At 32.9% G+C, this 72,089-nt stretch overlaps 4 protein-coding genes across 4 annotated transcripts; 3 read left to right on the forward strand and 1 right to left on the reverse strand.

Moving 5' to 3' along the window:
- Positions 1-13,340: 13,340 nt before the first annotated feature.
- Positions 13,341-14,716, reverse strand: LOC104647894 (uncharacterized). Its single transcript, XM_069299635.1, has 3 exons — positions 14,308-14,716; positions 13,560-14,131; positions 13,341-13,508 (listed from the first exon to the last, which is right to left on the reverse strand). Exons 1-3 carry the CDS (start codon positions 14,714-14,716, stop codon positions 13,341-13,343), a joined length of 1,149 nt encoding a protein of 382 aa, XP_069155736.1.
- An 863-nt stretch (positions 14,717-15,579) lies between these two features.
- On the forward strand, positions 15,580-15,936 carry LOC138349314 (probable (S)-N-methylcoclaurine 3'-hydroxylase isozyme 2). Its single transcript, XM_069299636.1, has one exon. The coding sequence runs from the start codon at positions 15,580-15,582 to the stop codon at positions 15,934-15,936; it is 357 nt and encodes a 118-aa protein (XP_069155737.1).
- A 16,958-nt stretch (positions 15,937-32,894) lies between these two features.
- LOC101267240 (probable methyltransferase PMT15) lies at positions 32,895-36,335 on the forward strand. The gene is made up of 5 exons (XM_004240691.5): positions 32,895-33,804; positions 34,582-35,090; positions 35,186-35,578; positions 35,778-35,855; positions 35,938-36,335. Exons 1-5 carry the CDS (start codon positions 33,064-33,066, stop codon positions 36,170-36,172), a joined length of 1,956 nt encoding a protein of 651 aa, XP_004240739.1. The 5' UTR covers positions 32,895-33,063; the 3' UTR covers positions 36,173-36,335.
- Positions 36,336-55,761: 19,426 nt separating this feature from the next.
- Positions 55,762-56,230, forward strand: LOC101265442 (stamen-specific protein FIL1-like). The gene has a single exon (XM_004240745.5). The coding sequence runs from the start codon at positions 55,762-55,764 to the stop codon at positions 56,059-56,061; it is 300 nt and encodes a 99-aa protein (XP_004240793.1). The 3' UTR covers positions 56,062-56,230.
- The last annotated feature ends 15,859 nt before the right edge of the window (positions 56,231-72,089 follow it).

The following is a 72,089-nucleotide window of genomic DNA, read 5'->3' on the forward strand; positions in this document are numbered from 1 at the left end:
AAAAAATCTAAACCCCAACATTTACCAATATTTCAACCATAATTAACAAAATATAATGCGGAAGACTCAAAATCTTATTAATATAACCAATAAATACACATCCTAAAGTTTATCAACTATTATCCCCAAAATCTGGAAGTCATCACACCAAGAACATCTATCCTCAAATTTCTAAATCTAAGAGTATTTAAGAAGCTAAAATAAGTAAAAGAGATGGTACATGTCCGAACTTCAAGACATCAAGACGTGAAGGAGAGAATCCAGTCCGAGCTAGGAATAATAGCTCACCCTGAAATCTGATATGTTGGAGACTAGCTAGAGTTGCAGACGAGTCAAAGTTGATGGCACGTTTGCTGCACTCCACAAATAACAAAAAGAAAATTACAAGTAAGGGTCAGTACAAGGAACACGTACTGATTAAGTATCATCGGCCAACTCAAAATAGAAAGCAATATATACTGAATAATAGTATAAAATCAACTACAATACTTAACAGGTGACAACAACAAGTACAAGAACCATTGTCAACAACAGCAAGCACACCCATGAGGACTCAAGCCTCCACACCATACTCATTTGGGAAAAAGGTTCTTTAAAAAAATTTGAGTAAATTAACATGATTTAATATTCATTCCCTTATCATTACCATGTCGGAACGTGACACTCCGCTCCCCTATTACTACGTATCGGAACGTAACACCCGATCTCCTAATTCTACGTGTCAGAACGTGACACCCGATCCCTTAATTCTACAAGTCGGAACGTGACACCCGATCCCCTAATTCTACGTGTCGAAATGTGACACCCGATCCCCTAATTCTATGTATCAAAACGTGACACTCCGCTCCCCTAATACTACGTGTCGGAACATGACACCCGATCCCCTAATTCTACGCGTCGGAATGTGACACCCGATCCCCTAATTCTACATGTCGGAACGTGACACCCGATCCCCTAATTCTACGTGTCGGAACGTGACACCCGATTCCCTAATTCTACGTATCCGAACATGACACCCGATCCCCTAATCTCATTGTATTAGTTCATCAAGCCTCTTTTATGTCAATGCATCATCTTAATAGAGAGGATTTAAGATTTAAGATTCAACAGTCTTATCATTCTAATCCATCACAATTTCATAATCACATTCATGCAACCACACCATTAAGCATATAGAAGACTCTACAATACCACCCAATACATATCAATTGCTATTTAGAGTTTACTATGTAATAGCATAAACCATAACCTACCTCCACCGAAGAATCGTGATTAAGCAAGCTACTTCTCAATGCCTTTGCTTTCCTCTTCGTTCTCTCTCTCTCGCTCGTTCGTTCCTCTCTTCCTGTTCTTTTTATTTTTCCTTCTCCGAATTCTTTTTGTTTTACCCTAGTTATCATATAATCAAGTATAAAATATGATAAAAGCAACCCACTATTTATTTCAAGGTTATCTCCTTTAACCCCCAAGTAAATAAGTTATTAAACTTACCCCACTAATTTCATAATTATAATCATGAATAGTCCAAAACGCCCCCTTTAAAACTTTAGCAGAAATCCGACCTAGTCGGGGTTACGCAGCTCGTGATGGCCCGTCGTACCTCCGACGATCCGTCTTGCAGGTCCGTCACAAAGCTCAGAGAGTCAAATTCATTAAAGAGTTTTGTGACGGTCCGTCGTAACTACGACGGTCCGTGTTGCAGTTCCGTCACAAAGTTCAGAGAGTCGATCCCAGCACCCAAATTTTTGAGTTTAAGTGTTTTGGAACGGAGATCCTCGACGGACCGTTGTGCTTATGACGGTTCGTCCTACCTGTCGTTGAGGGTAATGAAGGAAGCCATAGGAGAAATTTCACAAGTACGGGACGACGGAGTCCATGACAGTCCGTCATGACCATGACGGTCTGTCGCGTGATCCTTCGACCCAGTCAGATTTTATCAAAAATAATTCTACTGCTCGAAACGACTAAACAGGTTGTTACAAAAGGTAATACTAAACAAGATGTGCAAACTCAGACAGATATACAGGGTCTTCCATCCCAAATAAAAATGGATGAGATGGGTGTGCATTCCCCACTGAATGCTAAGAAATCCACTGTATCGGATGAAGATACAGCTAGTCCGGTTCAAACGGTAGCCGGTAAAGACTTCTCAAACCCGTTGATGGTTGTCACTTTGCCAAAAAGTGAAAAAGATTAAGGTTCATCTTCTAGAAGAAGGTTACCGCTTTCATTTAACCAAACTATTAGACAAAAAATTAAAAAATCCCAAAAAATAAAGATCTAGAATCCCTTATAACCCAAACCGTAGAAAAATTACTTAAACAAAAACAAGAAAAAGATAAACATATAAACTCAAGCCCAATACAATGTCCAAGACAAGATTTTGTTTCTAGCCCAAATAACTCAGATAATATTTCAGACTCAATGCAATTTGCTCAAGAACCAAATAATGATGACTCCGGTATTAGTTTTGATTCAATTGCATAACATAATTTAGACACTTAAAAAATAAATAAATAAATAAATAAAGAGGAATGTCTCTTTTGTAGAAAAATGTGAGTCTCACTTTACTCACTACCACACATGTGGAAAAACTGTTGGGACGCGTCTTTACTTTAAAAATAAAAATAATGTATAGGTAAGAGATAAGAGATAAGTATTGACAGACAGATATCAGACTACAAGGACAATAATGCAAGAAAAGGAACATTATTTCACGTGACGATGGGGCCCAGATGTGTACCCGACTGAGATGATAAGATTCATTTTTTATTTGAAATCCGAAGTTTGAAGTCCGAAGACCTCTATAAAAGCAAGTATCATCAAGACAAGAAAAGGCAGAAGGCGAAAAAGGCTAAGACAACCACAACAAAAACTCTCTCAAAATCCTCAAAAGAACCCATTTTCTCTTTAAAATTATCTTCTAAAAGATTGTAGTAAAGATTTCAGTTCTTTATTCTAAAAGTTTGTTTTAAAAGTTTGGAAGCTTTTCAAGTTTCCCGAAAGGGAAACTTCACTCTGTTCTAAATAATGTAAGTCTTCATATTTAAGTTTCTAGTAAACTTCTCATATATGTAAATTATGTGTGTTTATAAAATGTTAATTATTTGATAAACTCATGTAAATTTATAAATTTATGAATATCATCATGAATCTATATTACTTAGTACATGGTTAGTCTCTTAGCTTCTTAAAAGTATCGATGGATTAACCTGTAAATTCCTAGGACATTGTCAGGTTAAATGTTCTTAGAAAAGAACTATGAATAACCAAATCCGGGGTGTGGTTAAAGAAGATTACTTTTAAGAACAAAGGCTAAGAGAAAGAGATGAACAGTAATAATAGATTCATGAATGGACAGAGTCCATAAAAAAAGGAAGTTAAAACTAGAACCTAATATGATAATTACATAATAGAACAAGAGAGTGAAGAAGTACTAAGCAGGCTTGTACAACATTAAAAGTTTAACGAATTTATTGAAAAAACACCACTTTTATTGAAATATCCATCCACTTTCATCGAAACATCATTATCGAAACATCAGCTTATTTCTGGTAATATGTATATATATACATATATATGTGTATATATATATTCACACATGTATATATATATATATATATATATATATGTATATATATGTATATATGTATATATATATATATATGTATATATGTATATATATATACATATATATACATACATACATAAATACATACATATATACATACATACATACATACATATACGTACATACATATATATACATACATACATACATATATATATATATATACATACATACATACATACATACATATATATATATATATAGGTATATATATATATACATATATATGTATATAATAAATATGTTATTTCGTTATGTTTTTATATTATTATTTTATAGAATTAGAAACAAAAGTAACCACAATATTTTTGCAGGATTAAAAGAAGAGAGAAAATAAAATTTAAAGATCTAGACCTACCCAAAAATGTATAACAAAAACTTATTTAATTTTTTATTTTTCAAAACTATAGAGTATTATAGAAAAGAAAAAAAGACAAAAAAAGAAGATAATTGCTAAGATTGAATCCAAGAGAATAGGTAACAAATACCAAAAAGGATTTTCTTTTCCCACAATATTTATATATTTATAATATTGATTTTAAAAAATTGAATATGTAAATTTTAATTAATTAATTAAAAACATAGTTAAAGTTTTTGTATTAGATGTCTGATATAGTTTCTCTATATAAAGTAACTAGTGCACTTAGCCGTGCTTCGCACAGTTAAGAAATGAATTAATTTTTTTATACTAAATCATAAAAGATAAGTTATGAAAAATCAATTAAATGTATCTATATTTTGTAACAATAATTATTCGAAGTCATCTATAAGGTATATAATATTTAGTTGAACTTTTTTAATTTTTTATATCAACTTTTTTTAGATCTGACTTCTTCCTCCTCTTTGTTATAACTTCATCATTACATACTTTCTAGTATTTATATGTTCACCTACCTAAAAAATTATCATATCAAAATTACTAAAAAAATTAATTAAAATTAAAAACAAATAATGTTAGAAAGAAGATACATTTAAAATTACACAAAAAAAAAAGAGAAAAAAAAGAATTAGCTAAACAAAAGAAAATTGAAAAATATGGCATACACAAATTCCTAATTCTTCAGTTTTGTTTAGCTTATATACAAAAATATTAACAGTATATTTCGTATTGCAAATTAATATTACATTCAATATATACATTCATAAGAATGAAGAGTCATTATAATTAAGAGGATTAAGGATGTGACTTAATATCTTTAACATTTGTATTTTATGACACAAAATAATGAATATTAATCATAGAAAATGATAAGACAATCCGAAATAAAGTTATTAAGACATTTATTTTTGTAATAAGTTCAATAATAAGTAGGAAGAAAAAAAAATCACCAAAATATAGAGAGAAAGTATCACATATTCTAGGTCAAAAATAGATAGATAGATAGATAGATAGACTTTTAAGAATCGCCAATTTCTTTTCTAGAAAAATCAACACATTATTTTAGAAGAAAAAGTTTATATTTACAGGATATAAAAAAGAATTATATAAGCAACTCTCCAAACTTTATCGAACAATATTGTTCTTGAAAAATACATACCTTATATTTGAAAAATACCTAATTACCGCCACAAAATTTCTTCTTCATTTTGTCAAACTTGTACAAAACTAATCTAACATTGTCATAAAAAAACGTTTTCAGCTTGTCCTCGCGTTTGGCTACTATGACAAAAAAAGAAATTATGTAAAACATATCTATAATCTTCATGAACATGGTAGTAATGCATATTCCGTATCACTTTTTTTATATTCTCTCTCTTAGTTATTAAATACATGATCAATGAAGAAAATGAAGAAAAAATAAACAAAAACGAAAAAATGAAGGAAAACATGAAAATAAATATCAAAGAACTCCATATATAATTGTTATTAATTGTTTTTTGTAGATTGTTTGAGCCCTAAAAAATATATAGAAGGAAGTTGAGAAGACATTATTTAAGTAGAGAATGCAAAAAGATGAAAGTTTTTTTTGTAACTCATGAATTATAATTGAATATAATAAATATGATAGACTTAAAATTATTAAACAAATAATTAAGAAAAATGAATGAAGAAATTTTTTTTAAAAAAATATCAAAAAACAAAAAAAAAATGAATCCTCATTTTAGAAACATGCCACATCAGCAGCCTTATATTCATCTTTATATTATTATATAGATTTCAATAGACATTTAAGAATAACATTGATAAACTTATAATATATAAATATTATCTTTAGTAGAAGAAATAATCTAAAAAATCAAAATAAAATGGCAAATCAAATTCTAATACATTTTTATGCAGTTTAGGACAATAAAATTTTGAAATAAACAGAGAAATAAAAAGTAAAAAGAAAAAAGAAAGGAAAAAAAATGATTTAAGGAAATGCATAACATTATTGATGACTTTAAAGAAAGAAATTTAAAAGATTAATAGCATCAATGATGAAATGAATTAAATATGGGCGTATATGATAATTGAATTTTGATATAGTATTTTCTGTCTTTTCAAAATTTGGAAAAGTATTAAAAAAAATAATAAATAAACTTCCACATAATTTTCAACAATTATTTAAGAAAAATATAAGAGAAAATGTCAAAATAAAATTGATTAAAATAAACAAATATCTGAAATTAGAAGGTTATCATCTTTTTCTAATTTTAATTTTATTATTACACATATATATACATGAATCTTTAGCCGAAGAAGTGATCTAAATTTAAAAAAGCTAAATTTTGTATAAAAAAAATATAAATGTGATGCTTATCACGTTATAATAACAAATATCTTGTAAAAAAAATTAAAAAAGGTAAAAAAATTATTTTAAAAAGGTGCATTAAGGAAATGATATAAATGAATGTAATAATCAAAACTAAGTAAGAAAAAATAATATGATTGATTATGAATGAAAATAAATGTAGTCACATTGATGTTCAGTAAAAAAAAATTAGTTTTTAAAAACTAAAAATTACTAAATTTAAAAACGAAAAAAATAAAAAGGTGAATAAATTTTAGGCCTTTATATATATATATATATATATATATATATATATATATATACAAAAGAAAAAAAAACTATAACTAAAGATAGATACGAAAATAAACGTTTTAAGAGAAAAAAAAACAAAAAAAACGGAATTAGAAACAAATGACAAATTAAAGTTTATTTGTGTATAATGAAAATGCATTAACACTTAGTTTTAAAATAAATAAATAAAAGAACGAAGAAAGGAAAAAAATAATTTAAGCAAATGGTATAAAATACAAAAAAACGGAAATTAGAAACAAATGACAAATTAAAGTTTGTTTATGTATAATGAAAATGCATTAACACTTAGTTTTAAAATAAATAAATAAAAAGAACAAAGAAAGGAAAAAAATAATTTAAGGAAATGATATAAAATACATTAATGATGAGTTTAAGGGAAGAAAATTTTAAAAATTAATAGCATCTATGATGAATTTATTTAAGTATAGTCATATTTGATATTGTGCAAAATTTCAAGATAAAAAATTCAATAAAAATTAGGTAAATTAAAATAAATAAATAAAAAGAACAAAGAAAGGAAAAGTATTAATTTAAGGAAATGATATAAAGTACATTAATGATGAGTTTAAGGAAAGAAAATTTTAAAAATTAATAGTATCTATGATGAAAGGATTTAAGTATGGTCATATTTGATATGGTACAAAATTTCAAGGTAAAAAATTCATTAAAAATTAGGTAAAATGTACAAAATAAAAATTAGAAAAATAAATAAATAAATCTATTGTAACGATCTGTTTAGTCGTTTTGAGCAGCGAATTTTATTTCTGGAAAACTGGCTGAGACGACGGACCCCACGACGGACCGTCGAGGGCACAACGGACCGTCGCAGGGTCTCGTTTCAAAACACTTAGAAATTCTGAAATTTGGGTACTGAAATCGACTCTCTAAACTTCGTAACGGAATGGCAGGACGGACCGTCGTGGGCACGACGGACCGTCACAGACCCTTCAAGGAAATTGAGTCTCTGAACTCTATGACGGAGCAGCAGGACGGACCGTCGCAGGCACGACAGGCCGTCACAGGCTGCGTAATCCCAGGCTCGGTCGGATTTCTTTAAATGTTTTAAGGGACGTTTTTGACTATTCCTGCTTTAATTATAAAGTTAGTGGGTTAATGTTAATAAGTCTAATTACTTGGGGTTAAAAGAGGTAACCTTAAGTTAATTAGTAGGTTATTATTTCCATCTTTTATTCTTAATTATATGCTAATTAGGGTAAAAGAAAGAGGGTTTGAGTAAATAAAATAGAAAGAACAAGAAGAGAGAGAGAGGATCGATCGAGAAGGGGGGAAAACACAAAGCTTTGGGGAATTTGCTTGCTTGATCACTAATCTTTGGTGGAGGTAGGTTATGGTTTTTATTCTATTCGTAGTAAACTCTTAATAGCGAATGATATGTGTTGGGTTGTATTGTAAAGTCTTGTATATGCTTAATTGTATGCTTGCATGAATATGATTATATAATTGTGATGAAATAAGCATGATGAAGCTATTGAATCCCAAATCTTGATAAAAACCTAATCTCTTGTTAATGATGATGTATTGGTATAAAAGAAGGCTTGATGAACTAAAGTAATGAGATTGATGATGCCTTGGTAAGAGACAAGACTTGATGAACTGATAGAATGAGATTAGGGGATCGGGTGTCACGAACCGACACGTAGAATTAGGGGATCGGGTGTCACGAACCGACACGTAGAATTAGGGGATCGGGTGTCACAAACCGACACGTAAAATTAGGGGATCGGGATTCACGAACCGACACGTAGAATTAGGGGATTGGGTGTCACGAACCGACACGTAGAATTAGGGGATCGGAGTGTCACGTTCCGACACATAGTAGTAGGGGATCGGAGTGTCACGTACCGACACAAGAGGAATAAAGATAATGAATCTTGAAAGATGTTAATATACTCAATCTAATGAACCTAATTCCCAAATGAGTATGGTATTGAGGCGTGAGTCCTCATGTATGAACTTGGCGGTACTTATTAATGATTATAGTACTTGTGTTGCTACATGTTGAGTATTGTAGTCGATTTATTATATTACTTGATATATACTGTTCTCTATTCTGAGTTGGCCGATGATACCTACTCAGTACCTGTGTTTGTACTGACCCCTACTTTTATATTTTCTTCTTGTTATTTGTGGAGTGCAGCAAAAGTGCCGTCGTCTTCAACTCAACAGCAACTCTAGCCAGTCTTCATTACTCCGGATATCAGGGTGAGCTAATGCTTCTAGCTTGGACTGGATCCTACATGTATGGCATAGAAGGGATTATCAGGAGTGTCTTGTTGAGAACTGGAAGAGGGATTGGGTTTGGGCTGTTCAGTAGCCGGCGAATAAAAAGCAAGAGGCTCGATTTCGCTGAGAGCATCTAGCATCTGTTTAGAGGAAGATGAAGGAGAAGATATTTTTGACACACAAGCAAAAGGCTTTTTGAAACAGAAAGAGAAAGAAGAAGAAACAAGGTTTGCCTTTTTAACTTTTGCTTAAACCCTTCGTGAAATAAGAAGAATGTTAAAGGGCAATGTGGATTTCAAAAAGAAGTAAATGGGTTTTTAAAAAGGAGTGAAAAGGTGTCGGGTCCGTGATTGGATCTGTCATTTGAGAGAGAAACGATGGGACAAACGGTCAGAGTGATCGATGACTGACACATGGCGTTATCAACAGTCATATTTTCAGTTTCATTTTAATGTATAAATGCTAACCTGGACAGGCACCAGGTACCGTAGCACAGTTAAATCTCATTCCTCAGTTGTTCTAGTTGCTTCCCTTGATGAGCAAGTCCTTACTGAGAATATACCTACAAAAGGTACAAAAAGGATCTTTGTTCAGATATTTAAATATTCACACAAAGGATACCTGCACTGCAATTTTAGCCATCAAGGGAGTTCAACTATTGGAAGCTAAGAACATCACTTAGAGATCAACATGCCCAACTTCAACCGATTTCTCTCAAATTGATCCTTGCTGAGAGCCTTGGTGAAGATGTCTTCAATTTGCTCCTCCGTTGGACAATAAGTGAGCACAATATTTCCCTTCTCAACATTATCTCTCAAAAAGTGATGTCTAACATCAATATGCTTCGTTCTCTTATGATGGACTGGATTCCTTCCCATACTAACAGCACTAGTATTGTCACACATAAGAGGAATTGCTTTGATGTGAATCCCAAAATCTTCCAAGTGTTGCTTGATCCACAGCAACTGAGAACAGCAGGCTGCAGCAGCTACATATTTAGCTTCAGCAGTTGAAAGAGCCACAGAGTTCTGCTTCTTGGTACCCCAAGAGATAAGTAGTGATCCAAGGAAATGAGCCATTGCAGAGGTACTCTTCATGTCAACTTGATACCCAGTAAAATCAGCATCTACAAAACCAACCAGATCAAAAGTATCACCTGCTGGATAGAAGAGAACCAGGTCCCCTGTTTTCTTCAGGTATCTGAGAATACGTTTGCAGCCTTCAAGTGTGAATCACGAGGACATGCTTGAAACTTGGCACACATTCCAACACTATAAACAATATCAGACCTGCTAGCAGTCAGATACAACAAGGATCCAATAATTCCTCTATACATTGTCTGATTCACAAGAGGATCATATTCCTCTACTATCATCTTGGAATTTGTTCCCATAGGAGTATCAATAGGTTTAAAGTCAAACATATTGAATTTCTCCAGTAGCTCTTTGATGTACTTCTCCTGACAAATTGAAATCCCATTTGATGATTGTTTGATTTGCAGACCCAGGAAGAATGTCAATTCACCCATCATCCTCATTTCAAACTCCTTTCCCAGTAATGATGAGAATTCTTCACACAAATGTTCTGAAGTAGCTCCAAAAATTATGTCATCCACATAAACTTGAATGATAAGCAATTCTTGTTCTCTTTTTAATAAGAACAAAGTATTGTCTATCTTGCCTCTTTTGAAACTATTCTTCAGCAGAAAACTTTGACAGCCTTTCATACCATGCTCTTGGAGCTTGCTTCAGATCATATAGTGCCTTATTCAATCTGAACACATTACCTAGTAGCTCTGCATCTTCAAAACCAGGAGGTTGCTTGACAAACACCTCCTCTTTGAGATCTCCATTTAGAAATGCACTCTTCACATCCATTTGATACAGCTTGAACCCCATGAATGCAGCAAAAGCTATTAAAATTCTAATAGCCTCCATTCTGGCAACAGGTGCAAAAGTCTCATCATAGTCTATTCCTTCTTCTTGATTGTATCATTGCACCACCAACCTGGATTTATTTCTAGTAATTACTCCATTTTCATCAAGCTTGTTTCTGAAAACCCATCTAGTTCCTATTACTGTTCTTCCTTCAGGTCGAGGAACCAGGTACCATACCTTGCTTCTTTCAAACTGGTGAAGTTCTTCTTGCATAGAATTGATCCAGTCTGCATCACCTAATGCTTCTTTCACATTCTTGGGCTCAATAGATGGTATGAATGCTGAGAATGCAACTAGATTTCTTATTTTTGATCCTGTATGAATTCCAGAATTCAAAGGAGAAATGATATTATCAAGAGGATGTGATGAACTATGCTTCCATCCTGATCTTAGAGCAGACTGATTGAGCTGATCAACATGTTCTTCTTCATCAAGAGTGACATCATTTTCTTGGGAGTCTGATGTACTCTGGCTAGAATTTTGAGTAGTACCAGGTACCATATCATCCTTTTCAACCTCAACAGCCTCTTCAGGTAGACTATGATTCTGATCATCACAGTCATTTTTCAGTTGTTGATCTGCATCAGCTTCACCTCCTTCAGTCTTCTTTGATTTGAACAGTTTCATCACATCACCATCATCATTTGATTCATCATTCTTCAAGCTTCCATCTTCATCAAATACAACATGAATGCTTTCTTCAATGCATTGAGCTCGTTTGTTGAATATTCTGTAAGTTTTGCTGGATGAAGAATATCCAACAAACACTCCTTCATCACTTCTAGGATCAAATTTTCCCAGATCATCCTTTCCATTATTCAGCATGAAACATCTGCATCCAAATGCTCTAAGATAGCTCAGCATTGGCTTTCTGTTGTTGAGCAGCTCATAGGGGGTCTTATTCAAAACAGCTCTTATTAGACACCTGTTGGTAATATGACATGCTGTGTTAACAGCTTCAGCCCAGAAATTTTGAGGAAGATTTGATTCAATAATCATAGTTCTGGCAATGTTCACCAAGGTTCTGTTTTTTCTTTCCACTACTCCATTTTGTTGCGGAGTTCTTGGAGCAGAAAAATTATGACTCGTACCATTCTCCATGCAGAATTTATCCAGTGGTGAGTTCTCAAACTCAGTACCATGATCAGATCGAATGTTGCAAATGACTTGATTCAATTTGGTTTGAATCATTTTGAAAAATACCATCAACTCTTCAGCTGTATCTGCCTTTGATCTCAAGAATCTTGTCGAAGTGTATCTCGAGTAATCATCAACAATCACCAAAATGTACTTCTTGCCATTTCTTCTTTGAACTTTCAAGGGTCCACACAAGTCCATATGAAGCAGCTCTAGTGTTCTTGATGTTACTTGCTTTTTGGGCTTAAAGGATGATCAGATTTGTTTTCCTTTAACACAAGCTTCACAAATTTTATTTTCAGCAAACTTCAGCTTGGGCAGACCTCGGACCAGGTCCTTAGATATCAGTTTGTTCAATAAAGATGAGCATACATGCCCCAGCCTACGATGCCAAAGATCAGCATTCTCATTGTGATCACTAAGACATGTTAGGTCATCTCCATGAGACGTTTCCAAGTTGGCCACATACATATTTTTACTTCTGTGTGCAGTGAGAATTACCTTGTTTGTAGTTAGACTCACCACTATGCATTTCTCAGAAGTAAAATTTGACTTCATTTCCTTTGTCATAGATTTGAGACACACTCAACAAGCTGTACTTCAACCCATCCACATGATACACATTGTCAATTGAATCTTCAAGAGATCTTCCTACTTTGCCAACACCCAAAATGTACCCCTTCTTTCCGTCACCAAAAGAGACTCCTCCTCCTTGAAGTGTCTTGAGTGAGAGGAAGTTTTTTACATCACCAGTCATATGCTTAGAGCATCCACTGTCCATATACCAGCACTGACTGCTGCTCCTCTCACTCACCTGCACCAAGAATCACTTGTTTAGCTTGGGAACTCATTTCAATTTGAGTTCCCAGAAGGCAGACAAAGGAGTGATTAGATTGTATTTAGTCTAATCGGGTAGATTTTGAAGATTTCTAACAAAGGACATGGGATTAGGGACAAATTTTTTCTTTGAAAATCTGTAAGTTGAAACATGCTTTGGAGGACCAGGTCTCTCTTTTGGTAAATTTTGCCTTTCAGCATAATTAGAGAGCCTTTCATAGGAGTTTCTCCAGCTAGCACAATCACCCTTCAAATGTCCATTCTTACCACAGTGAAGACATAGCATATTGTCAGACACAAACACATACTTACTGTGAGGATTATAAGGAGGAGTGATGTTCAAACTTCCTAGTCCTTTCTTATTGAAATTACTCTGATTTGTTGCATTTGACAGTTGTTCTAATTTGTTACTCTTTTCCATCGACAGACCAAGATTTTTCTTAGAGTTTTTCAATTTTTCTTGGATTTCAGCTTGTAAACCATTTGACATTCCATTCAGCTTTTCAGCTTCTTAGTAATCTGGTTCAACTAGTTCTTAAGTTCAGAGTTATTTGACTCTAGAGACACCATTCTTGACATTTTCTCTTCAAGTTTAAGTGTTTTTTCATTTAAACTGTCAAGTTCAGCATTCATGGTGTCTCTTTCAAATGTTAACTCTATCACAAAATCAATCATGACTTTTGCCAAAGTTCTCAACTTTTTAAGAGAATATTTATCCAAGTCATTTTTCATATCTAGAAGAGTTACCTGATTGTCCTCTTCTTCATTTTCTGTGTGAGCCATGAGAGCAAACATTTCATTGAAGACAGTTTCCTCCTCATGTACAGCCACCATAGACACATCTTTTGGTTCATCAGAGTCTTCTGAATCACTTGATGAATCACCCCATGCAGCAAGAGCCTTTTTGACAACCAAATCTTCAACAGCTTTTCGATCTCTCTTGCCGAGTACCAGGTCCCTTCTATTCTCTTTGTCACTTCTTGGTTTTTGATGTTCCTTGTTTTCATTCTTGAGCAAAGGACACTCTCTGATGAAGTGCCCAGCTTTTCCACACTTGTAGCAAGTATCACCTTGAGTAACATTTCGATTACCATTTGTTCCTCTTTTATAAACTTTGTTTTTCCTCACAATTTTTTGGAATCTGCTGATGAGATATGTCATATCATCATCATTGGAATCTTCATCTGATTTGTACTTCAGCATCAATGACTTGTCCTTCTTGTCTTCCTTCTTTGACAAATCGTAATTTCGATTCATCTCATGTGTCTTCAGATTTCCAATCAAAGCATCCATAGTCAGCACCTTCAAATCCTTGGCTTCTGTAACGACATCAACCTTGCTTTTCCAAGATTTTGGAAGAATTCAAAGCACTTTTCTGACTTGTTTGGTCATGCTTATAGGTTCACCAAGACTTCGCAGCTCATTTGTAATGGAAGAAAATTTTGTGAACATGTCATGAATTGTTTCTCCGTCCTTCATTTTGAAGTTATCATACCTTGAGGTAAGCATGCCAATCTTTGATTCCTTGACTGTTCAGTTCCTTCATGAGCAGTCTTCAAACAGTCCCAAAACTCCTTAGCAGACTTACAAGCTGACACTCTGTTGAACTCATCAGGTCCTATCCCACAGACAAGAAGAGTTTTAGCTTTGTAGTCCTTTTCAATCTTTTTCCTATCAGCTTCGTCGTATTTCTGTCTAGGCTTTGGAACAAGACTAGTTTTCTCTCCATCCTTTTCTTCCATTATCGGAATAAACGGTCCATCAAGTACAATATCCCATAACTCGCTGTCTTCAGCCATGAGATAATCGTGCATTCTAACCTTCCACCAACTGTAGAAATGTCCATTGAAACGGGGAGGTCTTGTTGACGACTGACCTTCTTCGAGGTTAAGTGGAGCAGCCATTCTAGAGCAAATATCATTTCCTTGGTGTTAACCAAATAGATAGTGCCTGCTCTAATACCACTTGATAGAATATATGCCTTCACTTAACAAGTAATGGACCAGGTCCCTTACTACACTAATGAATGAAACCAGAAAGTTAAATACAGTAAAATCAACAGGATGATTTTACGTGGAAACCTCCTTGCTTAAGGGAGTAAAACCACGACCTGTCTCACAGGATTTTCAATCTTTTTCACTAATCTTCAAAAGCAAAAGTAAAACACGATTACAACAAAAGTGAGAAAAAGTTTTTAATCTCACGTTTAAGCAATAGTCCCTATTGCTTAACAAGCCTACGTAGAAAATAATCTACCCACTAAACTATCCCACTTGGACAACCTAGACTTTTAACACTACACAACGATTCCTTTATAGATTCAGGAATAGTTTACAGTTTAAGAACAGGAGAATGTATTCCTAAACAACTACACGAAAAGCTCCAGAGATTGTTGTTGTTCTTGGAATAATTCTGTCTTTGCTTGGTAGTAGCCTTTGCAAGAGTTCTTGAAAAGTTTTTATCAAGTTGCAAAAACTGCCAAAGATGTTTAGGAAAGTACCTTTTATATGGACAAGTCACTTTCCCTAAACTCTTTGCCATTGGTTGGAGAAGTCTCAGTTTCTGACGCCATCGGGAAGTGTGCACCTACTTTCTGTACCGTCTCCAGCTGGCAGTCAACAGGCTCGTGACCATGAGAGCCTGGTACCTCTACAAGGTCCCTGGTTTTGTTTCATCTGCAACATTCAAGTAAGAAATCTGGTACCTTTACAAGGTCCCTAAATTTGTCAAATCATCAAAACTACAAATAACAGAAACATGTGAAGTCATGGGCTATAGAATTCCGAAAGACACACAATTGATGGTCAATATGTGGGCAATTGCTAGGGATCCAAAGGTTTGGGATGATCCTTCAAGCTTCAAACCCGAAAGATTTATGAACTCTAATATGGACTATAAAGGGCGATATTTTGAGTATATTCCATTTGGTTCGGGAAGAAGAATGTGTGCTGGAGAACCTTTGGCTTCGAGGTTTGTTCCTTTACTTGTTGCTTCTATGATCCATAAATTCGATTGGTTTCTGCCAAATGATATGAATCTGGATCAGATTGACATGGATGAGATCTTGGATCTCATAATATCTAAGAAAGATCCAATTCTTGTCATTCCTAAATTGAGGAAATGAAATCCAGTAATTACCTTTATAAATTGTACCAAAATAATCAATCTTCTTGCACCTATAAATATTACTCTTGTGTTGGTTCAAGAACATTTTGTATGAAACTTCAAATGTTAGTTGATGAAGCATGAGACATTTGACTATTCTTTCAGTTTCAATTTAAGTGTCTTAATTTGACTGATCACAAAAAAAAATTTTAAAAAAAATTGCTAAATATAGAAAAAAAAAATTTTGGGAATAGATAAAAAATTAAAGTAGAACAATCAAATTCAAACCGAGAAATTATAGCTTTATACACAAATTTAGGAACTATGAAACTTAATTATATATATATATATATATATATATATATATATATATATATATATATAACGAAAATCAATAGACGGTGAAGTTAGCATATACACCTTGAGGCATAGTGTTTCCTTCGAAGAGAGCCAATATTAATGCTAATTGCATATATGCGAAATATATGTATCACATCCAAACGCACACGATAGTACAAGTAAATGGGATTTTAAATTCAGATATTGTATCCATAATGACTAGTTGAGTAACTATTTTATTAAATTAATATTAATATTGATTAATTATTTAAGTGGTAAAATCTAAATTATATTTTGAATTAATGAAACTAAAAAGAAAAAGCAATTAACTAATGAATACCTATTATAATCTTAATTCAGACACATACATGTATATATTTTATGAAATACATATTTTGACCATCGTCACTCCCTTGGTCTCTCTACTCCTTTGTGTCCAGAGATTGTCATCTCCCGAGAAAATACCATCAAATAAGCAAGATGTCGTTCTGTCAATCATGACATTGACAAACTGAAACTCTACTCCATTAGATCAGCGAGGGGCATTCTGTCATCCATGGCATTGACCAACTGAAATTTTACTCCATAAAATCAGTGACGGACATTCTATTGGTCATGGCATTGTCGAACTGAAACTGTACTCTACTACGCGAGCTAGGGGCGTTCTGCTGGCGCCCATGACGTTGACAGACTAAAACTTTACTGGACCTAATTGAGAAGGTTATTTTATTGGTCATCATTGTTGTCGTAAGAATCTTGTGATGAACTTGGGAGGAGAAGAATTAGAAGAGGCAGTTAGCTGATTTTGAAGTGATAGACTAAATTAACCAACCAACTAAACTCTTAAACTCAATGATGGATCTTTGTCCTTGTATACTTTGTATTTTGAACTGAAACCTTAAACTCAATCAAACTCACCAAACAAAATAAAGAAAGAAAAAAAAAGAGAGAAAATGATGTAGGAAGAAAAAGAATATTTCAATAGTGTAAAATACATTTCTCAATTTAAATCTATAGATTTGAAGAAAAATATGTATTGTGTTTTAATAAATCAACGACAAAGAAAGTATTAAGAATATCTTCTTTTAGTAAATTGCCAATTTGTGTAAGAAAGAATCAGAATTACTGATTTCAATAAATTTTGCAGAATTATGAAGTAATCAAAATTTATTGAACCAATAAGAAAGATGAACAGAAATTAATTAAGAAAAACTAAACTCTGTAACATATCAGAATATGGAAAAATTTGAAAGGAAAAAGATCCAGTCCACTGAACTCACAATGTCCCCTTAAGGAAATTATTTCTCTTTAGTATCCGAGGTTTGATTTGGTATATTTCCTCCCAAGATAAAATGATCTCAATCACCAGCGTATAAATACTGAAAACTCTGGTCTCAGCGAAACACTCAACAGCAGTAAAGTACACGAAGTAACTTTTGTGCAGAAGAAGAAGAAGAGATCAGAAAAATTCGTTAGGAAAAATTCTGAAGAGTGAATGGTATTTATAGGCAAAAGGAACATGTTCTGAAAGGTTGCAACTCTTTCAAGATCCACGACCATTAATGAAAGTCTGCAACCTTTCAAATGGTAATGACTGTTCGTGAAAGTTGCAACCTTTCAGAACAACCATTTCCAAACGGCGGAAAATTTAAATAAAATGGAAAAGTTTTTAAATCAAACGCGTCGGGCGCAGATCTAAGTCGGGTCGGGTTAATCAACCAAAAAGTTCAAATGTTTGGGTTAATTTCAACTAAATAATTAAAAAGCCAAAAAAGTTACAACCTTTTAGAACAGTCATTTCCAAACGACGTAAAATTTAAATAAAACGGAAAAGTTTTTAAATCAAATGAGTCGCAAGCGGATCCAAGTCAGGTCGGGTTAATCAACTAAAAAGTTCAAACGTTTCGGTTAATTTTAACTAAATAACTGAAAAGCTAAAGCCGAGTGAGCGATGAGGACGGCACGAGGGGGTCTCTCTTTCCAACCCTTTTAATAATTAATAGGAGTGTTTCATATTTAAATTCTCCTATTTTTCTTTCCACCACCGATGAGGGGCAAATGCCTTTTCATTAAAGCATAAGATGACAAGTTCCCAACTCTTTAAGTTCTCAACTTTTCATGTTTTAAAGTTGTAGTTGTAGTTGAAGCCGAGCCGAGCGAGCGACGACGACGACGCGAGAGGGTCCCTCTTTCCAACCCTTTTAACAATTAATAGGAGTGTTTCTATATTTAAACTCTCCTATCTTTCTTCCTACCACTGATGAGGGACACATGCTTTTTCATTAAAGCATAAAAGGACTTTTCAAGTTACCAACTCTTCAAGTTCTCCACTTTTCAAGTTTCTCTCTTTCCCTCTACTTTCAATCAATTCTTGATACATACCCAACAATCCCCCACATTGATTGGGAATGGTATAACATAGGAATGCATGGACAAGTGTGTACTTTACAGGCAAGGATTGATTGCATCTGGATAAGTAGTTCCTCTTGGACTTTCCGTAGTGAAAATATGTCGGATATACTCAGTCAATCGATAAATGCAATATCTTTGAATCGTCGAGCTTTGGTGTATACCTAGACAATCATATGTCACATAATTAACCCTTTACTGTTTATGGTTCTTACGATGTTGTTGGTTTCAACCATGAACACCACCTGGTTTCATAAGTGTATAGAGAATAGACTTTTGACAAAAAATTATCTTTGAACTAGCTTACACTTCACACTAACATAGGTGATTTCTAACCGTGTCATCTCGTAGATACACTATTTGGTCAAATCTTCCAAACTTTAGCAAATCATTAAAAACTTTAAGCTTTATTAATTCATTAACAAGATTTAAAGTCTTAGCCTTGTTCCTGAACATTGTCTTCATCATGAGAATGGATTGAGTTAATTGACAATGTCAAACTGTCAGCCACAATTTTGTTTTCTCATTAAATCTAGCTCTTGAGATCTCTAGTCTGCTAGATAGAGTTACCGTCATGCTGACTTGTCCTAAGCCGTAAACTCATTCACTTAGATGATCTTTCAACTTTCTCTCTCACTAGGCCTTTCGTTAGTAGATCTGACACATATTGCTTGACTTTACATAGTCAATTGTGATAATTCCACTAGAGAGCAGTTGTCTTACGGTGTTACGTCTCCGTCGTATATGACGAGACTTCTCGTTGTACATGACGCTCCTTGCCCTACTTATTGCTGTTTGACTATAGCAATATATGCAAATAGGTCCAATAGGTTTGGGCCAGAATTGGAATATCCTCTAAGAAATTTTGGAGTCATTCAGCTTCTTCATAAGCCTTATCCAAAGCAATGAATTCAGATTCCATGTGGAACGAGCAATACATATTTGTTTGGACGACTTCCAAGAGGCTCCTCCTCCACCAAGTATGAATACATAATCACATGTGATTTTACTTCATTTGACCCAGTGATCCAATTTGCATCACTATGTCCTTCAATCACAGCACGATATTAATTATAATGCAAAGCATAATATTGTGTTATTTCAGATACCCCAACACATGTTTCATTTCCATCTAGTGAGTTTGATTCAGATTATTAGTAAACCGACTCAGTTTGTCAATAGCACATGCTATATCTAGTCGCGTACAATTCATAAGATACATCAAACTTCCCAACACTCTGACGTATTCCAATTGATTTAACTTTGACCTTCATTCTTTTGAAATGTACAACTTAAATCAATTGGAGTTTTGATAACATTGAAATTCAAGTACTTGATCTTATCATATACTCTTTCAATATAATGAGATTTTATAATTCTAGTCCCTGGGAGTTTTGATAATTCTGACCCATAAGATCAAATCAGCAACTCTTAAGTCCTTCATATCGAACTTACTAGAAAACATGCGCTTAGGATCATTTATATCGTCAATGTCATTACTCATTATTAACATGTCATCAATATACAAACAAACAATGAATTCATGATTCATAACGTTTTTAATGTAAACATATTTATTACATTCGTTGATCTTGAATTCATTTGCCAACATTGTTTGGTCAAATTTAGCATGTCATTGTTTGGGTACTTGCTTGAGTCCATAAAGTGACTTTACAAGTTTGCACACTTTCTCTTCTTTACAAGGAACTACAAACCCTTCACGTTGTTTAATATAAATTTCTTCCTCCAACTCTTTATTTAAGAATGCTATCTTTACATCCAATTGGTGAATTTTAAAATCATGCACTGTTGCTAGTGCTATTAACATCCTAATTGATGTTATCCTTGTTATTGGAGAGTATGTGTCAAACTAGTCCAGACCTTCCTTTTGTTTGTACCCTTTGACTACCAGTCTAGCCTTATATTTGTTAATAGTCCTATCAGATTTTATTTTCCTTTTAAAGATCCACTTTGATCCTAAAGGATTATTTCTTGGAGGAAGATCAGCCAATTTTCAAGTGTAATTACTTAAAATTGATTCGAGCTCACTATTGACTGCTTCTTTTAAATAAGTTGACTCAAATGAAGACATTGAGGCTCATTTTCAAGCAATAGTGCCACAAAATCTGGTCCAAAAGAAGTAGGGTTCCATTGGCGAGTACTACGCCTAAGATCCTCACTGATTAGTGTATTTTTCGTTGATTCTTCTCCTGGTCATTTAGGTCTTTCATTTTTCGACTCACGTTCAGTTTTATACGGATAAATATTTTCAAAAAACACTGCGTTATCTGACTCAATTATCGTATTAACATGAATCTCAGGATTATAAGATTTGTAAACCAAAAACCGGCAGGTCTTAGTGTTCACAACATATCCAATAAATACACAGTCTACTATTTTTTGTCCAATTTTTAATCCTCTTTGGTAAAAGGAACCTCTACCTTGACTAAACACCCCCAAACATTGAAATACTTCAAGTTCAGTTTTCTTCCTTTCCGCAACTCATATGGAATTTAGTGTTTTTTTTGGGGTACCCTATGAGTATCTTATAAGTCGTAAAGATGGCTTCCCTCAAAAGGTTTCGCGGTAAATCAGAATTGATCATCAAGACATTCATCATTTCCTTTAGTGTTCTGTTCTTCCGTTCCGCCCAACAATTTGACTATGGTGTATAGGGTGCAGTAGTTTGATGAATAATATCATATTCCAAACATATCTCTGGAAAAGGAGATTCATGTTCTCCAACCCTATCATTCCGAGTCATTTTTATCTTTAGATTCAATTGGTTCTCCACTTTATTTTTGTATTGCTTAAAAATATCAATTGTTTCATCCTTACTATTAAGCAAATATACATAACAAAATCGAGTGCACTCGTCAATAAAGGTATAATATACTTTTTTCTACCACGAGTTGGTGTTGACTTCATATCGAATATATCTGTGTGAATTAAGTCTAAAATTTTGGAATTTCTTTCAATAAACTTATAAGGATGTTTAACAAACTTACTTTCCACACAAATTTCGAATTTCGATTTATTGTATTTAAAATCAGGCAATACTTCTAGAGTAAACAATTTTCGCAAGGCTTTGTAATTTATATGTCCCAAACGGGCATGCCATAATTCATTTAACTCCAATAAGTAAACAGAAGCAACATTCTTCTTAATACTTTCAACAATCATTGCATTCAGTTTGAAAAGATCTTCATGCCCTTTTCTATGAACATCTCATTCTTACTTATTACAGCTTTATCACGAACTAGGACACACTTAAACTCGTTCTTAACGTGTAGTGCAGCAGAAACTAATTTTTCCTAATAGTAGGGACATGCAGAACATTGTTCAAAGTCAACACCTTGCCGGATGTCATTTTCAACATTACTTTTCCAGTTTCTACAATCATTGATGTTGCTGTGTTTCTCATGAACAAATCTTCATCGTACTTAGCAGGAGTTTGTGTTGCAAAGGCTTCCCTCACAAAGCAAATATGTCGAGTGACACCTGAGTCGAGAAACCACTCCTTGGGATTTCCAACTAAGTTACACTACCGAGATCATTGCACACAAGTCATTTGCATCTTTCATCTTTTTCACAATGTTTGCCTTTGCCTTTATGTCCTTTCTAGGAGCACGACAAACAGAAGACCTATGACCAGTCTTACCACAATTGTAACAATTGCCTTTGATATTCTTCTTGGTCTATTCTGACTTTTGCCCGTTGGACTTCTTTCTCTTTTTGTCTTTAGTAGGAGCTTCTTCAACAATATTAACTCCAATAATTGTTGAACTCTTACGAGACTTCTTTTCAGCGGTTTTGTTATCTTTCTCAATCTTGAGCCGAATCACAACATCTTCAAGATTCATTTCTTTATGCTTGTGATTTAGATAATTCTTGAAGTCGTTCTACGAAGGAGGCAACTTCTCGATCATTGTAGCCACTTGAAAAACTTCATTTACTACCATATCTTCAGCAATCAGATCATGGAGAATAATTGAAGTTCCTGCACTTGTGATCCAACAGTTTTACTATCTATCATTTTATAGTCTAAAAACTTTGCGACCACAAACTTTTTCAAGCTTATATTTCTTCTCAAATGCATCCTACAATTCGAAATTGATATTGCACTATAGACATTATATAAGTCATCCTCTTAAGCACTTAAATGTAGCCCTTACATAGGAAGTCTTTCAGTTTCCATGCTTCAATAATCATGAGTTTTTCTCTGTCTGACATATCAGCAGCAGGCACTGAGTTTCTTCGCTGGTAAACTTTTGCAGACCAAGAGTGGTAAGCCAGAAAAATACTCGTTGATGTCATCCTTTGAAATTCACACCAGTGAATTTACCCGATTTCTCTATTTATGGTATAACAGTTCGGGTTGGTGCAACAACAACCACTGTAACACTGTGATTTGCCATTTCTGATAAACAAAAATCGATACAGTCTTAGTAAGCAATAACTTATAATTGCAGACTTAAAGGAGTATAAAATCACGAAGACTTTTGTCTTCACCAGAAACACAGATTAATATATAAAGATAATTTCCTTAAGATTATTGTCAATTTGTGTTAGAAAGAACCAGAATTACTAATTCCAATAAATTTTGCAGAAACGTGAAGTAACCAAAATTTACTTAACCAGTAAGAAAGATGAACAATAAATTTATTAAAAAAAGAGTTAAATCAGTAACATACAAGAATCTGAAAAAATTTGAACACAAAAAGATCAAGTCAACTGAACTCACAGTGTCCCTTTAAGGAAATTATTCCCCTCTAGTATCTAAGGTTTGATTTGAAATATGTTCTCCCAAGGTAAAATGATCTCAATCACCAGCATATAGATACCAAAAACTCTGGTGTCAGCGAACTACTCAACAACAATAAAGTACACGAAGTAATTTTTGTGCAGAAGAAGAAGAAGAGATCAGAAAAAATCGTAAGGAAAAATTCTAAAGCGTGAATGGTATTTATAGGCAAAAGGAACATTTATTGAAAGGTTGCAACTCTTTCAGAATCTACACGACCATTAATGAAAGTTTGCAACCTTTCAAATGGTACTGACGGTTCCTAAAAGTTGCAACCTTTCAGAACAGTCATTTCCAAATGGCCAAAAATTTAAATAAGATAGAAAGTTTTTAAATCATAGGTTCGCGTGCGGATCCGAGCCGGGTCGGGTTGATCAACTAAAAATTTGAAACTTTTGATTAATTTCAACTAAATAACTGAAAAAGTTTTTGTTATCAACTAATTAATTAAAAATGTTTTGCCCATTTAATTCAACTAATCAATTAAATATCAATCATTTTCCAAAGCTGAAGCTGAAGCCAAAGGCAAGAGAGCGACGACGACGATAACGGCGCGAGTGGGATCCCTCTTTCCAACCTTTTAACAATTAATAGTAGTGTTTCTATATTTAAACTCTCCATTTTTTTTCCACCACCGACGAGGGACAAATGCCTTTTCATTAAAGTATAAGAGGACTTTCAAGTTCCCAACTCTTCAAGTTCTCAACTTTTCAAGTTCCTCTGCCTCTATTTTCCATCAATTTTTGTTACATACCCAATAAAATTTAAATTGAAATAAAATTCTAACTTCTTTAATGTTAGCGAAAAATATTATAAAAGAGAAAGAACAAAGAAGGGAAAAGGGGTCTGTGTGTTTTTGGGGAGGGGGTTCAGGGGGGGGGGATATTCTGAATTACTGTTGAGACTAAAATAAAATTAGTGAGATAATATATACACTACTGTTCATACATTTTAAATTGAAGAAATACAAAGAATACAATGAAAAATGAAAAAATTCAAACTCACAAGTGAACAAAACAAATACATTTATTTTACGGAAAAGGGCCTAAAATATCCTTGAAATATTAAAAATGGTATAAAATTACTCTCATCCACCTATTAGCTCCAAAATACCCTTCTCACTCACCTATTGGCTCCAAAATACCCTTGTCATCCACCTTTGGGTTCAAAGTTGATCACTTATTTAACGGTTTTAAATTTAAGCTATTTATATATATTTTTAAATATGTGGCACTCAACTATTTGTTATAATTTAATTTATTAGTATAATTTATAAATAATCCACTACCCACTCATTACTAATTAAGCCTACCAAATTAATAAACTCGTCACATTACTAATGCAACAACAGGAAAAATACTGCCAATGAGTGTTTTTAAGAATCGTAGGTCAGAATATCTTTAGAAGTAAATTATCATACATTCAATTGTCTAAATAAAAATTACCGATAAACTTAAAAGTCTGACTATGTTCACTTAATTATTCTTTCATCTCAATTATGTGATGTTACTTCATAGATAATTTTATTTTTAAAATAATATATCAAAGTTTTTAAAACAAATCATAAATATTTATAAAATTATGTTTAAAAAAAGTGCATGCATTAATTCGGGATGTACTACTTCTTTACCTTTAACATAAATTTCGAATTCAAACTTGAAAGTGAATCTTATTGAATGTATCGTCCTAAATAAGCGACTCAATTTAAATTTAATTTTGGCTTCGATTCGGACTCGCATAATTTTGGATGTCATTTTCAGGAATCTATAATTTCGTCGTGTTTTAGTAGTGTTTATGGCGATTTTGATATTATAATTGGTTTATTAATTGGGTGGGGTTTAGTTAGTAATGAGTGGGTAGTGGGTTGGTTTAAAAATTATATTAATCAATTAAATTATAACCAATAGTTGAGTGTCAAGTATATTAAAAAATATTTAAACAATTTAATTTTAAAACCGTTCAATAAGTGGTCAATTTTGAACCTGAAGATAAATGACAAGGGTATTTTGGAGTCAATAGGTGGATGAGAAGGGCATTTTGGAGCCAATAGGTGGATGAAGATTAATTTTGTACTGTTTCCAATATTTTAAAAAATATTTTAGGCCCTTTTCCATTTATTTTATATTAATAAGAAAGAGCATTTGATAATTATATTAAGTGAAGTGGTAAATTAATAAAAATCAATACTAACACTAATTGTCTTAAATAGTATATAATGTAATAAAAATATATATATATATATATGAAGAATAAAACTTATTTGATATAATCATATGATTTATTATTTGTGTATTTACCTTGTTTGGTGATTGTATTCTAGTGTACATATGTTATATTTAAACAGTTATTCTGAATACAAATATAATATTTAATACAGTGCATTACTTGTGCAGCAATATCTTTTATTTTATTTTTTAAAGAAAATAAATTAGGATAATATCTCAATCTTGCATGAAACTATGAAATCGCACATTTTTTTTTCCATAATAAACGCAGGAATGGCACTACACATTTTAATTATTACTTGTACAATATTGGTATGGATTTGTTTTTGTTATAATTTTTTTTTTCATTTTGATAGAAATGCATTTTGATGATAAATACACAATGCGTATTGGAATTATGAAAACTCCTTTTGTCTTAGGATGTGTTTGGTACGGAGGAAAATATTTTCCTAGAAAATGTTTTCCTGGAAAATAAGTAGATTTTTGACTTATTTTCTCATGTTTGATTGGTGAGTTGAAAATATTTTTCGAAAATAATTTTGTGATTGATTTACGAATGAAAAATATTTTTGAGATACATCTTTTATTTACTGGAGTAAAGAACAATTTATGAAATTGAAAATAGTTTTTAGAAACAAAATTACTATTTTATGGGGTGGTGGTGGGGCTGGGTGGGATAGGGGTAGTGGATGGGCACAGGCAGGAGGGAGTAGGAGTGAAAAAATAAAAATTTGAAGTTAATAATATTTTTAAATGACAAAATTAATTTTTTTCGGGGGTTGGGGGGAGGGGGTAGGAGTTTAAAAATAAAAATTTAAAGTTAAAAATATTTTTAAAAAATAAAATAATTTTTTTGGGGGGTGGGGGGGTGGGGGTGGGGGGTGGGTGAGTGGAGGGTTAAGGATCGGGTGAATAAATAAAATTTTGAAATTGAAAATATATTTTTAAAATTGACGTTTTCCCTCCGAAAAAATGTAATTTGAAATTGGAGGAGAGTTTTGAAATTTCTTTTCCTTAATTTTTGAAGGGAACTCATTTTCCTTAATTTTGAGGAAAATGAGTTGATTTAAAAAACATTTTCTAAAACTTTTGTCCCAACCAAACATTGGAAAATTGAAAATCCTTCACTAGAAAATATTTTCCTTCATACCAAACACACTCTTAATCACACTAAAAATCTATAGTATGTTTTTTTTTCCTACGAGAATGTGACGTAAATGTTGACGGAAGAGGGACCTCTAGAGGGAGTTACTTACTGTATGTGACGCCGGTTGTTTGTCGATTCCGTTAGCTAAAGAAAGTACTATTGTATCAGCTAGTGATATTTCAGGTAAAGCCCCAAAACAGGTGATCTTTGACGAATATTTTTTTTCCCGAGCTTAATTGTTTCAGATTCAAAATGTTATGTTTGTGAATGGATAGTTCTTATGCTCTCTTGCATGTTGACAATTCAATTACTACAAATATGAACCATAAAAGAAATATATCTATTAAATTGATCACAAAAATACTGATTACGATACCTATTATCCAAAGAGGAATCAATCCAGTACCATCAGCTATTTACCTCACTTCCCTCCATATTTTCATCAAGTGATCACAAATACATTGATATAAAAAAATTATACTCAAATACATAAATAAATAACAAGGAATATTAAATAAAACTTGATACATTGATATAAATATGTAATCCATATTACATACAAACAAATATATTTAATACAATAATACTAAAATAAATTATAAAGTCTAGTATATGAATATTTAGATGTGTATTTGGGATTTCAAAAAGATGGGTACACTATTACGAAAAGATGCATTTAAGATATACATTTGATCGGCTTGACATCTACGTTCTTAACCTTGAACTGTTAAATTTTTAAAATTATAGGTCAACAAATATACAATACTATTAATTTTAATTTTAATATACACATTTGATTTAATTGTATAAAACTCTAACCATGCTTATTTTTTTTAGGAATTTCCAATGTTACACTCTTGAAAATATTGAAAGATTAAAACAAAAATAAAAAGAAAAATTGATTGAAATGCCAAAAGTATTACCAATAACCAATTGGAGGGATGCTACTAACAAAAATAATATAGATATAAGATTTAATTTCTGTCTTTATTTAGAGAGGTGCACGGTGCACCTAATCATAATCATATTATTATTATATGTTATTTCTAACGTGGATTTACAACTCTATATTTGAATATTCGGAAAAGGGTTAAAATACTCTTGAAGTACTGAAAATGGTACACAACTACCCTTTATCCACCTATTGGCTCCAAAATACCCTTCTCATCCACCTACTGATTCATAATACCCTCCTCATCCACCTTTGGGTCTAAATTCAGCCACTTCATCAATGGAACACCACTTAAAATAATTAAATAATCATTTTAATTACGTGACACTTAACCATTAATTACAAATTAATTATTTAATATAATTTTAAGTATGCACATTTTTAAGTAAACCCACATTAATATTTATTAAACCCGCCCGATCCAATACAAAAAAAACCATCTAATTAAATTAACCCTAACCCAACCAAGTTCTTTGAATCAATGAAAGTTGGATGCTTTATTATTAGTATTCTTCCAACAAATTTGTGTGCATTTATTAAAGAGATATTAACGTGTTCATTCTATTAATGTCCCCTCCTCTCTCACACACATTGGACATACACAGTAGAGTATATTGTCAAGATGAATAATTAAACGTTTTAATGTAATTAATTTGTGGAAGATTGTTTTGTTGTTTCTCCAAGAAAAAGGTGTAAAAGATTATATTGAATCAATTAAGTAAACGTTATTTACGAATATAAAGATTTGAGAAGTTCAATTCAAAGTCCTAAAATATTTCACATCCAACTTTCTTTGATTCAAGAACTTGATTGGGGAAATGGAGTATTTATTTGGGAACAGGGTTTTACTGTTGTTTTAATTAGATGAGTTTTTTACATTGCGTCGGGCGGATTTAATAAATATCGGAACGAGTTCAGTTAAAAATGAATGGATAATGAGTAAGTTTAAATTATATTAAATAATTAAATTGCAATCAATGGTTGAACGCCACTTAATTAAAAAATTATTTAATTATTTTAAATAGTGCTCCGTCAATGAAGTGACTAAAGTTGAACCCAATGATGGATGAGAAGGTTATTTGTGAGTCAATAGGTGTATGAGGATGGTAATAAATAAAAAGTATCACTAAAATTAGTAATTATTTATTAAAATGTACTAATTCATGTAATCCATTCTATATAGTAGTGTTATGTTTTTTAAAAGGACCTAAAATATCCTTGAGTAATCTAAAAGCTTTTCCTTGAGATAGACAAAATCTTGAAAAGGACGAGAGAGCTTGAAAGGTGCATCACAAACTGGATAGTCATCTATATTTGGGAAATTATCTAGCAATATTACTTATGTTTGTTTTAGGATTACAATATCACCCAACTTTACCTTTTTTTCTCAAACTATACTTGACACAAAAAATACATTATGTCTCCTATTAGTATATCATATCACATTATTTATTTATTTATTATTAAAAAATATGCTTTAAATCTATTTAAACGTTAGGTTACCTTATGTTTTTCTTTTAAAAAATATTATTTTATATTTATGTTTTTTTGAAAATATTTTGTTTTTTAGATATATAAAGATAATTTTTTTAAAAAAAATGAATGAAAAAAAAGTATCCCTTTTATACTTTTAACTAGTAATAGACTGTTTTAACTACTTTTTTTAGAATAAGTTTTTAAATTTTTTAATGATAATTATTATTTTTCATATAAGTTTTTTAATTATTTTTTAAATAATAGTTATAGTTTTTTTTATGGTGCACTTTTTCTTTTCCTAATAAATATTTCTACATTTCATTTTGTTGGAGTATTCCCTAAAATCACTGAAGGTGTGATAAATATAAACATAATTCAATTTTCAGTTTTCATTTTTTAACCTTAAAAATGAAAATGTGAAGCATTTAAAGATTTTTTTGTAATAGCCATTATTGTTTTTATAAAAAAAATAGTTCAATTTCATTTTCTTCGTTTAAAATTGAAATTAGAGGCATTTAAAAATCATTCATTTTTTGCCATTACAGTTTTTTTAAACAAAAGAAGTTTTATTTTCTATTTAAAATACCTATATGAAAATTTCTGTTTTTTTAATTGTATTTTTAGAGCATATTTCAAATGCTTGTTGAAAAATTAAAATTGTTGAATATTTGTGGTGCTTACATGTGACACTTTTCACTTCTCCTATTATATATAGATAGACTTTTTTTAATAAAAATAGTAAAAAGAATTACATTAAAAACTGTAATATGAGTTCCTCCGATTCTTCAAGAAAATATGTGAGTTCCTCCGGTTCATTAAAAGAATTAAAAAAATATTAATAATAAGTTTAAAAAATTGACATGACACCCTAGTAGGAGAGAAATAATATGCTTTTTTGTGTCAAATATATTTTAAAGAAAATAGACAAAGTTAACTGATATTGTAATTCTACAACAAAAATAAATGATATTTCTAGAAAATTTTTCAAACATGAATGACTATCTAGCAAAATTACTCAGATATTTACTACTTATCTGACCAGATTAGCATTGTGGCTTAAAATGGAGTTAATCTGACCACAATGGCATTGATTATATGCTTAGTAAAGCATTTATTCCTAATTTCCTACTCACTCAGTATTAAAATATTTCTATGTACATTTTTACTAGTCACAACTTGATTTGACATACCTACTAAAAATATAATTATTGATAAAAATATTTTATCAAATTATTTCATCTTAAATAATTTTTTAAATTTAATTATTTAATGCTGAGGGTAAAACATGAAAAAATATTGTTATCTTTTTTTAATACATCAAAAATAACAAATAAAAATAAAAATATATTTTAAAAATAAATAACAAAGTGAACTAATGCCTTAATCTTTTTTTCCCCCTCCATAATAGTGTTATTTTACTTAATTAAGGATACATTAATAATTATGGGATAAAGTGGTAAAAATATATTACTAATATAATTGATAATGTGAAAATATTACTTATGATGAAACAAACGAAATAAAAACAATTGATAATGTGAAAATATTACTTATGATGAAACAAACGAAATAAAAACATTAACTTATTTTGAAGCTGATAAAAATATTGTTATATACCTCGAACTTCACCTTACACTAATTCGTTTTGGATCACCCAATGACTATTGCCGCCATCTTCGCCAAGATAATTAATTGGTTAAGGTTTTTCAATTGTTATCAATTGAGAGCCTTTTTCCTTAATTTATTTACTTGTTTATAAACTCTTCCTTTTGCTTCAATTTAATTTTAGAATTTGAAACGAAGATTTTTATAAATTTTATTTGTTACCAACTTACTATTTGAAAAAAATCATATCCATACTCGCGTGTTATTATTTATTAATCGTTAATTTCTTTAAATTAAAGTGGGCATACACAATTAGCATATGCAAACAAATCCCCCTTTGTTTAATTTTGACTTTTTATTTAATTATTTTTGAATAATTACGAAGAAATTATTTTTTTTGTATCTATTATATCTCCAATATACTTTTAAGTTATTTAGAGAGTTAATGCTTTCGAAAAAGGTAGAATTTTTTTAATGAGTAGATTAATTTTGGAACCGTACCAATTAATAAGGGATAAAATGATAAATTTTTTATGTCAATTATTTTTCTAATAGGTGTATTAAGTAAAAATGAACAAATAAATAAGGACCGAGGGAATATTATTTCCTCTTATTCTGAGATATTGTATGATTTGGCTTTTTCAACGTATAAGTTAAGGTGAACATTGTTGGTACTTTTTTTTTATATGAAAGTCTTTTTGTATAACTCTGCATATGAATTTTAATTAAATCAATGAAGTCATTTATTCGATTGAACTAAAAAGTTGATTAAAATAACAAGGACAATCGTAGTAATCTTCAAAATTTATGCCCCCTATTTTGTAGTCTAGTCTTCGTAGGGATTTTAAATAACTTCGTTCTAAGCCCTCCGTTGTCTCCACGTTTGATAGTTAGGTTCCATTTTTTTATTAAAGTCGATCCGGAGATTTTTAATTTTTTTTATATTTAATTAATTAAATTTCTTGACAACTATTTTTTTAGAAAAATAGAAAAACATTTTTTCTTAATAAAAGTCTGGAATTTTTTATTTTCATAAGTGACAAAAATGAAATAAAAAATAAAAAATTATACTACAAGGCCATATAAAACAAGTTAACTGTAAACTCATAAAAATTAAACCCAATTAGTGGTAGCTAGCCCCTAGATGTAAATGAGTAGAACCATGTTACACAAACTAGTAAAACCTGTCCTATTGGATTTTCTTAATCTTGTAATAACACATTTTATACTGTCACTTTAAGACAAAAATGCAGAAGCAGATCTGCCAAAAACTTACATAAAATATCTCACTTCAACAATTTTAATGAGTCAAAACCGCCCCCAAACACTTCTAAATCACCCTAAGGCATTGCAAATATTTTAATGATAAAAAAAATATATTTTTGTTTCCTATAAACTTCTATCTCAATCGAAATTAGTTAAATCTTCAAATTCTATTTTCAACCAAAACTTCGTAAAGATATTCCCAAAAAATTCAAACGAGAAGTTTAAAATTCTCTTACATATAATTGAGTAAATATTTTCTCACATAGAAAATACATTTGTAAATCTTCCTTTTCTCGTTCTTAATTTCCCACTTAGTAATTAAGCAAACAAAATGCTCTCTATACATATAACTTGCCAAATTATATAACAAATATAATATGGTGATAATAGTAATATTCTTCTTAATTTGCACATTGTAAAACTAGCACCTTCTCACATGTCCAACTAGTAATTAATTACGACCTATAATTAGAACTAATTAGTAATCTACTAACCATGCACACAGTAAACTACTCCCATCACATCTCCCTAAACACAACTTGACAACTCACCTATTTTTCACCCAACCCTTCTCAAATTTCTAATCCTCCCCCAACTTAGGTATCTCCCTACTTTCTCGACGGTCTGAATTTTTACCTTGTTAAAGAAAATAATAATTTTCTCTCGCATTTTGTGGTCAAAGTCTATCTGAATCTATTTTTATGAAAAACTATACTATTCTATACCTAATTAGTATTATTTGTACATGTCAAATCCACTAGTTCTTATTTTTACTTGCTTATATCGTGAACCCTTTTCGTGAAAATTCTAGCTCCGCCGCTGTCTGTCACCCCTCTCTTCCTCACTTTCTTCTATAAACACCTCGTCAAGGAAAAAACTCACCCTTGAAAAACAGAGTAGGGAACAGAGCTCTTTCTCTATTCATGGCGGGTTCTAATCCAACCCCTTACTATACTCCAACCTCCAAACCCACTCCAACTTCCCACCATTCTTCTTTACCTTTGAAAAAACCTAATTTTTATTCATTAATTGCCATCAGTTTTCTCTGCTCTGGTTTTTACTTCACCGGTGTATGGCACAGCAGCACCACCGGCGCCGGTGCCGGCAGCAGCAGCGTCTTCATCACCACCACTTCCCTCCCCTGTTTCCCTTCTAAAAACACCTCCACATCTCCTTCATCTTCAACCACCAGCACCAAAAAACTAGACTTCACCACCCATCACTCCGCTGCATACGACGGAGCAGCACCTGATGACGCAATCAAGATTTACCCTGTTTGCGACATCAAGTACAGTGAGTATACCCCATGTGAAGACCCTGAAAGATCATTGAAATTCAATAGAAGAAGATTAATTTACAGAGAAAGGCATTGCCCTGAAAAGAATGAAGTTTTGAAATGCCGTATACCTGCACCTTACGGTTACAAGAATCCATTTAAATGGCCTGTTAGTAGAGATGTTGTATGGTATGCTAATGTTCCACATAAAGAATTGACAGTAGAAAAAGCTGTTCAAAATTGGATAAGATATGAAGGTGATAAATTCAGATTTCCTGGTGGTGGAACTATGTTCCCTAATGGTGCTGATGCTTACATTGATGACATTGCAAAATTGATCAATCTTAAAGATGGCTCCATTCGAACCGCCATTGATACTGGCTGTGGGGTAAATATTACCTTCTTCCTTCAAAATATTCTCTGTTTTATAAATTCAGTATTGCATTTCTTGATTCTTTAGTCCCCAGAAAATGAAGAATAAAATAATCAACTTCTGATAGAAATTTTAGTCATGAATGCAATGACAATTAATTACTCTATAATAGTAATACTTTTATTTGTAGATCTGCAAAAGCAAATTTTCACTTAGGCGTGATTTGGTGGTCAATGAAGTAGTTGAGACACGAGTTCGTCATTCTTCAATCTATCCTAGTTTTGCTAGACAAAGTTATCTGATATGTATTGTTGGTGGAAATTGACAAATATCCCGTAGTGCTTGAAATATGACCACCATCATAAAAAAATGAAAAAAGAAGTGGGTGTGACCAATTTAGATTAAGCATTGATGATGAATGAAATATACTAATGTGAAAGAGTGATAAGAAGTTGAATTATGTGTAGGAATAATTAGGAAAGTGATGTTCCTTGCAAAGATTGGATTAGAAATAGGCCACTGAGGTGTATTTAGAATCTGGACAAAAGCTCTTTTGTCCAAGAGGAATCAAAACAGCTTTTTTTTTTTGCTGACCTGAATTTCTTCATTCTACACCTGGCACTCCATGCATGATATCTCATTTTCTTCTGTGAATCTTTCAGCAGCTAATTACACAACTTTTATTACAATTCAAACTACATAAAGAATCTTATTTGTATATATGAAAACTTGTATTTTTACCATAGAAAGTTACTTTGCAATTGTATTGAAACATTAAAAATATATATGCAGGTTGCGAGTTGGGGAGCTTATCTTTTGTCGCGAAATATTATAGCCATGTCATTTGCACCTAGGGATTCACATGAAGCACAGGTTCAATTTGCTCTCGAGCGAGGAGTACCTGCTCTAATTGGAGTTATTGCTTCCAAGAGGCTTCCATATCCATCTAGAGCTTTTGACATGGCACATTGCTCTCGTTGTCTAATTCCATGGGGCGAGTATGATGGCACATATTTGATTGAAGTTGATAGAGTCCTTAGACCTGGTGGATTTTGGATCCTCTCTGGACCGCCGATCAACTGGAAAAGACATTGGAAAGGCTGGGATAGAACCAGGGAAGACCTATATGCTGAACAAAATAAAATTGAGCAATTAGCTAAGAGACTCTGCTGGAAAAAGTTTGTTGAGAAGGATGATATCGCAATATGGCAGAAGCCGTTCAATCATATGAAGTGTACAGAATTTCGAAACAGAAACAAAAATCCACCAATGTGTCCTACCCAAGATCCCGATAAAGCCTGGTTCGTCTTCCTTTCGACTTATTGTCACATTTGGTATTACCTACAATCCGAATTCTCTTAGCACTGGTTACTTCATGCCGATTTGAAATTTGCAGGTATACAAAGATTGAGACTTGCTTAACTCCCTTGCCAGAAGTTGCAAGTGAAGAAGACCTGGCTGGTGGACAATTGGAAAAGTGGCCTAAAAGATTAAACGCAATACCACCGAGGATAAGCAGGGGAACTGTAGATGGTGTCACAGCAGAAGTTTTCCAGAAGGATTCAGAGCTATGGAAAAGAAGAGTTTCTTATTACAAGTCAGTGAATAACCAGCTCGATCAGCCTGGGCGATACAGAAACATCTTAGATATGAATGCATTCCTAGGTGGCTTTGCTGCAAATTTGGTCAATGATCCTGTTTGGGTGATGAATATAGTTCCCGTTGAGGTTAAGACCAATACACTTGGTGCCATTTATGAACGAGGACTAATAGGAACATACCAAAGCTGGTAATTACTATGTTTCCTTCACTTTTCCCCCCTAACCCCAGTAAGTGCCAGCATTATGATTTTAGGTCTGCGAAAAAACTAGTAATATTGACAGAGTTAGATATCATTTCAGCACACAGCTCTGAATTCAAAACTCATATTATCCATTTCAGCACTAGTAGTTTTGCTTTTGCGATGAATATTAACTTTTTTTCTATAGGTGCGAGGCGATGTCAACATACCCAAGAACATATGATCTCATTCATGCTGATTCCGTATTTACCCTCTATGAGAACAGGTATATTATGATCTCCAAAAGATCATGTTCTTTTACCTTCTTGGATATTGAAGTCTCAAATTTTTTTTTAACTGTTTAACAGATGTGAAATGGAAGATATTGTGCTAGAATTGGATAGGATATTAAGGCCAGAGGGAAGTGTAATAATCCGAGACGACGTAGATATATTGATCAGAGTGAAAAGGATAGCAGATGGATTGAACTGGGATAGTCTAATTGTTGATCATGAAGATGGTCCATTGGAGAGGGAGAAGCTTTTCTTTGCAGTAAAGACATACTCGACAGCTCCAGCTACTCAACCATCTAAAACTTCTTAAACCATCATTGTTGTAATCTTTTTTTTTTATTTTGTTCATCCTCTCTTTCTTGTATTCTTTCACTTGTTAAATTGTAGTAGTAGTACTATCACTTGCAAATTGTAATCTCTAGGATTTTGGTGATTCTTCTGCAATTCCAATGAAGTCATGAGTTCTGTGCTAACTTTATCTCATTCCCTACAGATGCATGTTGACTATGTTTAACCTCAAATTGAAATACTCAGTGTAACGTCTTATTGAGAAGCACATTTGTACCATTTTAGTCAACTTTTAAGATTTTGTATTAGTTAAGTTAACTCATTTTACTTTTTGAATTATTTAGGTCAAAATTTAGGGAAAATGAGTTCCCCGCATAATAACCATATATATTAGACCAATTGATACTATGTCATGGTCTAACTAAAACTTGCAGACCAAATTAAAAGACAATAAAGCTGAGTGGCACAAAACATTGAAATTAGGTCCTTCATGCATATAGGTTGATATTCATATACTCCACATTTTTGCTTGCCTTCGTACTATATATACAGAATCCAAATTAACAAGAACAAACAACTCAGCTGCTTAAAGTGAAAACAATCATATTACCAGTAACCCAATACAAATGCAAGAAGAATAAGCATAAGTAGGTCTCCCAAAAATAGGCATATCAAGGATCACCATAGCAGTAGTGGTGGTTATCACACAATGAATTGTAAGTGGAGATGATCATAGATAGTTCGTAGAGCAATGGCTACATTAGGTTTTGTGTGTGTATGTGCGCGCGTGCGCGTGCGTGTGCGTGTGCGCGTGCGTGCGTGTGTGTGCGCGTGTGTTTTTAAATTTAGGCCATCACCATCACAGCATAAAGCTATTAGGCGTGGGGGGTTTGGCTTGATCCCTACCATGTCTATAATTTCCAACATAAGTTACACAAAAACAGAGGGGGGCATGTACCTAACCTCTGGCAAAAATAGAAAGTGGAAATTAGGACATCAAAAAAGGGAAGGCAACCAACTTATAACCTTCCACTCACGCAAAATACAAGATTTAACTAACAAAAAAATTACATTTGTCATATCTTCTTCTTATACAAGGTAGTTGTCATCTATACAATTGAAAGAGTCCCTTTGCTTCTTTCGGGAGTTGTTGATAAGAGAAGTAGAAGGTATCATTTCCACTCGATGAAGCTAATTTGGCCAGAAAGTCAGCCACTTGGTTGGCTTCTCTATAGCAATGTGAGATGCTCACTTCTGCCCCTTCCATAGCATTGACAGTTCGTTTGATAATGTTTTTCAGTTTCAGATTGTTGGTGTCTTTTTCTTCGAACATATTTATAATCACCATTGAGTTCAACTCCTGATCATATTTGTCGTATCCAGCTCAATTACACCATTCTATTGCATAGAGTGCCGCTATTGCTTCTGCCTGATTGTTGCTTTAACATTGAGTTGGGACTGAGAAAGCCATAATGAGATGATCAATGTCATTCCTGAGAACCCCTCAATGCCAGCCCTGGAAATACCTTCTTGCATATAGCTTCCATTTGTGTTGAATTTGATCCTTCCAGTCGCAGGCTTGGTCCAAACAACTTGCCTCCATCTTACAATAGGTTTGTACCTTTCAATTCTTGTGCAAATTTGAACCCGTTTCCTGTTAATTCACAAGTTGGGAAGGCAACACAAATAGCTGCTTTGATGTTCCATAAGATTTGCATTTCCATTCTAGATATCAAATATTTGGTCTGATCTCCATATCTACAAGATGTCCAACTTTTCCAGATTTCCGATGCTATACCATGGGAGTGATTTGACGTACCATATTATGCACACTGTTGGCAGTGTTCATATTCCACCAAGCATTGAAGAGAATTCTAATGTTCCCTCCTTGGTGATTAATTCCAAGGGGGTTTTCAAAGTAATTCCATATATGCTTAGCCATCTCACTATCACTAAACACATGTTGAATTGATTCATTTTGAGGTATTGTGCAGCATAGACATTTGGTATCCATTGGATTACCTCATCAAACTGTAGTTTTTTTAGCATCATTCTCCAGGTAAGAAAGGATATTTTGAAAGGTAAGCATTTGTGCCAAACATTACTTAGGATGCCATCTTTCTGTCTCACTTCTCTTATGCTTTGCCAAGCAGAAGAATTTGTGTATTGATCATCCTGAGTAACGTTCCAAAACAGCATAGTCATTATCATTAGCATCCCCAATAGGAATATTAGCAATATAAAGGACTATATGTTCGAGGAGATCTTCTCATAATTTATCCATGTTCCAGTTACCACCATCAATATAGTCCATAACCTTGGCGTTGTTGGTATGCACATGGTCAGGGTACAGATTATCCAGAGGCCCTTTCTCACACCAATTGTCCTACCACATATTACAACTACCACTATTAATTTTCCAGAGAATCTTAGGTTTAGCAACTTTTCTAGCATTGACCATGAACTTCCAAGCTTGTGAGTTACCAGAGGTCCAAGCTTTAACACAAGGGTGAACTCTCTGACAATACTTAGCTTTCATAAAATCAGCCCAGAGAGATTTATTGGTTCTAATCTCCACTATCTTTTAACGGCCGATGTTTTAGAGATGTCATCCATGTTTCTAATACCTATACCACCTTTATCTTTAGGAACACAAATATTTTTCCAAGATCTCCAATGGTACTTCTCTCTGTTCTCATTAATTGTACCAATGGGAGGATTAATCGCTGAGAGAGTACAAATAGGGAGTGATTGAAGAACACTTTTGATCAAAACATTTTTACCTCCATAGGTAAGCATCTTACCCTGCCAACCATTGAGTCTTTTTACCACTTTCGTAACCATATCATCAAAGTAAGAAATATTTTTCCTACCAATATAGACCGGGCAACCCAAGTAAGTAAAAGAGAAATTCTTTTCCAAAAAACCAGTACATTGTCTCATCCTGTTGATTTTGTAAGCACTAGCCTTAGGGTTAGTCAAAAAGAATCTTTTATTCTTATTGACTTCTTGCCCTAAAGCTTTCTCATAGTTCTTGATCCATTTCATGATGAGATTAACGGATTTACTCTTACCACTACTGAAAATAATAATATCATCAGCATATGCTAAATGGTTAATCTGAGGACCTCTTTGATGCATCGAGAAAGGGATAAAATTATCATGAGTAAGTAAACTATTCAAAGTTCTAGAAAGGACCTCAGCACCCAAAATAAATTAAGAGGGGACAAAGGATCACCCTATTTTAGACCTTGAGCAGAAGAGAAAAAACCATTTGTAGATCCATTAGTCAAAATAGAATACCACATATTAGAAATTAAATTCCACACTAAGAACATCCGTTAGAAAATTCCACGCCATTCTATCATGTGCCTTAGCCATATCTAATTTGATGATAATATTACCACCAACATTATGCTTAGACATACGATATATTATTTCTTGAGCAAGCATGACATTTTCAGTAATCAATCTGTCCAGAACAAAACACTTTGATAAACAGATATGAGTCTATGCAAAATAGGATTGAGCCTTCTTGCTAGAATTTCAGAAACAATTTTGTTAGAAAAATTACTTTAACTAATAGGCCTTAATTCAGAAAAATCAGAAGGGGACTCAATATTAGGAATAAGAGACAAACATGTGTGAGTGAAATATTTAGTGAGTTTTTTTCCAGAGAAAAATTCAACAACAAAATCACAAACATCATATTTGATAATATCCCAACATGTATGAAAAAACATACCATTGAAGCCATCAGGTCCTGCACTACCATCTGCACTCATACTGAACACATCATTTTTAATTTCATCCTCAATGGGTGCTTTGTGAATCATATCATTATCCTCTTCAGTAATCAGCTTTGGTATACAATCCAGAGTGCCACTGTCCAAGTTAGTTTGCCCCATATTGAAGAGATTCTTGTAATGTCTAATAGTAGCACTTGCAATCATGTTGTCCCCTTCAATCCAGTTGTTTCTGTGAATAAGAAGTCTTTTTCTTATGTCTCTTAGCACACTGTGAAAATATTTACTATTGTAGTCCCCATCGTTAAATCAATTGATTCTTTCTAGCTTTTTGCTTTAGAAAAGCATCCTACATTCCAAACCATTTAACATATTCTGCCTGCTCCCTGTTCAAATCTTCCTTGCTTTCTTCATTGTTGTTTAGAGTGTCTAGTTCTTCAAGAAGTTGGACTTTGGTCTCCAGTTTGTTAACCTGCTCATGAATATCCCCAATGGTCTCTCTAGACCATTTACTGAGATTTTTGCTCATAACCTTTAACTTACACTAGAGTCTCCACACTGCATTGCCTGTCACATTCATGTTCCAAGAGTTTCGAACAGTCTCCAAAAAATCTGGTCGGTGAGTCCATAAGTATAAGAATCTAAAGTATCTGATGAAGTCATTTTGATTGGAAAGGGTTTGCATGAGAAGAGGCCTATGACCGGAGCCTGTCCTAGCTAAATGCTAGATGGTATTGGTATGATAGCTTTGAGCCCATAGATCATTAACAAAAACTCTATCAAGCCTTTTCCAAATTCTTTTACTAAGTCTTCTATTATTGCACCATGAATATTTTTGTCCATCAAAACCCAAATCAGATAGACCACAAGCTTCCATAGTTCTAATAAAGTCAAAACATCTATTAGCCCTATGAGGTTTTCCTCCTAGCTTTTAATCAGGGTCCATGATATCACTGAAGTCCACTCTTATTCACCATGGATCGTTAATAGAGCTACTTATATTTTCCATGTTTTCCCATAAGTCTCTTCTATACCCTCAGTGCATTTGGCATAAATAACATATACAAGCCTACTGTTAGCGCCATTTCTGTCTTTGAATTTGATGATAATGTGTTGTTCTTCATTGGCTATGACTTCAGCTTGATCTAGGTGATTCCAAAAACACCAAATCTTGCCATTAGTGTTAGCCAGACAATACTGGAATCCAAGAAATTTCCTGTATCCCTTAATGTTAGTCTTATTAACTAGAGGTTCTATGATAGCCAAATAAACTACCTTGTTAATGTGGACCAAGTATTTGATTCTATGGTTCACTTTTTTGGACCTTATTCCCCTAATATTACAAATGATTGTACTAATCATGGAATACTATGGGAGGGTTTTGTTTTGTTCCCTTCTTTTGGAAGTTGAGCTAGCTCTTTCTTAGATTCTTTTTTCTTTTTTCCTTTGTGAAGTTTTGCCTCCTGAAGCATTGACTCTAATCTTTTGTTTATAGATTCGTTTTCTTGAATCTGTGTGAATTTTTCCTTTCTATTAAGAGAATTTCTAGAGTCTAGCAAGTCAACATCTTCACTGAGAATAACATCTGGGGGTTCTGTTGTTTCATCAATGAACTGGGGAGACCTCTTTTGTTCTAGTTCTATTCTTTTTCTAGGAGAATTAGTCACTTCTTTGTTTTTTATTCGCCTTTTTCCTTTTTTCCTTTCCTTACTAATGCCTCTAGTTTAAGTGATATTCTCGTTTTTTATTTGAGCTCCATCCTTTTGCATCTGTGTACATTCTCCTTCCCTGTTACTGGATCATCATAGTTTGTCTCCTCTATGTAATTGTTTTTGTCCTCTAGATTAGTAATAGATTGCTTTGCTATATGATTACCAACATGCTCACAGTTCAAATCAACAGGTTCATGAGTTACCAACTCACGATGAAGGTTTGTGGAAATAATTTTCTCATTGTCCTCAACATATATGGTGGAACAATAAAGCTAAGAATATAACTTATAGATACCTCCCTAAAATCACCCCTATTATTGTGTGTTGGAAGTTAAAGAAAACAAGGTGCATCAAGAAATATAAGCATAAATATATCAATATCTATTGAATATGCTACCGCGTAAGTGAAAATCTCAATGGGGTAGAAATTTAGCAATATAAATTGGAGTTGGTCACGACTGAAGGTTTTTCAGGTAGTTGAATCCTACAAAGGAAGACTCAAGAGAATTATAGCAAAATGAATCAAATCAAGAGCTAACCAATGGAAAGTCAACATGGATGATAATTATTTCTCTATTGATAAAAGGGATGTAAAGGTCGTTAGGACTGGAAATGGATAAATGGTCGTGGCCTTTGCATCACCATTTCATTTACACACTAATGACTACTTAGAAACTTATGCAAACATACATAATACACTATGGTGTCCTTTAATCTACATTGTAAACATTAATTTAAATTGGACTCCCTACTATTGTTAATATAATTCTTAGCCTTTATAAGATTCTGTGAAAGCTTTAAGAGATTAAAATTGAGAAGAAAGTGGAACTCCACGTATCACGGTATAACATTGCTATAAAGAATGTCATACAGTTAAATTCCCTTGCAACGTATGCTAACAATGTCACCAACAATGAATTGTTCCTCGATTAAGATGATCTCCTTCAAGAAACTAAGGGTGAACTCTGAATAGACAGACTTCAAATGCCTTATTTTACGATCAGACCTGAGAAGCATTCAAACTGAATTTTTGAAGCCGCTTAAAATTGTAAAGGATGTGCTACTGGAGGCTCATCATTCAAGATACAGAGTAGTCCTCCTCCCCTCCCAATGTGTATGCACATCTTTTGTCAATAAGTTGTTAACTACCCCAAGGTCTAGGTTAATGTCCTCCTTTGATGTACTCATTGCTTGGTAATATACAGGGTAGGTGACACAAGACTGGTGAACAGATTGCTGAGCTAGAAAGTTAATTAAAACTATCATTCAGATAGTTAGCTATATTGTTAAACCAGTTAGTTAACAACTCCCGCCTAATGGAATAGTACTTAATTGTGTTGTAATAGCATATAAAGATCTTAAGTGTAATAGAACCAATCATTGATTGACATAATAAGATTTCTCTTCTCATTTCTCTACTATTTCTCTCTCAAAGCTGAACACTCTGAACTCCCCCGTTTTAGCCATCCTCTTCTTCGAACTACTGTTCCTAGACAACAATACCCATCTGATTACCGAATTCCGTTGTTTGTGCATCAATTGGTATCATCAGAGAAAGGCTATCCTCAACACGACTATGACTAGATGCAAGAATCAAGAAAGACCCATGGAAGATATAGAGCCTAGACTTCTGCAAATTCAGGATTAATTGCAGAAAGTGATGGGAGGTATGACTAGTATTAACGATCGTAATACGCAAACATATAGAGAGTTTCTCAAAATTAAGGAGGCGATTGGATACATGAATACTCGAGGAAGAGAAAGAGAGCCTGATAGAGTAGAATATTCAAATGCCAGAAGGTGTTCGATAAAATGCCCACATGAGAATTGATCTAGAGAAATGCATAATGGATTTCATTCTACTGGTATTTTCAATACCCGATATTCACAATTGGAATTTCCTAAATTTTTTGGATTTAATTTGCGAACTTGGTTGTAAAAAGTAGACCAATGATTTGTTATAGATGAAGTTCCTTTGATCAAAAGGTTAGGGTAACTTCCATCCATTTAGAAGGGGAAGCCATTGCTTGGCATAAATCCTATCTAAGGTCTAGGAATTCAGTTCTGGACCCTAAATAGACTTAACATGTGCTAGCCTTGAGTGAGAGGTTTGGGTAAGGGTTTGAAGACCCAATAGAGTAGCTTACAAATCTGCAGCAAACTAGCCTGTTATGGAATACCAGGCTGAATTTGACAGACTACTGACTGGGGTGAATCTGTCAACTGAAAATACAATCAGTTGTTTTTAGAGGTGTTGGAACCAGAGTTAAACAAATCCGTTAGAATTCAAAATCCAAAACGTTGCAAGCTATAAAGTTGCTAGATTGCAGGAGCTTTCTATGAAGCTCAGGCTCAGTCTTGGGGTTTGAAAACAAATGACAAACCCCAACATGCCATTCTGTCTACTCCAGCCACTTTTAAACCTCAAACTTTTCAGAAGCCTTTCATATTAAACCCCATATTCATGAAGACTTTTGAACCGAATGGCAGTAGAGTTAACATGTTCAATGAAATAACCTTGGAAGGAGGTCAATTGCAGCAGAAATAGATGAAAAGGGGCTAAGGGGCTATGTTTTTTTTTTGTGATGAAAAGTATGTGGTTGGAGACATCTGTAAAGCAAAGAAACAAATCTTTCTAGTGGATGTAATTTAAGATGAGGCAGAATCTGAATTGGTGGAGTTAGAGTAAGAGGTCAGGGAAGATACAAACGAATTCATGACCATATCCTTGTGAGCATTTATAGGAGTTATTGGCTATCAGACGATGAGGGTAACTGGTTATCATGAAAAAGGCCCTTACAAGTAATGAATAATACGAGAATTACCCATAACTTCATTGACCAGGAAGTGGACAAGAAGTTAGCTAGGTTGTAAGGCTAATCCTATTTGGAGCAGTCAATTAGTGTAGTGGATGGAAGAAAAGTGTAGATTGTTTCTATATGTAAAAATCTTGAGTGGCTCTTATAGGGAACAACTTTTGCTTCAGATTTCCAGCTTTTACCTCTGGAAATGTTGATATTGTATTGGGGGTTCAGTGGTTGAACACCTCGGGCAGAATTTCATTTGACTTCAGCAGTGGGACCATTGAGTTTATGTATCATGGCAAAAAACATGTGCTAAGAGGTGCTAGTAGTCAGCTTAAGGCAACTAAGACAAGGTTAAGCAAGATAGATAAGGAAGACGCTCAGTTCTTCATGATTTCATTGCTACAAGAGGGTAGTAAAGTGTCACGCCCCTTTTTTTTTTCTAAAAAATTTTGATTTTATTTATTTCGAAAGACAAAGAGTTTTTCCAATTAAAGTGATATTTTTGAAAAGGGATAATTATTCAGAGTCGCCACTTGGAATTGAGTTTTGGTGTTCCAAGTCACCTTATTTAAATCCCTAATCAAAAGGAAATTTGACTCTATATTTTTTATTGGTCTCCGAACTAAAAATCTGGGTAACAAATTCTGTTGACCGAGGGGAAGGTGTTAGGCACCCCTCGAGTCTCGTGGTTCTAGCACGATCTCTTTACTATCTTTGATATGACTTGACTTAATTTTGGATATCATATTATTTAAACTTAATAAAAAAAATTATTTACCAAATTTATTTTAAACTTGTTTGAATCTGACTTATTTATTTTAAATGATCTTTTTTTCCCAAGGTACGTCCATTAATTTTAAACTTGAAACATCCGTTTATTTTAGTTTATTTTTATTAACATTTGTGTGTATTTTTTTTTTGTATATATATATATATATATATATATATATTGAAAGTAGAATTTTTATATAGGAAAGAGATTTTAGTGTTTGTGAAATTTTAGGATTGCTTTTTTTAGATACATTTTTAAGTAAGAGGTTAAATTTTAAGAGATTTACTATTAGTTTTAGAAAGAAAAATTTTATTTTTTTAATTTCTTTTTTTAGTGCTACACTTTTTTTATAATTATATTTTGTATTTTTTTCTGTATTTTTTTCTTAAATTTTTATAGTAAAGTAATAATTTTTAATTTTTGGTTGACCTTCTTTTAAACTCACTCTTTATCTTTTTTCTTTTTACTTTATTTTTTTTAAAAAAATACGTTTTTGTTAATTTTTTTTATTATTTTATTTCTATTTTTTTTCTTTCATGTATATATTACATTCTATTATTTATTTTTTTCATTGTTCTTTTTACCTTTATTTTTTTATTTTTTGTTTCTATGCTTTTTTTATTCATTTTTTTATTATTCTTTTTCTGTTCACGTTCCTTTTTTATTATTATCATTTCTTTCTTTCTTCTTATGCTTTTCATTTATTTTTCAATTAATATTCTTCATTATATTTTTTATGTTTTATCATAAACTTATAAATAATATTCGTATATCCCTTAATTATATAATTTAACAATCCAAATTAAATTGCTAATCATCTTATTTTTATTTTAAAGATAAATTATTTATTATTTATCAAAAAAAAACTAAAGTATATTCAGCAAAGCTTTTTGGAGTCGCTGATCAATTAAACATTAGTTTATATCCTAATCTAACAAGAATAGAGTAAATTTAATAAAAAGAAAAAATTTAGTGAAAATTAAATTCTAAATAAAAATACTTATTCAATAATAATAATAATAATAATAATGCTATTATTAATAATAATAATAATAATAATAATACTTGATGCATATTTAAATTATTTATTTTTAACAATAAGAATCTCTGGCAAAGTTTTCTTAAGCTTTTGCAAATTCTAAAAATAACTCATAACATCAATCACAAAAATGATATTTAATAATAACAACACACTATTAAAAGAATTTCATATAATTGGAATAAAATTTTCTTACAAGTATTTCATTAAAATCATACAAGAATCCAAGAATTTAGAGTTACCTCGTATTATTGATTCACCACAAAAATAACTGCTATGATCTACTGATTTCCAAAGTTAATAAACAAGTATTAACTTTAATGAGCCACAAATTGGAACCACGAACAAAATTCTAACTCTATCCTAAATTTCAAAAGAATAACTCACTTTTCTTCTCGTTGATTTTTGCTCTTGCTTTTTTTTTTCTCTCTCGTCTTTCAATCTTCGTTTTTTTTCAACTGAACGTGACTTTTTATAATATTTTTGGGTGAGGGTCTGGTGCTAATTAAATGGAACCTAATAGAGTGGGATTAAGATTTAATTTGAAATATTATTGAGGAAATTGTGGTTGAGAAATAATTAAATAATTAACCTACTAAATATCAATAATAATAATACATTAAAACAACCAGAAAGAGGTAAATACACACGTTCAAGATTTTTTTTTTAAAAAAAGAAAAATTCGTGCAAATCAATAAGTGGGAGAGAGAAAACTAAATAAAATAAAAACTAAATAGGAAATTTTTTTTATAGGAAAATTAGTTTTTGAGAGTTTGAGGTTAATTAAGATAAGGGGAAGGTAATTTGAATATTTAGGAATCTTTTTTTTTAATACTTTTTCATAATTTTTTCTATATTATTATTATTTTTAGACTACATATAATAAACAAATAACTTAAATTTCCAACTTCTATTTATCAATTTTTTTTAATTATTAAACTATAATTGATCTTATAATTTTTATTAATTTACAGTTTATTATTATTATTATTTTATTTTATTTTATTTTAAATATAATCCTTTTTAAATTGGTGTAAAATATATTATGTTTTGGTAAAAATTAGGTGTTCACAATATGCCCTTCTTGGCTTGGAAACATGAAGAGTTTTCATGCAAAGACGTGAACAATGTGACTAATTTTTTACTGAAATATTTATGTCAAAAATGTGAAAAATTTATAATAGGGAAGAGGTTTGACTGTGTCCTAACTTTTGAAAAACTACCTATCCTAAGTTGATGATAAGGAGTTAAGCGTAATTCCAATGAGTTAGGTAGTCGAGTGGGGTTTTATCGAGATTCCGGTTCGTAGCTCCAGCTATTACATAAAAAAACAAAGTTCAAAAGGAAAGATATGAAATCCTATCTACTCCGATATTGCTAAGTCTTCATTTTGAATTCTCGGATATCGCTTCACCCTCTTTGGTAGGTTCATCGATTCCAAACTTTGCTCTGGACATCTGAGTTTAAGACTTGAAAATTCATAAACTAACTTCAGCTACTGACGTTCTTCCGCATGATATTCTTGAAAACTTGTTTTCTTGAAAGCATGAATTCTTTTATTTTTGAACTGCAAATTTGTGTACAATGTAGAAACCTGCACACGAAACAAAATATTTTGCGTAGTTTGCACTAGGAAATTTTGTGAGTTATTGATGAAATCTATAAAAGTCTATACTAATAATGAAAATAATATTTTTGTAGCCACTACAAAATGTAAAAAATAAGACAAAAGAAAATTTTTGTACCCAAATTGTAACCAGGAGTTATTGTGCCCTGTGAAGACATGAAAAATAAAATAGGGGTTATTGTGCCCTATATGCAACCAGGGGTTATTGTGCCCTGCGAAGACATGAAAAAATAGGATATGGGTTATTGTGCCCTATATGCAACCAGGGGTTATTATGCCATGTGAAGACATAAAAAATAAAATAGGGATTATTGTGCCATATATATATATATATATATATATATATATATATATATATATATATATATATATATATACACACACACACACACACACACACATTTCTTCTTTTCAATTATATTATTATTATAATTATTAATATTATTATTCATCATTATTTTATTTTATTTTTATTTTTACATTGAACAAACTAAAAATAAAATAAAATGCCCCAGATTCTATTAAGAGAAAAAAATATCATTTTTATTATTATTATTATTATTATTTTATCATGCATATTGTATGAAAAGTAAAGATTCAAGAACTTACCATCGTGGCGTTTGTCTCTCGCAAACTATTTACATGATTCTGCTTTACATGTTTCAAGTCAAAGAAATGTATTGTTAATTTTTCCAAATGGTGGTTGGTTCGTGACTTCGAGTATCTTGTGAATCTTAACTTCTGGATCCTTCCCGCTTGGCTGATTCATACCATTGATGATTGTGCGAATATCTTGAAGATGTTTTAAAAATAGTCCTTATCTTTCCTTGAAACACTTTCATAGACATTCTAACTCATTACCATTTTGTGCATGTTGTGTGGTTCATTCGTTCCCAAGCAACTCTTTTGCTTAATCTATTTTCTCGATAGGATCACAGCCCTAGCCAATATGGTGCATGTTCCCAACATTCAACTGGAAATACCGTAGTCAATTTTGCGAATTTAATTTTATTTTCTCACTTGACACGAGTTGATGCCGAGAAAGAAAAAAACTCAAAGAATAACGAACACAAGCACAAATGACACTAATGAAAGGGTTATGAAGGAAAAACTATGTCTTTAGAAGTAGTAGATAAATAAGAAAATGTTTAAATGTGTGAAAAGAATCTTATCTGAAAGTACGTGACGACTTTAAAATATGACATGCATTTGGACTGAACGTTTGATCTTTTCGAGTTGTCTGAATCTCAAGAAACGATGTTGCACCTTTCAGTCTAACCTTGACTTTTATCATGATTGCGCTCATGTCAAGACAAAATGTCATCATTTGATTAGTAGTGCGTTTCATAATTCACCAATAAGACATTCTAATGTTTGTCACTCAACTAACCATCATCTTATAGTGCCCGTAAGGATTTTCACTCACAAAACTCTCTTCTTTATTTTCTCCCATAGTTCGCCATATAATGTCTCAACCTTTAGAGAACTGAAGAACATGATTATCTTTTTATTGAGCGATTAGACCGAACCCCAATGAACGACTGCCTACGTATCCTTTTAAGAATAAGGTCAAAAGTAGTTCAATGAACTTTTTGTGTTTTTTTATTGATATTTTTTCATTTTTTTGATTTTTTTATTTTTATTTTATTTTTTTATTAAAAAGCACTGACCTGTGGCGTTTGAGATAAAAGAGGACACATTTTTATCTTCTCATCATAAAAATGACAAGTAGTGCTAAATGTAGTATCTCTTGATCGAATCTGCATTGACAATCGTGTCAATCGCCTTTCCCTCCATATCCGCCAATTGCAAAGCTCCTTTGAATAACACTTGGTTAATAACATAAGGGCCTTGCCTATTTGGAGCAAACTTGCCCTTGGCCTCGTCTTGGTGGGGAAGGATACGTTTCACAACAAGTTGACCCACTTCAAAATTTCTTGGGCGTACTTTCTTATTATAAGCTCGAGCCATCCTCTGTTGATATGATTGACCAAAACAAATTGATGTCAATCGTTTTTCTTCTATCAGTGCTAATTATTCTAGCCTCGATTCAACCCATTTTATATCCTCGATTTCTGCTTCAACAATGGTTCGAAGAGAAGGGATTTTAACTTCTGCGGGTATGACAACCTCAGTTCCGTAAACCAATAAGTAGGGAGTTGCACCGACTGATATACGAACAGTCGTACGATATTCCATGAGAGCGAAGGGTAATTTCTCATGCCACTGTCTAGATCCTTGCACCATTTTCCTAAGAATCTTCTTGATGTTTTTATTCGCAGCTTTAACATCCTCATTTGCTTTGGGATGATAATGGGTTGAATGACGATCAACAATTTTAAATTGCTCACAAACTTCATTTATCAGGTGGCTGTTGAGATTCATTGCATTGTCTGTAATAATGATTTTTGGTATGCCAAAACGACATATGATGTTGGAATGAACGAAGTCTACCACCGCTTTCTTAGTAACTGAATAAAATGTGACAACTTCTACCCATTTGGTAAAGTAATCGATGGCAACTAAAATAAGCCGATCACCGTTAGATGCTTTCGGCTCTATTGCCCCAATAATGTCTATTCCCCATGTAACAAAAGGCCACGGAGTTGACATAGGATGCAAATCTAAGGGGGGTGAGTGAATCAAGTTGCTATGAATTTGGCACTGATGGCACTTGCGAACAAATTGGAGGCAATCTCGCTCCCTGGTCAACCAATAGTATCCTGCCTGAATAATCTTTTTTTCTAAGACGTAACCATTCACGTGTGGGCCACATACCCCTGAGTGTACCTCATTCATAATTGTTTCCGCCTCTTGAGTATTCACACATCGTAATAAATTCAAATTTGGAGTCCTTTTATATAAGATATCGCTACTTAAGAAGAACCCATTGGCGAGTCGCCTAATAGCTCTTTTTTGATCTCTATCAGCTTGCAGTGGATATTCTCTAGCTTTTATAAACTGTTTTATGTCGTGATACCAAGGCTCACCATTTGCCTCTACCGCAATTATATTGCAATAACCATGTTGATCCCTAACTTGGATTTCCAACAGGTCAATGTAGGTATTACCTGGGTATGGAAGCATCGATGCTAGGGTGGCCAAAGCATCAGCCAACTCATTGTGAAACCTGGGAATATATCTAAATTCAATGGACTTGAACTTTTTGATGAGATTTTCTAAACATTGTTTGTACGGTATGAGCTTAATGTCTCGAGTTTCTCGTTCGCCTCGAGCTTGTCGAATGAGCAAGTCCGAATCCCCCAAGACTAAGAGCTCATGTACATCCAGATTTATTGCCATATTCAAACCCATTATGCAAGCTTCGTATTTTGTTGTGTTGTTGGTAGAAAAGAATCGAAGTCGTGCTGTGGCTTGTCTAAATAAATCTCCTCCCTCTCTACATTTAGTCAAAGCACGATAAAAATCTGCCAACATCATCGACAATATAGTGAATTTTCTTTTCTTCATCATAATAGTGACTATTCCTCACAGATGAATTTCGATTTTTTTATCCTTCTTTGGAAAAACCATAGCTCCCAAGAATGCCACCGTGAATGTTTCTTGTCTAATGTTTTTCTCAAGTAGGGAGGTGTTGTCCATTTTTAAGTTGTTTCCCATAGCTTGAAAATCCTTCCTTCTTTCCATATCTTGAGTACAAGAATTCCAAAGAAACCAACCCATTATCAAAACACTCCTTATGAGGATGGATGATGTGCATCTGTTCTAGAAATTCACTTTCGCTGACACTCCTAGGGGCTATCAGTGTTTTAGTTCGAAGATCTTAGCCTAAACCTGTGAAACTACTCAATTCTTCTTATGTAGGCGTCAACTCAAAATCACTAAACCGAAACACATTGTTTGTGGAATCCCAAAACGAGATCAAAGCCTCGATCAAACCTTTATCAGGACTAAATCTCATGATATTTGTAAGGAAACCAAAATGTTTGAATATCTCGGTCCACCTAAATTCATGCATATCGTTCCACCAATCCATTAGTAATTGTGGGGTTTTATCTGTGATCATATATATATATATATATATATATTATTTGTTATTTTTTGTCATATAAATATAAGATTATATTTACTCCAATGTTTTTTACTAAGAAAATTGATTCCTTTGTGGCATCTTGAACACTCCTTTTGGTAACAAAGTAGGAACCACTTTAACACTCCTTTTTGGTAACAAAGTAGGAGCCACTCATAGTGCACTCTTATGCCCTAGTGTGTGTCTATATATATATATATATATATTATTTGTTATTTTTTGTCATATAAATATAAGATTATATTTACTCCCAATGTTTTTGACTAAGAAAATTGATTCCTTCGTGGCATCTTAAACACTCCTTTTGGTAACAAAGTAGGAACCGCTTTAACACTCCTTTTTGGTAACAAAGTAGGAGCCACTCTCATAGTGCACTCTTATGCCCTAGTATATATATAAATATATATATATATATATATATATATATATATATATATATATATCCGCCGCTAGTCACATCTATTATTACATCTCAAGTTACTTCATCAGTTAGTCGATTTATGGTGTCTTCAGTCTGATTTTTGATTCCTCCGTTTGTTTGAGGCGTTGAATCAGTGTAAGTAAGGTATTAATATGGTAATGGATTTCTATTTCTTTTGTTGTTTTTTTCTATTTCGCATGTTATATTTGCATTCATTAAATTAATTATTTTATGTGAATCTTTTTGTCAGTTTTTAACATCGGTATTTTGTAAGAGGAAGGGTTGTATATAGCTCTAAATTTTGAATTTAGAATACCCTCAAAGTTTGAGGGTTTTTTATTCATGTTCCCAAGCTTCTTTTTTAAATTTTTTTAGTTTATGAGATTAATTTAAATTTAAAAGATGATGTCTTTTTGATGTGTAGAGAATTTTTGGTTCAGAATATAGCAATCGATAAAAGAAGGAAAATGTTGATTTTGTGATGAATCAACAATCTATATACCTAAGTTTTTTTGTGGACTTTTGACTCTGTTGTAATTATAGATCCCACAAAGTTATATTGTGCCTTATCCCATTAAATTATTTTGTTTATTTGAGCTTATCTTGTATCAATAATAATGACATTATATGCTGAAAGTTGTCTGCATATTTTTGAGGTGTCAATGGTAATGGAAATAGAGAGATTTAGTAGATTCAAAACCACTAGTTCTTGATTAAATGAGTTAATTAGCTGATATAATTGTTATAATATAAGATCTGCATGATAAATTGTCAAAAAAGAAGGAAAAACGATGGGCCTAATTATAATCAAGTTCAAGAGCTTGTAGCCTAGGTATCATTCCAATCTTTTGTATTTTTTAAAATGTTTATATTAATTTCAATTTTGATAATTTGTTTGTCCCTTTGGTCGCAGTGCTTTCAAAGATAATCCACATCCCGACGAAAATGCAATAATGAATAAAACCACTGCTACCAAAGGGAGAGATAAAAATTGAAACTAATACAACCAAATTTTAAAAAATACAAAATATTGAAGAGATACTTACTCTTCAAGTTCTTGAACTTGGTAAGCATTGTATTTTCTTCTTATTGATGATTTATCATGCCGAGGATTCATATCCAATTTTTAATTTTTCACTAATAAACTCGCTCTCATTTCAAACATTATTCGAACATTTTCTCACCCACGTCTTTGTAATTCTTCTTCGACAGTTAATTCTCAGGGTTAATTAATTGAGTTTTTTCCTACTCTTTTAATTTTTATACTACATCATTTTTAGCCTATTGTGAGGAACTATAACCGTTTCTAAGACTCAAACTCTTCTTATACGTTCATTCTCTCAAAACCCTCAAGTCTTCTCCAAGTTTCTCTCTCTCAAGGGAAATCAATGAATCCTCAAGCTTCAAGTGTAACATCACATAAATTTCTAAGCTAATGCTCAAACAATTATTCATTTGCGTGTAAGGTCGTATGAGGTTATTTTTAAATTATTCTTAGGTGTTAATGTCAATTCTTTAGTATTGGAATTGATCTGAATATGAATTACGGTAACAAGAATATCCTAACACAAAGTCGAGTTGAAAGCTTCTAACCAATCGAATTTTGAAATAAAATTCTGCTTAAGTCAACTACAGTGGCTCTTGACCTACCAAATTGAAGTTTTTTGAGTCCTCGGTCAATTGGAAAAGACATTGGGAAAGAACTATATGTTGAACAAAATAAAATTGAGCAAGTAGCTAAGAGACTCTGCTGGAAAAAAGTTTGTTGAGAAGAATGATATCGCAATATGGCAGAAGCTAATCAATCAATTTCGAAAGAGAAACAAAAACCCACCAATGTGTCAGATTCTGATATAGCCTGGTCGTGCTCCTTTTGATTTATCGTCACATATGGTATTATCCTACAATCCGAATTCTCTTAGGACTGATTACTTCATGTCGATTTGATATTTGCAGGTATACAAAGATTGAGACTTGCTTAACTCCCTTGCCAGAAGTTGCAGGTGAAGAAGAGGTGGCAAGTAGACAGTTGGAAAAGTGGCCTAAAAGATTAGTCGCAATACCACCGAGGATAAGCAGGGGAACTGTAGATGGAGTTACAGAAGAAGTTTTCCAGAAGGATTTAGAGCTATGGAAAAGAAGAGTTTCTTATTAATAGTCAGTGAATAACCAGCTTGACCAGCATGGGCGATACAGAAACATCTTAGATATGAATGCATTCCTAGGTGGCTTTGCAGTAAATTTTGTCAATGATCCTGTTTGGGTGATAAATATAGTTCCCGTTGAGGCTAAGGTCAATACAGTTGGTGCCATTTATGAACGAGGACTAATCAGAACATACTAGAGCTGGTAATTACTATGCTACCTTCACATTTCCCCCCTAACTCCCCCAGTAAATGGCAGCATTATGATTTTAGGTCGACTATATCTATGTGCGCCAAAAAACTAGTACTATTGACAGACTTAGATGTACATTTCAGCACATACGCTCTGTATTCAGAACTCATATGGTCTAAATTCTGGATATACCTACCTACCCCTAGTAGTTTTGCTTTTGTGATGAATATTAATTTTTTTTCAAGGTGCGAGGCTATGATCTCCAAGTTGATGTTCTTTACCTTCTTGGATATGGAAGGCTCAAAATTACTTTTGTTGATTGTGTAACAGATGTGAAATGGAAGATATTATGATAGGATATTAAGGCCAGAGGGAAGTGTAATAATCCGAGACGACGTGGATATATTGATCAGAGTGAAAAGGATAGCGGATGGATTGATCATGAAGATGGTCCATTGGAGAGGGAGAAGCTTTTCTTTGCAGTAATGACATACTCGACAGCTCCAGCTACTCAACCATCTAAAACTACTTAAACCATCGTTGTTGTAATCTTTTTTTTTTTTTGGTTCATCCTCGCTTACTTGTATTCTTTCACTTGTTAAACTGTAGTAGTAGTAATATTACTTGCAAATTGTAAACTCTAGGTTTTAGTGATTCTTCTGCAATTCCAATGAAGTCATGAGTTCTGTGCTAACTTTATCTAATCCCAACAGATGCATGTTTCCTATTTTTAACTTCAAATCAAAATATCAAGTAACATCTAACTGAGAAACACGTGTGTACCATTTTCATGATTTTGTACTAGTTAAGTTAATTCTTTTTACTTTTTGTATTATTTAGGTCAAAATTTATGGAAAATGTGTTCCTTGCATAATAACCATATTAGACCAATTGATACTATGTCATGGTCTAACTAAACATTGCAGGCCAAACTAAAAGACAATAAAGCTGAGTTGCACAAAACATCGAATTAGGTCCTTCATGCAGATGAGTTGATCTTCGTATGCTCCACATTTTTGCTTACCTTAGTACTATATATACAGAATCCTAATTAACAAGAACAAACAACTCAGCTGCATAAACTGAAAACAATCATATTATGGCAGATCTGAAATCCGTTCTTTCCCAAGTGCTTTTGAGTATCCTTATAACTATATTGCTGCAAAGGCAAGTAATTGAATCTCAGGGTCAGCCGCAGACATGCTTAGCATCACTTGGGAACCTGAACGTCTGCTCCCCATTTGTGTTACCAGGAACATCTAATACGACTCCTACCACAGAGTGTTGTGCTGCCCTCCAATCACTGGATCATGAGTGCATATGCAATACTGTTCGTGTTGCTGCCCGCCTTCCTTCTCACTGCAACCTTCCTCCCATCTCTTGTACTCGTCATCACTAGTCATTTTAGCAAATTGAATATGTTCCAAAGAAGTGTTTGTTCAAGTAGTGGAGTGTGAGTTTCAACTTTCAAGAAATAATCATATGTTAGGAAAATTAGGATTTTTTGGTGGTGTGATTTTTCTGTTAGTATAGTCAAATTCCTGGCAACACATAGATGTTTTTGTTGATTTTTTCTGCTATTTCTCTCAGGACTGAGAGGTAGTACTTGATATGTGAGTTCAGAAAAAAAAAAGGAAGCCGAGAAACATTATATATTATATATTCTAATAAATTAAGATGAAATAAATCTAACTGCGCAGTAAAAAGTACAAAAAAAGCGCTAAAACGAATAATAAACTAGTGAGTGCTTTACATGCCAAACTGGGAAATGCCAAACGAATAATCCTATTGTAAGCCTGCAGATTCATGTACAAACAAGATTATTTGGTCAGGTCCATCATCATCCTATCGGAAATACCAAATTTGTTGACACCAATATATAGTAAATAGTACTTAGACTGACCCTTTAACCAGTAGAATCAGAGAAAGCAGTCCATAGACATTTAGGTAGGTCTTATATTTGGAGTAGACAATGATCAACAACTGGAAGATTCTGATCATTTTCTGCCCGCCCTACATGAGGAGGCACAAGCAGAATAAATACGAGGAGAAGTCCAGTCACATCTTGTTCTTTTTTAATAAGAACAGAGTATTGTCTATTTTTTTCTCTTTTGAAACTATTCTTCAGCAGGAACTTTGACAGCCTTTCATACCATGCTCTAGGAGCCTGTTTCAAGCCATACAGAGCCTTATTCAATCTGAACACATGATCTGGTAGCTCAACATTTTCAAACCCAGGAGGTTGTTTGACAAATACCTACTCTTTCAGATCTCCATTTAGAAATGCACTTTTGACATCCATTTGATACAACTTGAACCCCATGAATGCAGCAAAAGGTATTAAAATTCTAATGGCCTCCATCCTGGCAACAGGTGCAAAAGTCTCATCATAGTCTATTCCTTCTTCTTGATTGTATCCTTGAACCACCAACCTGGATTTGTTTCTAGTGATCACTCCATTTTCATCAAGCTTGTTTCTGAAAATCCATCTGGTTCCTATTACTGTTCTACCTGCAGGTCGAGGAACCAGGTACCATACCTTGCTTCTTTCAAACTGATGAAGTTCTTCTTGCATTGAGTTGATCCAATATGCATCACTTAATGCCTCTTTCACATTTTTGAGCTCAATAGATGATATGAATGCTGAAAATGCAACTAGATTTCTTGTTTTTGATCTAGTGTGAATTCCAGATTTCGAAGGAGAGATAAGATTATCAAGAGGATGTGATGAACTATGTTTCCATCCTGGTCTTAAAGCAGACTGGTTGAGCTGATCAACATGTTCTTCTTCATTAAGGGTGTCATCATTTTCTGGGGAGTTTGATGTACTCTGAATGGAATTCTGAATAGTACCAGGTACCTCATCACACTTTTCCACTTCATCAGCCTTTTCAGGTAGATTATGATTATGATTATCATAGTCATTTTTCAACTGTTGTTCTGCATCAACTTCACTTCTTTCAATTTTCTGTAAATTGAAAAGTTTGATCACTTCATCTTCATCATTTGATCCATTGCTTTTCAAGTTTCCATCTTCATCAAATACAACATGAATGCTTTCTTCAATGCATTGAGTTCTTTTGTTGAATATTCTGTATGCTTTACTCGATGAAGAATATCCAACAAACACTCCTTTATCACTTCTAGGATCAAATTTTCCCCGATCATCCTTTCCATTGTTCAACACAAAACATCTACACCCAAATGCCCTAAGATATTTCAGCATAGGCTTTCTGTTGTTGAGCAGCTCATAGGGGGTCTTATTCAAAACATCTCTTATCAGACACCTGTTGGTAACATGACAAACTGTGTTGACAGCTTCAGCCCAGAAACTTTGAGGAAGGTTTGACTCAATAATCATGGTTCTGGCAATGTTCACCAAGGTTCTATTTTTTCTTTCCACCACTCCATTTTGTTGAGGAGTTCTTGGAGCAGAAAAGTTATGACTAGTACCATTCTCCATGCAAAATTGATCCAGTTTTGAGTTCTCAAACTCAGTTCCATGATCAGATCTAATCCCACAAATTACTTGATTCAATTTAGTTTGAATCATTTTGAAGAACACCACCAATTCTTCAGGTGTTTCTGCCTTTGATCTTAGGAATCTTGTCCATGTATATCTTGAGTAATAATCAACTATCACCAAAATTTATTTCTTGCCATTTCTGCTTTGAACCTTCAAAGGTCCACATAAGTCCATGTGCAACAACTCCAGTATTCTTGATGAGGTTACTTCCTTCTTTGGCTTAAAGGATGATCTGATTTGTTTTACGTTGACACAAACTTCACATATTTTATTTTCAGCAAACTTCAACTTTGGCAGACCTCGGACCACGTCCTTAGAAATCAGTTTATTCAATAAAGATGAGCTCACATGCCCTAGCCTGCGATGCCAAAGATCAACATTTTCATTTTGAGCATTAAGACATGTCAGATCATCTCAATGAGACATTTCTAAGTTGGCCACATACATGTTTTTACTTCTGAAAGCAGTGAGAATCACTTTCTTTGTAGTTAGACTAACCATAGTGCACTTCTCAGAAGTAAACTTGACTTCATTTCCCTTGTCACAAATTTGAGAAACACTTAAAAGACTGTACTTCAACACATCAACATGATACAAATTGTCAATTGATTCTTCAAGAGACTTTCCCACTTTACCAACTCCCAAAATGTACCCTTCTTTCCATCACCAAAAGAGACACCTCCTCCTTGAAGTGTATTGAGTGAGAGGAAATTTTTGATGTCACCAGTCATATGTTTAGAGCATCCACTGTCCATATACCAACATTGACTGCTGCTCCTCTCACTCACCTGCACCAAGAATCACTTGTTTAGCTTGGGAACCCATTTCAATTTGAGTTCCCAGAAGGCAGACAAAGGAGTGATCAGATTGTATCTAGTCCAATAGGACAGTTTTTGAAACTTTCTAACAAAGGACATTGGAGCAGAGACATATTTTTTCTTTAAAAATCTATCAGTTGAAACATGTTTTGGAGGACCAGGTCTCTCTTTTGATACTTTTTGCCTTTCACGTATAATTGGAGAGTCTTTCATGAGAATTTCTCCAGCCTATACACTCTCCCTTTAAGTGACCATTTTTACCACAGTGAAGACAAAGCAGATTGTCAGACACAAATACATACTTGCTGTGAGGGTTAAAAGAAGGAGTGATATTCAAGCTTCCTAGGCCTTTCTTATTGAAATTACTCTGATTTGTTGCATTTGACAACAACTTAGAGGATTTTGTCCACTTAAAGAGATTTTTCAAGTTCTTCCTTAAGTTTGACAATATCCTTTTCTAATTGGTTGCTCTTCTCTAAAGCCAATCCTAGATTTTTCTCAGTAGTGTTTTCAGTTTTTCTTCAGTTTCAACTTGTAAACCATTTGACCTTCCATTTAGCTTTTCAGCTTCTTCAGTTATCTGATTCAACTGTTTTTTAAGTTCAGTGTTGTCAGACTCTAGAGACACCATTTTTGACATTTTCTCCTCCAATTTAACCTTGTTTTCAGTTAAACTGTCAAGTTCAGCATTCATAATGTCTCTTTCAGAGTTTAAATCAATTACTGAATCAATCATAACATTTTCTAATGTTCTTAATTTTTAAGAGAATAATTATTCACATCATGTTTCATATCGAGAAGAGGTACCTTGTCATCCTCTTCTTCATTTTCTGTATGAGCCATGAAAGCAAACATTTCATTGAATATGGTTTCCTCTTCATGAACCACCACCATAGACACATCATTTGGTTCATCAGGATCTTCTGAGTCACTTGAAGAGTCTCCCCATGTAGCAAGAGCCTTTTCGACCACATAGTCAGCAACAACTTTGCAATCATTTTTACTGAGTACCAGGTCCCTTCTCTTCTCTTTGTCACTTCTTGGTTTTTGATATTCCTTGTTTGCAGTTTTGAGTAGAGGACACTCTCTAATAAAGTGCCCAACTTTTCCACACTTGTAGCAGGTATCATTTTGAGTAGCATTTCGAGGACCATTTGTTCCTTTTCTAAAACCTTTGTTTTTTTTCACAATTTTTTGAAATCTATTGATGAGATAAGTCATATCATCATCACTGGAGTCTTCATCAGATTTGTATTTCAGCATCAATGACTTATTCTCTTTGATTTCTTTCTTTGACAAATCATGATTTCGATTCATCTCATGAGTCTTCAGATTTCCAATGAGAGCATCCATTGTCAGCACCTTCAGATCTTTAGCTTCAGTAATGGCATCAACCTTGCTTTCCCAGGACTTTGGAAGAATTCGAAGCACTTTCATGACTTGCTTGCTCATACTGATAGGTTCCCCAAGACTTCGCAACTCATTGGTAATATAAGACAATTTTGTGAACATGTCATGAATGGTTTCTCCTTCCTTCATCTTGAAGTTTTCATACAAAGAGGTAAGCATATCAATCGTTGATTCTTTGACTTGTTCAGTTCCTTCATGAGCTGTTTTTAAAAAATCCCAAATTTCTTTAGCAGACTCACAAGTTGAGACACGATTGAACTCATCAGGTCCTATCCCACAGACAAGAAGAGTTTTTGCCTTGTAGCCTTTTTCTATCTTCTTTCTATTAGCTTCATCATATTATTGTCTAGGATTTGGAACAAACTTGGTTTTCTCTCTATCCTTTTCTTCTATCATCGGAATAAACGGCCCAACTAGTACGACATCCCACAGCTCACTGTTTTCAGCCATGAGGAAATCATACATTCTAACTTTCCACCAACTGTAGAAATGTCCATTGAAACGAGGAGGTCTTGTTGAAGATAGACCTTCTTCTAGATTAAGTGGAGCAGCCATTCTAGAACAAATATCACTTCCTTGGGGTTAACCAAATAGAGAGTGCCCGCTCTGATACCACTTGATAGAATATGTGCCTTCACTTATCAGTCAATGGACCAGGTCCCTTGACACACTAATAAGTATAAACAGAAAGTAAATGCAGTTTAAACAACACAATGATTTTACGTGGAAACCTTCTTGCTTAAGGGAGTAAAACCACGACATGTCTCACATGATTTTCAATCGTTTTCACTAATCTTCACAAGCAAAAGTGAAACACAATTACAACAAATGTGAGAAGAAGTTTTTAATCTCGCGTTCAAGCAATAATCTCTATTGCTTAACAAGCCTAAGTAGAAATAAATCTACCCACTAAGCTATCCCACCTAGACAACTTAGAATTTCAATACTACCCACTGATTCCTGTATAGTTTCAGGAATAGTTTACAATGTAAGACCAAGAGAATATATTCTTAAACAACTACACTAAATGCTCCAGACATTTCTGCTGTTGTTTGAATAATTCTGCCGTTTGTTTGCTGATAGCCTTTGCAAGTGTTCTTGAATTTTTTTTATCAAGTTGCAAAAACAACAAATGATGTTTAGGAAAGTGACTTTTATATGGACAAGTCATTTTCCTTAAACTCCTTGCCATTGGTTGGAGAAGTCTGACTTTCTAACGCCGTTGGGAATAGTGCACCTACTTTCTGTACCTTCTCCAGCTGGCAGTCAACCAACTCGTCATATTGGGAGCCTGGTACCTTTACAAGGTCCCTGAGTTTGTTTCATCTTCAATACTCAAGTAAGAAACCTGGTACCTTTACAAGGTCCCTGAGTTTGTCAAATCATCAAAACTGCAAATAACAACTTTACTTTGGAACTTGACTCCCTTCTATTGTTAATATGATTCTTAGCGTTTATAAGATTCCATGAAGCTACATGAGATTATTAATAAAATTGAAAAGAAGGTAGAGCTCCATGACATCACGGTACAACATTGCTGTAAAAAAGGTAATACGTCTGCAGACTCTTCTGCGAAGTATGTTTCCAATGTCACCAACAATGAACATTGTTCCTCTAGTAAGTTGATCTTCCTGAAGAAACTACAGGTGAACTCTGAATTCACCGACAAGAATGTGAGAAATACTTAGGCATGATATGACAACATAAGTAAAATTTGAATTCATAGAACATACAAATTGCTTTAGTTTATCAATAGTTGGCATAGTTTCAAGGATTTGGTTATGATCAGCAGTATCCCATTCTAGGAATACAAATGAATACCTCTTCATTAACAAACTTCTCTTCTCCGACAAAAATATTCTTTAAGTCATTACAAGCTAAATTTGCAGTATTTTCATCACGGTGTGTCCATTAATTATCTCGTTCATCACTAATTTTATGTATTCTTCTCTTGCTTCTCATTAGAAAATGGAAGTACTTGGAGTTTGTATCACCTTTCTTGTGTAGAGAATAGCAGAAGAACAGTATAATCGATAAATTTTCTGCTAGACCAAGATCGTTAATTAAGATCGAAAGATTCAACTAAAGAAGAGAAAACTAGAAGGGACAAAGAGTATTTTGAATAAGAAAACTTTGATATGGAAGAAGACTATTTGATTTGGGTTTTTTGGGTTACTTACAAATGTACAAGACCACCCATATTTAAACTTGTTCATGGATGAATCTACAAATTCTTCTAGAGACTTCTACAAAGAAAATTCTAGTGAAACTTTATCTTCTAGATATCTAGATGTTTTTTATCCTAGATATTTTCCTACAAGAAATATTACTAGAACAATCTATCATATTCCAAAAAAATCAACTTTAAATTTTTTCACACTCCACCTTAAAGTGATTATTTGAAAACTATCCCACACTTGTATTGGATGAACTCAAACGAAGCTTTGAGCCACGTCTTGGTGAAAATCTCAGTATTTTATTCCGGATTCCTCTTCCTTCTTCAAATGATAAAGATTTTTCACCGTCAGTTGATCCATCTAGATTATCTCCTTGTTGAGTTCTCAAACTCCCTCTTTCTCTCAACTTGTTAACAATTATATTATCAAGAGAAACACTATTGATTTCCTGTGAAGTCTCAATACCAACATAGGCTCTACTGTCATATTCTATTATCATCTCCCTGATATATATTTTTTGGCAGCTTCAGAGCTTTTGACTCCAAGACTTTAATATGAACTTCTTCCTCAATTTGATCTTTACTTTCTCCATCAGCTTTCAAAAATTGCTCTAAGCCATTAACTGACCTTGATATTGCAGATGATTGACCAAATACTTCCGCTTCTAGTACCTCTCCATCAATTCTTTCTTTGTAAAGTTCGCCAATAGCACATGTAGTTTCAGATATTGCATGATTGGGATCTTCTTTTCCTATTTCTTCGATGGAAGCTATTATATCACCACTAGGATCATGCTAAAAAACTTCTTGCTTCATGCCGACATTAACAGATTCCTACTGCTCCACTTGATCGGCTATATTATATTCTAAATCCTCGATTCAATTTTTTCTAAGATTGAGAGAAACCATAGCTTGAATCTCATCTACTAAACAGTTTTTCTAGTCTTCTCCTTCTTCTTCAACAACTTTTTGATCCATATTTCTTTCCTTGGCTCGACAATATCTTTTATGTTTCATACTTCACCACAACGATAATTTATGAGAGACTTCTTATCGTAATATTTAGAAGTCTCTTCCTTCTCTCTAGGTTAGCGTGAACCACCCTAGGATCGAAAGTGTAGCATATCTCCTATTTTTCCTTTAAAGTTTCTTTTGTCAGCTACAAGACCATCACCCTCTCCGTCCTTGACAAACACCCTAGCCAACTGCTTGGATTGTCATTCTTGTGACGACGACGAATTTCAAATTCCTCAAAGGATGGTTGTTGAGCCCATCCTTGAATTGACGTCACAAATGGAATATATTAAGATTTAAACCCAAAAATGACTATTCTTCTCATTCGTACTTCATAAATAGCCTCTTCCAAATTCAACAAAGATATCTCAGAACATAAGTTCTTAATCTTGAAAAATACTCGGAGATAGAAAGATTATCTTGAGTGGTGTTAGCTGATTCATTCTCCAATATCTGCAGCTGAGCTTCATTCTTTTAGTTGAACAAGCGATTAAGGGTTCTCTATATTTCATGAGCTGATTTACACTTTATAATGTGATCAAATAAATGGAGGAGATTGTCCTCTTCAGAATGAACTCCCCCTTCACCATTAACCTGCTTCTACTTCTTGTATTCACTACTATTTTCCGTTCCGTCAGCAGGAGGACTTATGTCATTCCCATTAACAACATCCACAAATCCTCTCCCACAAGGTATGATTCCATACATGTCTTCCATACTTTGTAATTGGATTGGTTCAACAACTCCATTCCAAGTCTATTAACACGACCGCTAAAATCCATCTATGCAAACTAGTTGAATCTACCGCCAACCCAATCTTGAAATACCACTCGCAAGACAATCTACGGCTATGGTGTTGGGTTTTAAAAAGGTGTGAATGGAAAATGAAGAGTTGCGACTTTTATAAAGAGTTGTGACTTTTATGAAATGTTGCGACTTCTATGAAAAGTTGTGACTTTTATGAAAAGTTGCGACTTTTATGAAAAGTTATGACTTTTATGGAAAGTTGTGACTTTTATGAAAGGTGACGACCTTTCTAAAAGATTGTGACTTTTCCAAGGGTTTGTGACCTTTCCGGTAAGGCACAATAAGAACCTTTTCGCACTACCCTTCGTTTTCTATAAATTGAGGGATTTCCTCTCATTTTAATTTAGAATTCATGAACTTTTTCTTCAACTACTAAATCTAGTATTCTAAGTGTACTTTACTGCCGTTGAGTGGTTCGCTGACACGGGGTTTTTTGGTATCTATACTCTGGTGATTGAGATCATTTTACCCTGGGAGGTCATATTCAAAATCAAACCTCGGATACTGGAGGGGAATAATTTCCTTAAGGGGATAATGTGAGTTCAGTGGACTTGATCTTTTTTCGATTAAAAATTTCTCGATTTTGGTACGTGTTTTACAAATTTTTGATTTGTGAATTAATTTAAGTTCTTCTATTCTTTTGTTCTTCACTGGTTCATTAAACTTGGTAACTTTGTGTTTCTGCAAAGTTTGTTCGAATCAGTAAGATTCTTTAGATACATATTAACAATAATTCTTCTTTAAGAAAAATATTTCGTATATTTTTTTTAAATCTATTTCTGATTATAGTTTCGCTACTACTTTTAATTTTCTAGCTGTGAAAATGTTCTTAAACTTTGTTGTCTTACAAAGATGTTCAAAGTTTTATTCTATGCATGTCTGGAATACAAGATGAACAACAATCTTAAGTTAATTATTATACTGTTAGTATTTTTTGTATTCTATTGATTAAGAGAATCTGATTATGGAAGTAGAAGATAAATGCATTACTTCTCCATAATTCATTGCTTTGTTTAGCAACGTCGAAATGAGAATGTAAACAGAAATTTTTTATGGTATTCTGTTTAAAGATTACCAGGTAACCTTCTTATTAAATTATCTAAGGTGCAAAATAGTTTCTAAGAGTTATCATCTTTGATTTTTTTTATTATGTGTATCTTTGGAAAAAGATTTTCAAACCATATGTTGTTGAATGAATTTTACTTCGCAAATATTGTTTCTTTCAAAATTCTTTAGTTTACAAAAATGAGAGATGCATATTTTTTGTTTGATAAAATAGTATGTCAAAATGTTATAGTTGGAAGACTATTTGATAAGAAAAACATTTCTATGTGATAAAGAATATGTGTTATTCTGTTTGGAGAATTTTTTTTCTTAGTTTTGTACTTCATGAGAAATGTTAATGTGTTTGATTTTTGTAGACTAAAAACTTTTGTGGTTTTATACTCTAGATAAATTGGACTATGCAACTGTTTTGAAGAATATAAAAACTTCACATAATAAGTCAGTGTTGTACTTTTGATTTTCTATAAATTTCAATGTAATATAAAAATAAATTGTACAATTTGTTTGTCCGTATTGTTAGTATTTAAAATACTAAGTGGTATGTCTATTTATGATAGAGGAAAAATACGAGTGACTCAGAATTTGTGATTTTGTGTCTCTGTGGAATGAACTTTGACATTGTGTAAACATTGTCAAAGAGAATTGCAGCACTATAATTCTTTCGTAGAATAATGTTTCCAACATTAAAATATGTGGAAAAACTATTTTCAAATACTTGAAAAATATTTTTGAGATCACATTTGAAATGTGGGGGTTATTTGCTTATGATTAGACTTGGTGTATAATTTAACTTAGAAGCAAAATATATGTAATTCAATGATACTTTTGTATTATGTTATACCCACAAAATTCATGGAGTATATTTGATATTGTGGTTGTTGAGTTTTTCTATTACTAGTATATAGTGTTACAAGTATGAAACATCCAAATTATATATATACTTGTTCAAAATAATTGTGTTCTTTTAATGGAAAAAAAATCACTTAAATGTTGTGATTTTTCATGAAAAGATATGTCTATTATAATAAAAGTATTTGCATAGACATGAATATTGGTGAATAGTCATTTGTTATGTTTTTATAAAAATAACATTTAGACTATATTGTCTTTATTGAACCCGATGAAACTTTGTTCATGGTAGTTCTATAACAATCATATTGAAAGTTATGGAAATGTCTTTCTGAAAAGGACATTTGACAATCTAAACAATGTTTGTTTCACACAAAATTGTAGGAAATAGGAACAAAATATTAGTGAGGAAAAAGCTACCTCGCGAAGAGCTTTTCAAACTCAATGTTTTTATTTTTTCTTACTTGCTTGAGTCAATGTTTGTGACATGAACACTTGGGGCATGTCAATTACAAAACCTTTTAAGGAAAACTGATCAACTTAGAAGTTTTACCTAACTTTGAGTGCAATAAATAAAAATGTCAAGTTTTTGTGGAATCTAAGTATGTTGAGCATTGTTATAAATCTGTTGAAAGGAATTCTAATCCCTTAGAATTGATTTACACTGACATTTGTTATGTGGAGTTAACAACATCTCAAGGTGGGGAAAAATATTTGTTACTTTTATTGAGAATTGCATTAGAAATGACTATGTCTATTTGCTGAATGGTAAGGATAAAGTAATAGAAATCAGATAATGTAATATCGAAGTTGAAAGTCAGTGTGAAAAAATATAAAAAGTGATAAGAATGGAGAGTATAAATCTCATTGTGCAGAAATATGTTTGGAATGTGGAATATCCATCAAACTACTACCATATTCACCTCAATCTAATGAATAACCGAACGTTGAAAGAAATAATGGATGCATTATTTATAAGTTTGGGTTTACACAAAACTTATGTGGAGGAACTATCCTTACTTCAAAGGGAACAACAAAAAGTTTTGTCTTTTTAGAAAGAAAGCGATTTCGTTTGATCAGAATACAATCTTTTCTATGTGAGAAATGGAAAGGAAAGAAATCCAACTTGAAATATTTCAAAGTATGGGGGTATCTAGTCAAAGTCCAAGTTCCTATTCCTATAAGAATTAAAATAGGACTTATGACTGTGGAGTGTAAGATTAGCCTTGAGTAGTCTAGAGAAGGGTCTAAAAGGCCTAGGAAATGAAAAGGATAATGTACTTAATAAAGAGATTCAGAGGCTTAGTAAATGTTAAAGGACATTTACTTCCTTCGAATATGATTTTGTAACATTTCTTGTGGCTTCTGTAGACTCATTCTTTGGAAAGATGGTGTCAATAAACAATATTGGAAGTTAATTGATCTTCTTCAAGAAAATAAACCTTTGGGTTCAAAGTGAATCTTTAGAAGGAAAATAACAGTTGATGGAACTGTTGAAAAATATAAAGCAAGACTATGTGTCATAGGCTTTAGACAAAAATAAAACCAAGGTTTTGATCTTGTCAATATATATATACTCGTTAGTAATTAGAATTACATTTATCCGGATGCAAAAATTATTAGTGTGGTGTATGACCTCCAAATTCATCAAATGAATGTGAAAAGAACTTTCTTAAATGTAGAATTTGAGGAAGAAATTTACATGGAACAACTCGAGGGTATTGTGGTTCCTGGTAAATAAAAGAAAGAGTGTGAACTTTTTTAAGTCACATTATGGAAGCACCCAAATAATGACATAATTTAATCAAATCATGTCGGCACTGAAGAATGATGGAAGTGATAAATGTGTTCACATTAAAATCATAAGGTCATTGTTTGTTTGTATATTGGTGATATGTTGATTATCAATAGAGACACTAATGACATAAATACTACTAAACGTATGCTATAAAGCAAGAGAAATGAAAATTATTGGAGTTGCTAATGCGATCTTAGATATAAGAATTTGTAGAACTCCATAATGTTTAGCATTTTCACGGTCTCATTGCATTGAAAAGGTACTTAACTAGTTCAATTATTTGAATGTCAATTGTCAAGTGTCCAATAAATGTGAGCTTTGCATTTCAAAAGAGTGAAAACAAAAGTGACTCACAATTGGATTGTGCTAGATTTTTGGGAAGCATGATGTATATCATATAGTGTGTGCGATCAGATATAGCATTTGCTATTTTAAACTGAGTCCGTTCATAAGCGATCCCAAATAAATTCATTAGATGACAATAAATAGAGTTTTGGAGTATTTAAAATAATACTCAAAACTATGTCTTGCATTATAACAATATCCAACAATTTTAAAAGATATAGTGATGCAAATTGAATCATCGGAAGAATGAAGCAAAATTCACTAGAGGATATGTATTTACTATTGATAGAGGAGCAGTCTCTTAGAAATATTTCAAACGAGACACGTATCGCTATATCTACAATGATCTTTGAGCTAGGTGCTCTAGATAAGGTCGGTGAATTATTCAAAAGACTCCGGAATTTCTTGATAGATATTCTATTTTGGCCCAAACCATTGACATTAGTTTGCATACACTTTCACAGTCAAGATGTAATAGGTAGGGCATGGAGCATGATGTATAACGGAAAATCTCGTCATATACGACATAGACATGATACCGTTAGAAAACTACTCTCTAGTAAAATTATCAGATTTTACTATGTAAAGTCAAAGTATAATATGTCGGATCTACTTACAAAAAGGCCTAACTAGAGAGGAAGTTAAAAGATCATCTAAAAGAATGAATTTACGGCTTAGGACAAGTCATCATGACGGTAACTCTATCTAGAAGACTGGAGATCCCAAGATGTAGATTCAAGGAGAAAAACAAAGTTGTGAATGACGGTTCGGCATTGTCAACAAAGTCAATTCATTCTCATGATGAAGACAATGCTCAGGGACAAGGATACAACATTAAGGCTTGTTAATGAGTTAATAAAGCTTAATTATTTTAATGATTTGCTAAGTTTGGCAGAGTTGACCAAATAGTGTATCTACGTGATAACACGGTTCGAAATCACCTATGTGAGTGTGAAGTGTAAGCCGCTTCAAAGAAGATGATTGTCAAAAGCCCATCTCTCTATACACTCATGAAACCAGGAGGTGTTCATGGCTAAAACGAACACAACCGTAAGAACCACAAACAGTAAAGGGTTAATTGTGTGACATATGGTTGTGTAGGTATACACCAAAGTTCGACGGTTCAAAGATATCGCATTTACCGATTGACCGAGTATATCCGACATATGTTCACTACGGAAAGTCCAAGGAGAAATCTACTTATCCAGATGCAATTAATTCTTGCTTGTAAAGTACACATACTTGTCCGTTTCTCTGTCTTCGAGTCTTTCCCCATTCATGCGGGGTATTGTTGGGTTTTAAAAAGGTGTGAATGGAAAATGAAGAGTTGCAACTTTTACAAAGAGTTGTGACTTTTATGAAATGTTGCGACTTTTATGAAAAGTTGTGACTTTTATGAAAAGTTGCGACTTTTATGAAAAGTTATGACTTTTATGGAAAGTTGTGACTTTTATGAAAGATGACGACCTTTCTGAAAGATTGTGACTTTTCCAAAGGTTTGTGACCTTTCCAGTAAGGCACAATAAGATCCTTTTCGCACTACCCTTTGTTTTCTATAAATTGAGGGATTTCCTCTCATTTTAATATAGAATTCATGGACTTTTTCTTCAACTACTAAATCTAGTATTCTAAGTGTACTTTACTGCCGTTGAGTGGTTCGCTTATACCGGAGTTTTTGGTATCTATACTCTGGTGATTGAGATTATTTTATCCTGGGAAGTCATATTCCAAATCAAACCTCGGATACTAGAGGGGAATAATTTCCTTAAGGGGACACTGTGAGTTCAGTGGACTTGATCTTTTTTCGATTAAAAATTTCTAGATTCTGGTACGTGTTTTACAAATTTTTGATTTGTGAATTAATTTAAGTTCTTCTATTCTTTTGTTTTTCACTGGTTCATTAAACTTGGTAACTTCGTGTTTCTGCAAAGTTTGTTGGAATCAGTAAGATTCTTTAGACACATATTAACAACAATTCTTTTTTAAGAAAAATATTTCGTATATTTTTTTAAATCTATTTCTGATTATAGTTTCGCTACTAGGTTTAATTTTCTAGTTGTGAAAATGTTCTTAAACTTTGTTGTCTTACAAAGATGTTCAAAGTTTTGTTCTAAGTATGTCTGGCATAAAAGATGAACAACATATGGCTCTAATACCATGTAGAGAATAGCAGAAAAATAGTATAATCGATAAACCTTCTGCTAGGCCAAGATTGTTAACTAAGATCGAAAAATTCAATTAAAGAAGAGGAAGCTAGACGGGAGAAAGAGTATTTTGAATAAGAAAACTTTGATTTAAAAGAAGACTATTTGATTTGGGTTTTTTGGATTACTTGCAAGTGTACAATACCACCCATATTTATACTTGTTCATGGATGGTTCTAGAAAATCTTCTAGAGACTTCTACAAAGAAAATTCTCGTGAAACTTCATCTTCTGGATATCTAGATATTTTTTTATCGTAGATATTAACACTATTCTAGAAATATTACTAGACCAATCTATTATATTCCAAAAAAAGCAACTTTAACTTTTTTCACACCTTGAACCATTGAAGTTGTTATTTTCTCTTGAGTAAAGACTTATCTGACTTCAAATACTTGATATATTCAACATTGATGTAATGAAGCTTAGATCTATTCCTTCCAAAGTTGTCATTTATTACCACATCGTCTACTATTTTCACTTTTTCTTCATACTCTTTAACATTAGCATAGATATCCGCATTTAGACCACATGATAATATAAGAGGCTATTCTTTTCATTTTCATCTGAAAAAACCCACATAGCCATAGAATTTCCATGAATATCTTTGTTCCAACAACCCCTCGCAAAATCCAAGGACCAAGAAAGTCATATTTTCAACCTAGCGATGCAAAAACTTGAAGTATATAAAATATTGAATTTCATAAGTAGGGGCCAATGGTCTGAACCCGATGAAAGATGAGTACTGGAAGTGTGGGGCATAGATTATAGTCACCTTCTTCCTTTATCCCTAATTACTTGTCCACACTTTTGAATTGACACATTGTGAGTTTATATTCTACCTTTTTCAAAGTAATTAATTGAGGATAACATCTCTATCTAATCTCTTTCATATTCTAGCATTTAAAACTCTCTAACGAGTTGGGGGAGCAATTAGTGAAGTCTCACAATTTTTTGCACTTATTTTGGACATTTAGGAGCTATTTTTACAGAAAAATAAGACAATTTTCTCAATTTTTCATGTGCGTTGGCCCATATATTATGGGTGATATGACTTCCGAACATTTTTTTTGGTTAAACCATTAAGCAACCCTCCGTAGAGAGTTGGAGAACAGTACGTGAAGCCTCACAATATTTTGCACATATTTTGGATATTTAGGGGCTATTTTATAATTTAGGCAATTTTCTCTATTTTTAGCGAATATTTTTGTGATATGACTTTTGGACGATTTTTTTGCAAAAACTTTATGAAACGCTCTGTAGGGAGTTTGGGGAACAATATGTGAAGGCTCACCATTTTTTGTACATATTTTGGACATTGAGTAACCATTATTTTAGGAATTTAGCAATTATTTCTCAGTTTTTGTGTGATAGCCCTTTATGATGTTAGTGATATACTTTTGAATGATTTTCTAG

The sequence above is a fragment of the Solanum lycopersicum genome, chromosome 6 (genome assembly GCF_036512215.1).
Source record: "Solanum lycopersicum chromosome 6, SLM_r2.1".
Taxonomy (NCBI): domain Eukaryota; kingdom Viridiplantae; phylum Streptophyta; class Magnoliopsida; order Solanales; family Solanaceae; genus Solanum; species Solanum lycopersicum.

Coding starts and splice junctions, on each gene's coding strand:
- LOC104647894 (XM_069299635.1), bottom strand. CDS start 14,716: ATGGCTGCTCCACTTAACCTCGAAGAAGGTCAGTCGTCAACAAGACCT. Junction 14,132..14,307: donor ATTGGCATGCTTACCTCAAG/GTATGATAACTT, acceptor ATGTCGTTACAG/AAGCCAAGGATTTGAAGGTG. Junction 13,509..13,559: donor ATGAAGAAGAGGACAATCAG/GTAACTCTTCTA, acceptor TCTCTTAAAAAG/TTGAGAACTTTGGCAAAAGT.
- LOC138349314 (XM_069299636.1), top strand. CDS start 15,580: ATGGGCTATAGAATTCCGAAAGACACACAATTGATGGTCAATATGTGG.
- LOC101267240 (XM_004240691.5), top strand. CDS start 33,064: ATGGCGGGTTCTAATCCAACCCCTTACTATACTCCAACCTCCAAACCC. Junction 33,805..34,581: donor CCATTGATACTGGCTGTGGG/GTAAATATTACC, acceptor ATATATATGCAG/GTTGCGAGTTGGGGAGCTTA. Junction 35,579..35,777: donor ATAGGAACATACCAAAGCTG/GTAATTACTATG, acceptor TTTTTTCTATAG/GTGCGAGGCGATGTCAACAT.
- LOC101265442 (XM_004240745.5), top strand. CDS start 55,762: ATGGCAGATCTGAAATCCGTTCTTTCCCAAGTGCTTTTGAGTATCCTT.